This window comes from Dermacentor albipictus, chromosome 9, assembly GCF_038994185.2.
Source record: "Dermacentor albipictus isolate Rhodes 1998 colony chromosome 9, USDA_Dalb.pri_finalv2, whole genome shotgun sequence".
Taxonomy (NCBI): Eukaryota; Metazoa; Arthropoda; class Arachnida; order Ixodida; family Ixodidae; genus Dermacentor; species Dermacentor albipictus.
In genome coordinates this window covers 60,267,946-60,319,208 of record NC_091829.1, presented here as the reverse complement: position 1 = coordinate 60,319,208, position 51,263 = coordinate 60,267,946, and the positions used below count along the sequence as shown (strand labels likewise).

Here is a 51,263-nt window from a genome sequence, read left to right as displayed (position 1 = left end):
CTGTAGAACCACCAGACACCGACCAGACGTCTGCCCCAACCCAATGGTTTGCGCGTGCAACGTCTGCACCCACCTTAACCCAGACGCCGGACACACTTGTGTTCCGAATTGCGCTCTTTGCGGAGGGGCCCATTTCACGGCTGTAACCGAGTGCAACAAGCCAAGCGTATTTCTGACAGAGGGAAACCTGCCGCCACCACCACACTCAAAACCCAACCGCAGCCCCACCCGGTCACTCAGTCGACCAAGGCGGCTGACCTTTCCCGTGGTGGTTCAGCTCAGCAGGAAGACTTCGACCACGCGGAGTCTCCGAGCGTCTACGCATCCCAGTCCGGTTCCGACCCGAGGTCCAGATCACGCTCCTACTCTCACGCCTGGCCTCACTTTCGGTCGCCCAGATGGCGATCTCGGTGGACGCCTAAGCAAGCTCAGCAGGCAGCCCCAACTACCGCGGCACTCAAAGACAAAGGGCCCCAGCAGCACCAACGAAAGAACAAGGAAGCCTCACTCACGAGGACTACCACCAAAGTAAACGAGGTAACCTGGACAGCAGTAGCTTCCGCCTCGTATAAAAAAAGCACAGACGCCACAACTATGAAATTTGAACAGGAGCTCGAGCGTATGCGCACACAGATGCAAACAATCATACAAGAAAACAGACAACCCGAACAAGTTATACAGCTCACACAAATACCAAATAGCCTTACTATAAAAACGCGATTTAGTTTGCCGAACTCTCAATTGGCAAAAATGTGTTTTGTCATCCCGTAAAGAGAATCGCCCATATTGAGCCTCATTGACCGTCTACTTGCAGGAATGCTACTGGAAGAAGAGGAAGGGAAGAACAACGATTCTGCATTGCCTCTGGCAATGTTTCCCGCAGACAGTATGCCTTACTCGGGCACGCCAACGACAACACGCACCCGCCGTGGTTGCTCAGTGGCTATGGTGTTGGGCTGCTGAGCACGAGGTCGCGGGATCGAATCCCGGCCACGGCGGCCGCATTTCGATGGGGGCGAAATGCAAAAACACCCGTGTGCTTAGATTTAGGTGCACGTTAAAGAACCCCAGGTGGTCAAAACTTCCGGAGTCCTCCACTACGGCGTGCCTCATAATCAGAAAGTGGTTTTGGCACGTAAAACCTTAAATATTATTATTATTAACGACAACACGGGCGATAGAGCCCACACTTGCAAAGCATGTGATCTAACGTAGGTGAAGAATTCGAAGTTCTTTGAACACTGCCAGAGTACAACGAGCAAAAACCACAAATGCGCAACCTGTGGCAAATCGTTCCGCCAAGTTCGCGATCTAACTCTACATTCCCGCACGCACACAGGCGAGAAGCCTTACAAATGCGAAATATGTAAAAAATTGTTCCGCCATATTCATCTAGCTTACCATAAACTCACACATACACACGAGACCCTACAAATGCCGCAATTGTGATAAATCGTTCAGGCGGCCCAGTCACCTATCTTACCATGAGCGCACGCATACATTCGAGAAACCCTACAAATGCGAAATGTGTGAAAAATCGTTTCGGCACTCTCTTAACCGAAACAGCCATAAACGCACACACACAGGCGAGAGACTCTACTAATGCCGTATTTGTGAAAAATCGTTCTGGCCGTCCAGTCATCTAGATAGTCATCAGCGCACGCATACAGGCGAGAAACCCTACATTTGCGAAACGTGTGGTCAATCATTCGCTCACCAGGCGACGTTGTCTCGACATCAGCGCACTCACACAGACGAGAAACCTCATGACTGCGGGAAATGCACTAAGACATTTTTGCCAAATATGAACTCAAGAGGCAGCTCAACTCACACATTAGTGACACAGCTTTCCGTTGCGAAATATGTAATCGCACCTTTAGGAAAAACTCGGGCCTCGGTTGTCACCTCCAATGTCTGCGCGGGGACAAAACGCCGTGTGAGTAAATGCAGTGTGGATTGCGCTTCGCAGAGAAAGAAACCATGGATGGACATCTGTGTCAGAATAATACGTGCTACTTATGTGGAAATTCATTTGAAGACGAAGTTCAACTGCTTACACACCTCGTTACGCATAACGATGTGCAGCCGTAATACTCTGACTAGTGCACAAGTTAAGTAAGAGTGAAGCCCGGTAGAGAAACCACGCTGACATTTGAGCAACTAACTAAACGCATCGTGCGCAGAGACCGGCTTCTTTCGACATTTAAAATGGCTGAGTGAAGTGCACGATGGGAACGATAGCCACCTGGTTTCTCGAAATTAAGAGAGAAGACTTCGTCACCAGAAGTATTCGGGGTGCTTCAATGTCGAAGTACACTGCAGATCCTGGCGAGCGCTTACTGTTTGCATAACTGCGTGTGTTGTTCGCGAACGTGGCTTTAGCAAGCTTGTTTCGAGAAAAACCCTCATGGGCTGGAAGTTTGTGTTTCGTGCAAGTGGAAGGTCGAAATGCCCGCACAAGATCCTTGACTCGCCGTTTCGTTAGAGAACATTTTTTTCTTTTTGCAGGGCTTTTGACAGTGAGCATGTAAACAAGCTCTAATGGATCCTATGCTTAATGATCTCGCATTGTGGATAGAAGGGAACATCTCTCATTGATAAGCACTTAAGAAAGGAGGCATTTTTTGGCAAATCACAAGTAATCTCTATAATTATAAACGTCCTCACGCCCTCTTGCCTTCCAGAGATAGCTTTTACGACAATATGTAGACGCATTGTACGCTCACGAAAACTTATTTCTCTGTAGTGGAATGCATTGACTGTTTAGGTTCTCTCTTTGGCTTGTGTATTCATACCGAAAATCTTTGTTGTATACCTTAAACTAAGCTGATGCCAGTAGTGAGACTCCATTGTATTTAAATGATTTGGAGCTTCACTGTATCATACGTCTTCCCATTACGAAAATTGTTAGTTGTTTTATTGTGTAACGTTTTAAAGCGTAGTCTTTGATCCACTTGGACGCCATCTGTTGACTCGCGCTGTTCTCTAGTTACAGCTGTAGAACCTTATTATCCTGATGTGACAAACGCATCTGTGCTAGCAATGACAGGAAAACTGAGATGCAGTTTATAGGCATATTGACAAGCCTACTTGTATATATTCTTCCTGTGAATGCGGTTCCCCAGCTAACAAATGCTAAGTCACCGCTCAGCGCATGACGCGAGAACATGTATCAGAGCATTCTGTCAGTCTCGTTGATTGTATTTTTTTTTTCTACGTTGTAGTCGAACCTTCTGTAAACAAATTGCACGCGTAACGGGAATACAGTTGTGCATTCTGGAAGGCATGAAAGCACCAACGATTACGCTTAAACCTTCCATGAATCGTGCAGGAATATGCGAAACGCTCGTTAGCCGTAACGCACTTCCTGGACGATCGACTCATGTGCTCCAAACTATCTTTGTGTAACTTCTTCTCCGAGTCGCGCTTTGCTCAATAAAGTGTTTCGTCGCACACCGCTCTTCTTATTGTGTTATTTACCTTCCCTACAACGCGACATCTCGTAGAGGTGCTTCACTGTTACCTCATACACCCTACAAGCCGTGAAGACTGTAAACGTCGCCATAGGCCAGTGAGCTAGCCGAAACCTACGACTACCGAAAAAGTACGGACGTGTGCTCGAGAAGACTGGGAAGATCATGGCCCAGTGAGCAGTTCCATGGAAAGCCCCCATGTTGCCGGCAGCGATTGTTCTGCAAAAAAATGGAGGACGCTTGAGCTTCGCTTTAAGAGTGGAACGCGATAGCATTCAAAGGTCCTGACTACACCTCATGCTTCCCGGCAACTGCAGCGTATGTAACCGTAACGTTTGCCGGGAAACGCTCTGGTGAACGCCATGCACGAAGGCGGACTTTCTGCTCAAATGCGGTCTCTTGTAGGGGCTGCGATGCGGCGGAGGCGAGCACCATCTGGAAGTCTTTCAAAGAAGCGGGCGCGCTGCTCTGTGGACTCTGAGATATTTACGCGCCGGTGTGCGCAAATAGTGGATGCCGTCTCAGGTCTGTGCATTGTAGAAACGCTCGAACAGGGGTTTGTGTTTTCGCGCAACAAAATTGTTTTCTCGTGCATTCAAATTACACTCCGACAGCGAGCGTACTTGTAGGTTGTTAGTCGTCGTTCACGATTTTTCCACGTATTTAAGCTTGCGAAATTCAATTACTTCAGTGAGTTCCTTGCGTCACATGAAGAGCCTGCGTCGGCGTCCAGCGTCGGACGTTGGACGCCGACGCGGAATGCTGGATTTTCTGTGACACGGCTCCTTGACGCTTCCGTGTTAAAACCAAGGGAGCCACCGATCTTCCACGGATCATCGTTTGAAGATCCGGAAACCTGGCTGTAAACCGGCGCTAAAGGCGCCACGTTAACAATTGAAACTGTGACGATAAGCTGCGGCATGACCATTTCATTGGAAGACTTCGCCAGGACGTGGTTCGGGAACCGAGAGTCCAGCCTAATATCGTGGAAGCGGTTTAGCAGCGTCTTCCTACAAATATTCGTCGTGCGCCTAAAGTGAGTCGAAGTTCTGCTCGAAACAGGTGAGCAGCTACCGAATGTGAATACCGCGTTCTTTACGGAAGAGACTAACCGTCTCTTCAGCTAGGTCGACTATAACATGCCTGAGAAGAAAACGTGTTTCCTCATGCGCGGTTTGTAGCAAGAGCTTTACGATGTATTTAATCCGTAAGCCGGCCAATGCCGTGCGAAATTTCTGAAGGAAGCCAAGGGCATCGAAAAGATGCTGGAAATGCAAATTCGGCAACATAGCCGCCTAGTGCTTTCGCAAAAGTGAGAAATCCTTTGACTAGGCTCCGACGATCTCAGAAAGACCATCAGCGCCGTTGTACGCGTAGAACTGCAGAACATGTTCTCATCGACGCAGCCTCAAGTAACCTGAATCGCTGACATCGTCAGAGAGAAGATCCAGAAGTCATTTCAATCTTATTCGCCACAGATTAAACCAGAAGTGATGACATTCGTCGTTGTCGTCCGCGTCTCCCTCGTCGCCCACATCAAAGCACAGTAACTGTGCAATTCTGCCACTAGTTGCCGCCTCCAACGCACCCGCTCATCATCCCACGCAACGCCCCGAGAAAGACAGACGTATGGCATGCACCTAAACACCACCCGCTCTACTAACACTGCGGAGAAGCCGGCCACATCCATTGCCGATGCCCATACTGTTAAGCAGGACTACCAGGTTTCGCCGTCAACTCTCTGCGTCCGCAGCAAGGGGATTGAGCACATGAAATCTGTCTATTTGGCTGCAACTCGGGGGAGACCCCGACGAGTTTCCCTATCGCCGTCGCCAACGCACAACCTGTTACTGCAGTGCTACATTACACTGGTCCAATCCGTGGACGGTCTGTGAGCCAATTTGCACTAAACTAAAAGCAGCAACCGATGGAGGTGCGGCTGCTGTTCGTTGAAGTACCGAAGATCCTCCACCGCCGACGCAAGATCAACCTCCACGATGAAGCAACGGCACACTGCCATTTCGACGAAACTCAGACGGCAAAGACTCGCCGCCTGAAGAAGACGCGACGATGCGGCGTAATAGCCATGATCCGACGTCGCGAAATAACTTTAACGCAAGACCGCGAACCACCAACCTCGACGTGGTTCTCGATCCGGGCAGCAGGAGGTAACCGGATAGCGCCGACTGGAATGTACACGGACGTCGAACACAAGAAGTGGGATGCCACCCTTCCCGTACGTAACCTTCGCGAGTAAAACTTAAAGCAGCGCGAAGAAGATGAAGAGAACAATTGAAAACACACAAAACAGGACGAGCGATCCACTTGAGGTGAGCCATATCGCCCAAGTCAAGTAGTTGTAAGCGGATCACAGTGGGAGAAACAATTCAGACTCAACATGCAACAATTAAACATGCTACAGCATGTCACCGCCGAAGAGCATCTCAAAGGCGCCATCTTTCTGCAGCGCGCCGCAGAATCACCACTCGCATACCAACGCCCCAAGCACAAGCCAAGGACAGACAACCGACGCTACAATCTTCGACGACGCTTTGCGAAATGTCAGCCCGGCGACAGTGTTTTGTTTTGCACCCCGATAAGCCGGCGTAGACTGAGTTAAAGGCTACGCTATTCCGGGCTCTACAAGAAAATTAGACAAATGTCCGCACGCGATTATGAGGTATACTGCCGGGCGGAACGCAGTCACAGCGGTGCCGCTCAAGCCCCTAATTAATCCATGTTGTGCGCCTTTAGTTGGTCTACCATAGCTAACAAATCCTGGGACTACGTTGCTTTGACCGCTAAATCGCCAGTGATATTTTTTTTTTTTTTACCGCGGAGCTGTTCTAAGTCGAACCTTCGCCGTCCGTTGTCCAGTGTCACGCGGGGCGGCTTCGGAGCTCCTGGCCCACTACTGTTCTGTCCTTCTACTTGCCATTATCTTCCTCTTCTTTCACTTCTGGCGTTCTTCGTTACCATTACCTTTATAGAACCCGAGATACACGGCAAAGGACCCTCGGCTTAGTCCACGCTGACAATGCGCCCACACACGCAATGAAGATGAAGGGCACATACGTGATGATGATAATCTACAGATGATGATGATGAAGAAGTGCACAATAAATGCCGGAGCTCGCACGTGACTGGCAGAGCCGACGTCGCACAGACCCCGAGCCTCCAGAGCGAGAATCGCAAGCCAAGCGCTGGTGGCGGCAAGCCAACATCCACTTTCAAGACAAAGCAAACCCATCCAAGCGCCAATAGAGCCAAGCTAACCCTGCAACTTCGAGAGTAGGAAGTCGAGCAAAGATGTCGATGCAGAGATTCTTCGCACGGAGGGTGCCGACGGATGGTTTAGGAGAGAATTCCTCGACCGTGAGGGCGGCCACAGCTGCAAGGTGTGTGATAGACTGTGGTTTGATCACGACCTCACTCAACTGAAGAATGTGCGCAATCCGGAACCGAAGCTGGAATCCAGCAAAACGATGGCAACGAGACAAAAGATTCCTGAAAATCGCGCAAAAACGAGTTCAAATTTCAGAAAAAGACCGCCAGCTTCGCTGTTTTGAATGTCTTCACAACGTGGAACTGCCTTTGCTTGTTTTTTTCACAGCCCTAATTGTTGGAACAGACGCGAGCTTAACGTTACACCATATCTTCCTTTTGGGTTTCATAATGGGGGCTGGCGCGCACGCCTAGCCCCACTACCAAAAATTGCATGCTCCAGCTACCCCGACTTGGGGAAGTGGCGTGCTTCAGCCAACCACAGTGCAATGGAGTGGCCTCCGCACGGGACCGCGGCCTCCGTGATCACCGCAAACCCAGCACCAGGTAAGTATGTAGGGATCGCAGCTGGAAAACGACGCCATGTCTGAAACGGCGTCATGTGGTACAAGTGAACAAGTCAATGGAAAGTCAATCTGGGAAGGCGGCAAAGCCGTAACAGATGTTTAAAGTGACGTATCGAACAGAAGATCATCGTGCTGACAAACCTTTAAATTAAATTAGAGCAATGCTCTGCTGACTAAGCAGCAATTGAGAACTTATGTGAGTAAAATGTGTCAGAAAGTAAACGTGCTGTTTTCATCTGCCCTGCCTTTCCTGCCGCGGTAACTAAGTGGCTACGGCCATGAGCAGCCGAGCTCGGGAGCTCGATCCCGGCCCTGGCGGCTGCATTTCTATGGGGACAAAATGCAACAAAGCGTTTGTGGATTTCTATATGTAAGCACAACTGGTACAAAATTTACCTGGATTCTGACTACAACGTGTCATCATATTATCCTGGTTTCGGCATGCATACCCCCAGATTTCAAATAATTTTGATTAACGGCGCGTCTTATTTCACTGAATGAGACATCGCAGTCCTGAACTCAAGGTTGACAATTTCATACTGCGCTGTCACACATGTGAACAAATTTAAAGTTGATGCACAGATAATTACATCTTTATTGCGCTGACGGCTGACCTGGTTAAAGTAAAAACGTTTACTATTCCATCTACTGAAAAGGAATTAGATACTAAAAAGCTGCGCGCCATTTATTCTTTCATTTAATACCATCTGAAATCAGACTGCTAGACCACTTCAACATCGACGAAAATTTTAAAATTGATTACATTTCTGACCACCTTGATAAAGACAGTAAAACAACATTCTAAATAGTTGTTGCCTATATAAGTATTTAGGTGTTTATGACTTGTAGACTGTCTCAAGCATACTCTTGTTATTGAAGTTTTTCTTTCAGAAGTCATACTCGCGACAAATGGAGCTGTGCTGTTCTTTTATTTCCTCCGACTACAGCGCAGGAATGCTTATATTGAAATATTTACGTTTGTTCTGTTGAAGAAACTCGATACGGGAGCTGCCTTGGAAGGTTTCCTTCTGGAATGATTGACATGGTTACACGACCCAAAGAAGGCCTGCGAAAAAAAAGGAAAAGATGTCCAGAACGCCGGTTGGGTTTTTGACAATTCGAAGTTTGTTAAATTATCTCTTGGCATTGCGTCAGAGGCTTTTGGCCCTGCACCTTCATATACATGCGCTGGCTGTGGCATAGAACCGAATCTACGATGACCTTGGCACCAGTAGCGGTGGACAGATGCCCTCAGTAGTTTGTTTTCCACCCTCACCCTGAGCACACAAGCCACGTGTACACATACACCCTCATCCACGCTTTGTAAAATATTCCAGTCCTAACTTGAGAGATATTGTTATGCCACCTGACATTCAAATTCCTGCGCTTAAGTCATTTTTTGCTTGCCTTGCGAGCGGAAATTGAACGCATACACACATTGACAGTGCTAAATAACAAGCAGTGCTGAATTGTTATTCTATGAAGCTGCAGTGAACCAGTCGCACCCTCCTCTGATCCTCGGCTTTTAGAGGTAGGACAGCCGATTATCGAGCTGGGAAAGTTGCCGTGTTACTACGAGTTGCTTCTCGTTTTACATTCGCAATACAGCAGGACAGGGGAAGTAAGACTCGGCAAGACGTAGAAGCTGCCTTGCCTTCTCCCATCTTGCCCATCTGCCTCGTTTTCTGATGCAGGGATAACGAAACTCGGTCAGACGTTACACGCCACCTGCTGGAGTAGCCAATCAACCGAGATGAAAGGAAAAGGTACACTTGAAGGTCGCATGGCATGCAGAGCTGCACTGCCAAGTTTTAGGTCATTATTTTTCAACCATGCGCGATTTGGTTGATGTGCATATCAACCGAATCGCACGTCCTATGCAACAAAAAAAATATAAAAATTGAAAGTGGCGCCCCCCAAAAAGACAGAGCAGTGTCTTCCATTCTCCACAAGTTATGGACACAAAATTGAAGTGAAGTGCTTACATCTAGGCCAACACCTATAATACGTCCAACTTTCGCGTCATTTGGCAGTTCTGCACGCTGTGATCCAAGTAGGAAAACTCGTCGCAATAGCAGCACCGATTTTGTTTACATGGAAACTCGCCAAATGATGGTACCATGGTAAAATTCAATAGGCACAGATTACGTAGCTGCTGACACCATGATTTACTTGATGTATACAGCATAAAAAATTGTATTTTTGCCAAGAGGTCGAGCAGATAAGACAGCAATCCGCATGTGTCAAAATCGGCGGCAGCTTTCTCCACAGCAGCCGCATAAGCGCTGAGCTAGGGTCAGCGTGTCATTGAAGTTTTTCAATAAAACCTGTCTGTCCCCGGACAGTAATAAGCTGCGGATGCAGGCATTTCTCGCTGTCCTCTTTGGCAACTTAAGCTGTATCTTAATGGTCTTAGGTAATTATTTACGAATAATTAGTTGAGCAATTTTTTAAGTATTGTCTAAAGGGGAAAATCTTCACAGTAGATGTCGTAGAGTACTATTGAGAAACATTCGAATAACTTCTTTCCACCGTGACAGCGGCTGTGGTTATTTCTTTTTCTTCCTCCGGGCTGTCGCAAAAGCGCGCAAGATTTGAAGAACAGTACCACGTGATTACGCGTTCTCGCACAGCGACATTAATGCCTTCAAACATTCCGCGAAAGATCGATGGACGCTGCACGCATACCGACTCACCGAATAGGCAGCAAGCAAATAATTACAGGGTCTCTTAAGAGCTCTCTTAAGAAGTGAACGGAGAAAGCCTACTCTTCCTCCTCTTATCATTTGCCCTTTTCTCGTTGCCTCTTCTCTTGCTCTTGTTTCCTGTACTCATTACTGCTCACTGCTAAGCATGTTTAGCCATTTGTAATCAGTTGTGGTCATTACAAGCCGTCATTAGACATGTTGGTCATATGGTAATCAGCAGTCATTACAAGTCATTTCAGTCATTATTAGTAATTACTGGTCATTACTAAGCCTTTATCCATTGATAATGAAATATAGTCATTGCAAGTTGTCGTTAGACATAATAATCACATCGTAGTCGTGACTAGTCGTTATAAGTCATTTCAGTCATTATTAGTCATTAATGGTCATTACTAAGCATCTTTAGTCATTTCTAATGAATTGTAGTCGTTACAAGTTATCGTTAGACATACTGGTCATTTCATAGTAATTACAAGTCATTTCAGTAATTATTACTCATTACTACTCACCCCTAAGTACATTTAGCCATTTGTAATCAATTGCGGTCATTACAATCAGTCGTTAGACATGTTGGTCATATCGTGGTCATTAGTAGTCAATACAAGTCATTTCCGTCATTATCAGTCAATACTGGTCATATTTAGTCGTTTCTAATTCATTGTAGCCGTTACAAGTTGACGTTAGACATATTGGTCATTTTGCAGCCATTAGTAGTCATGTCAAGTTATTCAAGTCATTATTAGTCATTACTGGTAACCCCTAAGAATTTTTAGCCATTTGCAATCGATTGTGGTCATTACAAGCCGTCAATAGACCTGTTGGTACTATCATAGTCATTAGTAGTCAATACAAGTCATTTCAGTCATTATTAGTCAATACTGGTCATTACTAAGCATATTTTGTCTTTACTAATTATTTGTATTTGTTACAAGCTGTCGTTTGACATATTGGTCATATCTAGCCATTGGTGGTAATTAGAAGTCCTTTCAGTCGTTATTAGTAATTAACGGTCATTACTAAGCATTTTAGTCATTTCTAATCAATTGTAGTCGTTACAATTCGTCGTTAGACATTTTCGTCATATCATAGCCATCAGTAGTCATTACAAGTCATTTCAGTCATTATTAGTCATTACTGCTCCCTCTAAGCACATTTAGTAAATTGTCATCAATTGTGGTCATTAGAAGGCGTCAGACATTTTCGTCACATCATAGTCATCAGTAGTAATTGCAAGTCATTTCAGTCATTATTAGTCATTACTGGTCATTACTAAGCATTTTAGTCTTTTCCAATCAATTGTCGTTTCAATTCGTCGTTAGCCATATTGGCCGTTTCATAGGCATTACAGGTCATTTCAGTCATTACTGCTCAATAGTAAACATTTTTAGCCGTCGTTAGACATATTGGTCATTTCGTTGTCATTGGTTGTCATTACAAGTAATTAGTAGTCATTTTAGTCATTACTACTGATTACAAGACATTTTTAATAATTGTTAATCAATTGTCGTCATTACAAGCCGTCGTTAGACATATTGGTGATTTCGGAGTCATTAGTAGTCATAAGTAGTAATTACAGGTCATTATTAACCTCTACCAATCTCTATTGTAACGTTATCATTCAGTAAATGCCACTATCAATAATTTTCCATTCTTTATTCTGTATTTAATCTGTCTTCATATGGCGCGATGACGCTTCGGCGAAACCCCGGCGGTCAGGCGTTCGCTTAAACTGACTGAGCTCCGAGAATAGACATCTCTCGGCCTCAGTCACGACGATACGGTCACGTGATCTTTCGATACACGAGGAAGCGTCTGGGGGCAGAAAGCACGCCGCGCGCGTTTCAGCATACGCTGACAGCTTCGGTTATGAATGCTTAGCATTGGTTATGACACATGTAGTTATGAAAGTGTTCGCCCTATGAGATTATCCCGCCACATTACATACCTATTTGCATAGTTTTCCCAATGAGCCCGTAAAAAGCAAAATTCGACTTGACTGAGTTTTCGCCATGCGCGGTTGATCTATCCGCCGCAGGGGCAGATATAACGCAAACGAGCTGCATTTGCAACGTCGATGTTCACAGGTTACAAGCAGTATGCCAGCGGTCAATGCAGGCCCGCAACACGGTTGTTTGGCAACTTATTAAAGCGTCAGCCACGTTGTATTCGTAAGTATACACACGTACTGTTAATTGCTTGCCTGCAGCGGGTGGTTGCTCCTATATAAATTTCATCGAGTGAGTGGATGATTGATTGCTTTGACGTCTCAATGCCACGCTCAGGGAACGACAGAGGAATCAAGGACCTTTATAAACAGCTCGTTCATACGGGATACACAATAGCGGAGGACTCCGCATTCACATCTAAATTCCTTAAGGCACCATAATTCTTCAAAAACAAACATTTCTGCATTCCGAGCCCTAACCTAGTTGCCAGCTGCTAGACTTCTCGCACCGTCCTTCTAGTGGAACGAACTTTAGTTGCGGGTTCACCTTGAAGCCATCCCGAGAACTCTACGCTGAAAAGGGGATGAAGCTTCACTTACAACTTCGTCGGAGGCTTCATGTTCCTTGCTGAGACCGGGAACCGCCATATTGACGTTCTTTCTTCCTTCGCACCCCTGGAGTAAGTCGGATCAACTCGGGCATCGGCTTCTTCCGTGTGCTTGCAAAGCACCACTGGGTCACGCGATTATCGCTGACTTTTACCGGCGCCGCTACTCTCGTTCCCAGTATAGATGTTCGCGTAGATAAGGAAGCGACGCGGAAACCAGCCGCCTTGTTCGGCATGACACAGCATCCCGACAGCGTTACTTTCTTTCCCCCTTTTTGATGCACCGTGTCTGGCGCTGAGCTTTGAAGGTTCTGGTCGGGATGTCAGTGATGTCGCTTTTAGTCTAAGCTGTCAGTGGCTTGGCGCGACTGGCCACACGCAAGCCCAAAATAATACCGGCGGCGGACGAGGTTGGCTCAGACGCCGAGCGATGCCATTTATCGCGAGGTGGTTTTCCTCAAGAAAGCGGTGAACGGATCTACGGTTGTTGGTACCAAACATAATCCAACCGCGTCCTCGCAAATAATATGCGTGAAGAACGTTACAGTGTAGAGGATATCATTTGGTACGCGCAGTGTGCCACTGGAGGTCCTTCTTACGAAACCTGCGTAACTTGTGGATACTCGCGCGTGGTGTGAACGTCTCGCTGCTCTGAGCGGGATGACATAGCCAGCCCATGCACATTCCACTGGTCCCTGCCATGCGCCAACTCGGTTGGCAGCGACGCAGAGACCTGGGGAAGTTGCCGAGCTCTCTCTAGTCTGCTCCAGTAAAACGTTCGGCTGCTCGCAGAGGAACTGGAAGAGACACATGATCAGAATTCTGCGGTATCTCGGCCACACTCCGAGGTTGAAGGTGCGAGCGCCTCCGACCACTCGGAGCTGGAGCGCGGCGCTCTGAGTAAACCCTGCGATTATCTTCGAAGCGAATGATATCAGCCAGCCTAATGTAAACCCCATGGTGAGAAACCTCTTGAAGGCTCGAAAGTGACCAACCAGTTCAATGTGTGACAAGTATATCAACATATCTTTTACGAATCATTGAAAAGTCGCTTTGTGTGAATATAATGTTGCGGAGTGTGAGCCACAAATGAAGCCAAGGCGGAGAATTATTTCGGATGTTGTTTTGCGCTCTTTATCAAGGCGGTCACAAAAATAATCAATTTTAAGTTTTTGTCGACGTCGAAGAGGTATAGCAGTCTCATTTCAGATGTTAATAAATGATAGAGAACAAAAGGCGCGCAACTTTTTGATTTTCCTAGTCACTTTTACTAGATAGAACAGTAAACGTTCTTTAACTAGGTCAGCCGACTGCGCAATAACGATGCACTCATCTCTGCATGAACTTGTTTCTTTAGATGTGTGACAGGAATTCTTATCTTGCGTTGAAGGTTGCGATTTCTCACTCAGTTAAACAAGACGCGACGTTAAGTAAAATTTATTTATTTATTTATTTATTTATTTATTTATTTATTTATTTCGTGTACCCTCAGGGCCATTGGCATTGGAGATGGGAGTGGTTACAGGCATACAAAACAAGAAAAAAATAGGAAATTTGATACAAGGAAGAGGAGTGTTGCAATAAAAGTTAACAAGTGTGTCTACTCATACAATGTTAGCTAAGGCGTTCTTGAAAAGCTGGTAATCTTTGATAGTGGCTGTCAGTGCGGGAAGGTGATTCCACTCTGCTGCTGTACGAGGTATACATTACTGGAAGAAAGCGTTAGTTCTACAAAATGGGACACCGACCTTGTAGGCATGATCTAATCGAGATGATAGGTGACGTGGGGGAGGGATTAATTCGCTACGCAGGTGTGGATGATGAAACATCTTATGGAACAGACAGATACGAAACGCTTTGCGACGTGAGGCTAGGGGTGGTAGATTAAGGCTTGATTTCATTGAAGATATGCTAGCGGTCCTGTTATAGTTGGAAAGAATGAAGCGAACCGAGTTATTTTGGACCATTTCTAGTGAATGTATTAGGTTTTCATGATGAGAGTCCCAGATGGATGCGGCGTACTCTAGTTTCGGACGTATTAATGTTTTGTACAACAGCAGTTTGAGGGATGAGGGCGCTTTAGAAAAGTTGCGGCGGATGTAACCGAGCATACGATTAGCATTGTTAATTATGTATGTGATATGTGCAGACCAAGTGAGAGTGGAAGTGATGTGTACACCAAGGTACTTGTATGAGCCTACCGATTCTAAGAGGACATGATCTAAGGAATAAGTGGGGATACTGTTGCAAGTTTTTGATACAAGAAGAGATTCACATTTTGTGATGTTATGTTCCATTACCCATGTTTTACACCACAATGAAATAGCGTTCAGGTCAGTCTGAAGAGCGGTTACATCGTCACTGCTTGTTATTTCTCTGAAGATTACGCAGTCATCCGCAAATAAATAGATATGAGAGGAAACAGTAGAAGGCAAGTCGTTGATGTAGATTAGAAAAAGAAGAGCCCCGAGGACGGAGCCTTGTGGGAAGCCGGAATGGACAGGGTTTGAGTGAGAGTTAAGATTATTAGCTGACACGTATTGTGAACGGTTTTTAAGGAAACACTCAATCCAAGCAAGAAGTTTGGGGTCAGTGTTCATGAGCTGTAGTTTGTGAAGTAGCAGTTTGTGAGACACTTTATCGAAAGCTTTGGAGTAGTCTAGGAAAATGCAATCCGCCATTGAACGAGTATCAAGAATTAGGTGTAGCTTATGTATGAAGGAAACCAGCTCCGTTTCACACGAATATGTTTTCCGAAAGCCATGCTGTGAACTTGAAAAAAATGAACTTGACTCAAGAAAGTTAGCAAGCTGTGAATATAGGATATGTTCTAATATTTTGCATGGGATACTGGTTAGTGAAATAGGCCGATAATCGAGAGGAGAATGCTTGTCACCTGATTTATAAAGTGGAATCACCTTACCGACTTTCCAATCACTGGGCAGGTATCCTGTGTCAGGCGACTGTTGAAAAAGTTTTGCTAGTAAAATTGATGAATAAACAACAGTGCTGTGCAAAAATTTCACGGAAATTAGGTCATGGCCAGGAGCAGAGGAGAGACGCAACGATTTAATCACGGTTTCGATGCCACTGGGTTCAATTGTAATTGGAAACATAGCCTGGTAATCATAACAAGGTGCAGTGGGTGGGGAAACATTACAGGTTACAGAAAAGGTTTGGATAAATGTTTGATTGAGGACGGATGCGATATGGTTCGAATGCGAATTAATTCATATCTGTGGGTTCACGAGCTGAAATCAGGACATCATGATGAGGCACGTTATAGTGAGAATCTGGATAAGTTTTAAACCGGCTGAGGCTCCAAATATAAATGCACGAACTCTTTTTTTTTTGCATTTTGCCCCCATCGACATGCGGCCGCCACGGCAAGGATCGAGCTCTGTAGCTCGCCTGCTCATGGCCGCAGCCACTAAGCTACCGCGGCAAGAATAGCATGGCAGTACAAGACAGCGCGCTGACTTTCTCACGCATTTGCTCGCATAAGTTCTCATTTGCAGCTCAGTCTGCAGAGCATCGCTTTAACTTAATTTAAAACTTTGTCAACCCGATGACCTTTCGTCAGAATCATCAGATGAAATATTGTTTGCCACTTCGCCGCCTCCCGAGATTAACATTAAATTGACATGTCTGCCTGTACCCCATGGCTTCATTTCAGGGCACGACCGGCCTGTTTGGTGACGTTCTATCACAAAGCGTCATACTAAGACTGCAGCGGCAATGTTATCGTCCGCGTGGAATTGTGCCGTGATTATGACTCAGTGTTCGTATCGTCTCTTGTCGAAATAAACTTTTTCTAAACGCACTGCTGCACAAGTTGTGTATATACCAATTATGTTCCCTCATTTAGGTGACGTCATGGCGGAGGCAACATTTCGTTGTCTGTCATCCAACAATGAAAATGCTGTGCAACATTCGGCATGCGCTTGACACCCTGAGTATCAGGGCACGCTCATAAAATGTCATGAATGTTTGCCGTATAGAGACGTCGTCGTTTTTTCTTTATTCTTTCTTTCTTACCTTTCTCCATCGTTCGGCAGTTTCTGTAAGATCAAGGAGGCTAGTCTAATTTGTCTTACCGTTCTACGGAGGTTGCCGTCTGCGTCGGGCTTGCTCGGGTATCCGTCGCTAATTCTAGGTGATCTTGAACTTACCTCGTTTTTAGTATTACTACCTCAGTTACTACCTCAAGGTAGTAGCTGCAGACGCTGGCGGCTACTCTACACAAGTGCGTTTCAGACTGTAGAGCTATTGTGACTCGCTTTCTTCTTCTTCCGTTTTCCCCTTCTCTCTTGTAATAATGTGCGAGTGCTGGCAAGTGGCAAAGTGAGCATTGTCTCACTATTGTTCCTGTTTGGAATAGCTTAATGTTTAGTCTTAAAGTGAGCGGAGGTTCCTAAGCAAGGAGTGATTCAAGAGTGGGTACTGGCGGGAATGCATCCTTGGCGATACCGTAGTAGCTCGAGGTTGCTTCATGCGTTTGGGAGTGTCTGCTCGGAGATAGCTGTTTATCGATAAGCGACTTTATTACAGTTCTTCCTAACGCAGCCAGCGCCTTCTGCTGATGCGCGAGAAAACAAGAACAAATAAACTGCCCCAAGACGGCAAAATTTCCCCGACCAGCATAAAATGGAGGAAGCTGGGCCTTCGGTTACTGCGCTGTAATTATTATCCTTCATCCCCTGATAAATTAATACAGCGGGCAGAAACAACACTCCGGACACTCTACCAGTACAATTTGGCACTTTTCTTTATTGGTCCTTTTAAATGAAATCGCAGGGTTTGAAGAACACTTCTACGAGTGCAATTTCAGTCACTGTTCTCTCTTTATCCGTTTCCTTAAAATCATGCTTCTGTAACTACGTGTCAATGGGCGACTGGTGCCTTGTACGCCTTCTGCCTTCCGTCTCTTCGGCGGGGGCTCGCCGCAGGTTTCCCGACGTTCCTCGGCTTCGTCAAGTCGTCGCCGGCCAGCGTCTGGATCAGCTGCAAGAATACGTATGGTAAGTAATGAAATCCAGCAAGTCTCTAGAGAGTCTCTACAATAAACTGAAATGTTTCGTTTACAACCGTTGTGACAAATATTATAAAATGATGCTCACACTGGTAGTCTTAAAGTTATCAAGTTACTGTCATTACACAGTATGCATGAATTAAGCGTTGTTTAATAAAAGCACAAATGGAGCATTAAGTGCAAACAAGTTGTTTCTTCGCATCCACAGAACTGTTCAGAGAGTGCGAATGATCACGTGATGGCCTGTAAAGTATGGCTATTTAGGCGACCTAACCCGCTCCACTACGCAAGTTCTCGTTTTTAACTGTATACTATGCCCGCGGGGATGAAATCTTACCGTTCATTTGCTTCAAATTTATGTTTCATTGGCCGCAGTGGACGCTTGCACATACTCGAAAAGTATTCGATCAATTCTTGGCATTTACAAATAGTGACTATGGGATTCGGTATTGGAAAGTTCCCCAATATTCGCGCGACTCTAATTTTGACAGTAGAAGAAGCCGCCCCCCACAACCGACGTCTTTCTCACACTTACTTGAACTAAAGCACCATCTATAGTGAAGCAGGTTATACACCCGAACTTCAAACACTCCCTATCTTCAGTCATATGAAGTGGTCGTGCGACACGGCATTACATTACATCGCCTGTACGTAAGCGAGTGACAACCATGTTATATATATATATATATATATATATATATATATATATGTTGACGACGCAGGGTGAAACTACGGCTAGCCCATTACAAAGCGGCAAAGACACCAGCCATCGCATCTCCGTCCATTGTCAGGAGGTTCGAAATATTTTTTTTTACCTTTGTCGTGGCGTTGCTGGAGGTCCAGTGGCTCCGCATTCTCCTCGACTGCTGCACCGCGTTCCTCGTCGATTGCTTCCTGGTACAGGTGCATGGCTAGGTGCCTGCGGAAGTGATGCAGGCGGTTGAAGGTCGTCCCGCATTGGCCGCAAACGTAAGGGCCGTTGCCGGTTGAATTGCAAACCGCGTTGCTTTGCATTTCGGCCATGGAGGCGCCGTCAGGTTCTCTACAAGTAGACACATATCTGGGTTTCAGACGCTTGAATGGGCAAGTGTGCCAGGAAATTTCAGAAACGTTTTTCCCCAGAACGAAACTGTGAACACGCAGCATTGTATGATGAATAGAGTAGAACAACTAAAAGAAAACATGGATGAGCAGGGCAGACACCGGCAAGCACTAACGAGCAACAGAACTTATTGCGACAGATCACATAAGTGGCAATTGCAATAATAACATTAATAATAATAATAATAATAATAATAATAATAATAATAATAATAATAATAATAATAACAATAATAAACATGCAAAGAGCAAACCACCGAAGCGTGCACAACTACGTCTCTCTGTGCAGTATATGAGTGCAGAGAATGGAAGGATGTTTCCTTACAAGGTAGGTGGACTGACAGCACACTCACACTGAGATCATGAGTTCCTTTAATTCATGCTACCACTACGATATCACTCGTGCACTTGCGCTGTGGTCCGCACAGTGACACACATTTGTCGAGTTCTGGTTTACATGGACACAGGTCCAGGAACATTATTTTCACGTACGCTTTAGCGGTCGCACTGGCGCCGACTTGTCTAATCATACTGAATCACAATAAAATAGAAATCGTACTCATAAAACCTAATATCCTCGGCACTATATTTTGCAAATCACTTCTGTGGAATCCCGCAAGGTGGAGAAAGGTCCGTGAAAGCGAGCATTGTGATCCACCCGAATGCAGCACAAAGATACGAAGGAAACGCATACTTTTTTTTTTAGAAATAAAGCTTTGCAGTTGAGCAAAAATTTTCAAAAATTCAAACCCGGGGCCAAGGCCTTTGCGGGGTGGTGTCTCTACCATCCGACATAACCAGCTAACTACTATGTGCGCACTGCGAGGACAGTAACGGGGAACCGTGCCACTCCTAATGTCACACTTTTACGAGGGGCATGCTATGCTGATCAGTCAAGTGTAACCAAGAAATGTTTAATGTATTGTGGGCATAGATGTGTATTCGTGCTTGTTGTATTCGTTTCAGGTTCGCACTACTTTGCGTTCTGAGAAAATTAGGCCTCGAGCACAGACCTGTCCCAGCGCCCGTAACACAAGCCGTCACAGGCACACGTCCTGTTGCCTTGTTTGGCAAAACACAGCCCACGCCGACTCTACAGGCATGTTGCTTGGCACGGGTGTTCGCCACAATAGAGTTTTAGTTTAGGGGACGAAAGGCATTGGGGCCCCTAGCGCTTGGGTGCGTTTGCGTTTGGGTACGCAAGCCGAAACACGTTATATGTTAGCGGCCCCAAATCGCAAGCCCCACACAGGTCGCATGCGCTAGGTTTCTGCAATGGCACTCGCAGCACGTGAGCCTATACTTCTCCGCTTCTCCGCCATCGTACGCGCGAAAGCTGTGAGCAAGAGGAATGTGACTGCATGGCAGGAGGTGACACTACATGGAACTCCTCGAGCCATTTGTCGCCGCGTGGCCATACCGTGTAGCACATTTGTTTAGTGTTTTTTTTTGTAGATTTCTTTTTTATTTTTTTGTGTACAAAGGCGAGTCACTTCTGCGAACAGTCATTTCGGTACCGCGAGAGTGCGAACATTCTGCTGTAAAACTGGCGCTTTCTAAGAGTATGATCATTTCTGTGGCTGTTTGATCTGCGCACTAGACATCGCATTCTGTTTCGAGTATTTTTTCGAGTAGCCATGTCGGTTCTGCTTCTTCTGTGAGGTTGTCGTGCGTACCATTGTCAAGCTGAATTATTTTACAGTTTCTGAATGTATATATTATACGCGAGCGTATGTGTAAGTTTAAAAATTAATAATTGCCAAGAATAAGCCCGATATACGCGGTTCTTGTTAATTGGGTCTCGGTTGTGACCATATTGCGGCAAAAAACCTATCGTGGTTACAGCATAGCGAGCCATGCTGCAGCTCTAGGACGTGTTTGTAGACTTAGTTCTAGAACGTTGGATTTTTACTTTGATGGCTATTTCGCATTTGAATATGGCTGAATGTAGCAACTGGCGTTGTTAGCAGACTGGTGACTATTTGCTGAAGAATGCTGAATTTCAGAGAACAGAACTACAAAAAAATCCACTTAGAAAGCAAATTTTCATTCGTCCGTATTTAATAGTTTTTCTTATCATTAATAATATTACCACTATACGGCAATATTCAGAACACTGGCTCGTACTTGCGCCCATTTCTGCGGGAAGAATCTAAAGCCACTAAATTGAGGTCCCAGCTTAATAAACTATGGAAGCGTCAACTTATAAGCTCCACTTATACTTTCCAATAAAGCAAGTGGTAGCGTTGCCTGCTTCTTCGTACGATTGCAATAGCGAACGAAAAGTTGGCCGGAAGCAGAACTCACCCGCTGTTGTCGGCTACCGTTGACGAGGTGTGGTCAGTTCTCGCACGGCTCGTGGTCGGCGTAGAGTGGCTGTCGATGCGAAGCCCAGGACGTCCGTATGCGTCGGTATGCTTCCGTATGCAAGGACGATGTCTGACTCCTGCAACTCAAGAGCGCCGATGTGCGCACCACGCCGTCTGCACGACCACTGAGAACGAACCGAAGGAATACAAAACTCGGGAAAGCGACTAGATCAGTAGCACAAAGGAGTGTGGAAGCGTAGAGGCGGGCAACAGGAATGCTAGATTTTCTTTGCCTTTCTTGGAAGAAAGCAGGTCTCAGGGCCAATCCCATTGGTCCCAGCAAGTCTTTTCTTCTATTGTCTGTCCGACCTGGCTTCGAAGAAGATACGACAGTCGCTGGACTGTTGTAAGCATACCTGCAGAACTAATATGCAGCAGGTCAACTTTTGGATGAACAATTGCGAAAGGGCAGCTTCTCCAGCCGAAACTAATTTTTCTCTGCAGTATATGCGTGTGATAGTGAACTGAAGGATGGTGGCACAAGGCAAGTAGTTATTTTCCTCTTATTTTTTAATTACTATTTTGAGGCAGCGGCAGTAAATATAATCACTCTCTCAAGTGTCGTAGACACACTGTTGCGGAAGTTACCCGAAGCGAACGCCCGAAAGTTCGGGGCATTGACCCCTGGAGTGTTTTAGGGAGCCGCACCTTTACGACGGATAAGGTTGCGGCATTGTTAACCGTAATCTTTACCGTGCGCCATTGATCACCCTTTTCCCGGCAGTTTTTATTGATGGCGGCACGCTGGGCAGTGTGGAAACAACGAGGAAGAAGTTGGCCTGCATGTGAGATTTACTTCTTCCCCCCCCCCCCCCCGCAACTTACCATTCCGTGCACGATCGCGATGTCATGCTACAGTGAGCTAGCTAAACTTCCAGCTCCCACTTCTTGGAATGGTAGCAGGAAGTCAGCCATGCTCCCACGTCGGGAACAGAAAACAGCGCCCAATCCCTCTCCCTTTACAGCGCAGGAGCTTTGGTGCTTGAGAAAAGCGCCGTGCGGATTTCACGGCTAACAGAGAGTGTCAGAAGAAGGAACACTCGTGAGACACCCGAGGGTTGAAGGGTTTTGGAATTCTTTTGTCCCCGCTGTGCTTTCTTTCGCACACCCGGTGGCTTGCGCTCCCCGCCCGCTATCATAAAACTCTTGCCGTATTTCACACCTCACTGCTGTACTCGTACTAGGGGCAAGCCGGTTACAAGGGAATATTCGCCCCTTTGCCCAGCACAGAGGAATGAATGCAAACATGGTCGCACACAGTCATCGTAAAGCTGAATTATGGCGTGGCTGCTTTTTTTTAGCACACACTTTAGCGATATCCGTTGCAAGTTTGGCCCAACACGTGGCAGTGATGACTGAAAATTCAACTAGACTGCACGAATCCAGTACCTGAGTAATGCACTCGAGACTTTGCAACCAATCAAACCCGTACCAGCTGTCTTAGATAAAGAGTACGAAACTACACCAGGCGTTTTGTAACTTGCAGCGTCCTTAACGTTTTACGAAATTATTTCTGAAATATTAAAGTGCTTGAAAAAGCATTTGAAGTTTTTGAGTACAGTACTTCACATACGTGCAAGTCTGGCCCACTCAGGTCTCTAGCGTGCTGCGATATTTCGCAGAATGGCTTCGTAGGTGCAACGTAGGTGGTAAAAGCAAGATGCCGACGCTTCACGAGTGTTCTTCACGTAGCAGCCCTGCTCTAGACGTACTGCTCTGTCGAGACAGTGCTGAAGATTCAATGACAACCAATTAACGACTGCCGGCGAGTACTGTGTAAGAAGTCATGTCTTCTTAAGTTTACGAGTCTATGGCGTCCCATCTCTAATGGTGAGAAGCAATATGAAATCTGTCACAGTACGCGAGGACCAAACAGCCCAGCTGCCAGATGCTCAAACACGATAAAAAAAGCACACGCAAATGGCAATCTCTTTTGGTAGTCATGAGCAGACGAAGCTAGAAAAAATCATATCTATTTCCTGGCAGAGCGGGAATTGATGTTACGCGAAGCACTCTGGCCATCCGGCACCGTTTGGCGGTTATTGGAAGGTGTGAGATGGACCACCAACGCGTTTGCGTAAAGCAAGCAGTTGTACGAGACGAGAACCTACCTGTCTGTGACCACGCAAGCAAGGTGACGACGTCATTACGACTTTATTTTTTCGTTGTCCTACTCCGAGAAAAACGTTTCGAGCTGTTCGGTTGCGATTCGGATAGCGGAGCCCAAGGGTCCCCCCACAAACGGCACTGACGGACGTATCTATACTACGTATCTATACTACGTATGTATACTAAGTATGTATACTAAGTATGTATACTAAGTATGTATACGTATCTATACATACTGCGTATGTATACTCCTTATGTATACTACACTCATGTAATTATCTGTACTTTAATAAATAAGTTATGAAAAATTATGAAATTATTCGCTCGAACAGCGCCAGAGAGGGCCGTCCAGCCAGACAGGGAGCCCTCAGACGAAAGCCATGACAGTTCTTATAGGAGCGGTTCTCTGCAGGGAGATTACAACGGCCAGCGAAATCTAAGTGCTACTACGCTGTGCTCAGTCTGTTTCAAGCTCAGCTACACGACGCGACAGTTCATAAGTACTCCATAAGAAGCTCGCTGTCCAACGGAGGCTATTTCCACGCAATAAATCAGCGTGGCACCGCTGCAGAGCATTGCAGCACCTATGAGTGGGATGCGGTCGGTTCCAGTGAATTATTCAGTATTCAGGTTCCAGTGAATCTGCATTATTGTATCGTTTCCCTACTTTACTCCTGCAGTAATTGTTTCCCTATGCTTTCCCGCCAGGCCATGGCACAGAGGTATTGATGCAGCTCGAGCAGCTGCAGATCAATAACTAATGGCACATTGTCATTCCGAAGTCGTTTATTTTTTATTGTAAAATATTCATTTGCACGTTATACAGCGGTGCTCGTTCAAGGATGCGCGTTGCGTAGGCATAGCGGGTCCAGGTGAGCGTGGTTAGCGGCAGGGCGTCGAAGACGCGCTGCGAAACGGCACACCTTACGTTACGTGCCTCCTTCATACGCGGGCTAACCACTAACGATTAAAAAAAGACTTGCGCTTCGCCATTACGGACCCTGCATCGGCCGCTCTGATGACGTGTGCGTGGAAGTTCCAACAGCGGTGCACATCGAAATTAATGCTTCCACATCAGATGTCGGTCGAAAGCTTTTCTTTTTCCGTATTTAATCAGTGTCAAAGCTGCAGTTCGTATTAAATGACAGACACTTTCACCGATGTACCCGAGGCATTTAGCGCCGATACTTCTCTGGTCCTGATAAAATTTGTGAAAATCTTCGCTGCAGACGTTGGCATTCCTGGCCAGGTTAAACGAGGTTCGTTTTGTTCGCAAATGCCTTATCTTTTTTTCATTATCTCGAGATAGCTGGGACGTATTCCACCAGTGTCAAGTGGCGAGATGCTGGTGGAGATAAAGCTTTTTTTTTGCGAGAGGAATTATGACGTTCATGATATATGCGGCCTTTCTATCCGGTGTAGTCGCCTCGGTGCAAGCTTAAACGGCCCATATCATCGAATACGCGGTGGCACTGGGGACAAATGTGAGAGCCGTCTCTCCTGCCCTGGGGAAGCCGAAGGTGGTAGGTGTACTGGCAGACGAAAACTTGGTTGCACACGGAGCAGACGCATTGTTGGCTTGTCTCCTCGGTTTCATTCCTTGAAATAGACGGGAAGAAAAATTTTTTTTCAATTACATTTTGCCTGCCGGTTGCACCAAAACAAACTCAATACACTTATTAGCGAAATAACTAATGGAATACTTATTTCTTGCGCTCCGTTCCAAAAGACGGAGACATAAAAACACGGACTGGTGGGCAAATGCAATACCAGCTACTAAGTAGCCCATTTTATTGCCCTTTCGAATAATGAATACGTGGGGCCCAATGCTTTCTTTGTTTATTATGATGAATCGTTTGGTCTAAATGGAGAACCCTCAGATTCGAACCATAGGGAGTAAGCATGCCAATTCAATATTTCTAAGTATATAAATGAGTTTCCTTTCATCTAACGTAAATTTCCGTCATTTTCGTAGGACAGTAGAAATAGTTCTTGGTAACTTCCGAAATTAGTCACATTTAGGAAAAAACGAGAAGAAAGGGGATTAACTTAGGGGCCCGATTTTTATTAGTCATATCATAAGAAGATAACAAACACTGACACCAAGGACAACATAGGGGAGATTACTTGTGCTTAATAAATGAAATAAAGAAACGATGAGGTATAATGGAAATGAAAGTGAATGAAAAAACAACTTGCCGCAGGTGGGGAACGATCCCGCAACCTTCGCATTTCGCGTGCGATGCTCTACCTACTGATCTACCGCGGCGCTGTTTCCGCATCCTCTAAATAAAAAGAAAGAAAGACGAGTTATTCGAGCAAATTTGAATAGAACAACAACAGAGCTTCGATCTATCAGCATTGGCCCGTGTTTTAGACCACATTAAAGATTAGCGAGCATACATATCTTGCCCCTCAGGACAGGCCTCACCTACAACTTTGAATACAATGTCTCTGCTGAAGGCCTACTTCATTTTCACGTCCCCAGGACAGCAATGCCCGGTGTATGTCCATTGTAACAATCTTGTCATTAATTCTTGAATTGCGCGAGCAGGCAGTTATGTAGAGAGCGGATTTCTCCAACCTGCCCTAGAAAGCCGGCTAACTAGGTTAGGGCGAATATTCAAAGTTTGGAATACGAACCGAATAATACACGCAAAATAGGTAATGTGAACTGCGCTCACGGCGGAAACCCACAACTAACTTGTGATATTTGGCAGTCTAATCATGTAGAAGTTACATTTTTTTTTACGCTATACCTAGAGAGATTTTCCTTACAATGGGACCTTCTACACGTGTCTACAGGACAGAAGTCCTTGAGCCACGGTTTTTTTTTATGTGAAGGTTTTTCTTGGTAACTTCATACGAATTTTGCGAACGTGGAGTCTGCATGGGTATCTATCTGACCTCCTGTTCAAACAATTACATTGTGATTTCTCCAATGTCACAGTGTGACAAGTGGTATCAAAAAGCTGGTCTGAGCGAGACAAGAAGCGAGGATTAGTCGCACGATCGGTAAAATTAGGCGCACAGGTGTAATTATCCCCAATATATTCGAAAATTAACCATATTGCACCACAGACTTCGCTATCCCCGGGATCATGCCACCTAGCTGGCGTCTTGACCAAAAGGTAACAAAATAAAGGCGTGTCAACCAAATCCGCTGCAATAGAAGTCAACGTCGGCGTACATGCACGTGGAAAAAGCGAATGCAGTAAACTCGTCACGAATAAAAGAGATAAGGTCCGGCAAGAATTATAAGGTCAGGCATTTAAACGAGCGAAATAACGCAAAGTAATTCTAAATTTTAATGCAGCTATGCAACGTCGGATCTCCTTTCTCTGCAAAATGAGCAGACGGAGCCAAGGACCCGCCTGGTTTTTATGTACTTTTCGTGATAGTGTACGTGGCGGTAATGTAATTCCTTTAACGATTTCTTCAACTACAACGCGTCTTTGTACTCAATTGTAATAGACAATCGTAGACAAAGTAGATAAATAGCCAATCGTAATAAGCCTGCACATTGACGATTTGGTCGCTACCGACGCTTTAACGCAAGCAGGTAAGTGGAACATGGCGGGACGCCGCAGTGATAGATTTTTGCGCTTTCTCGTTGAACTACGAGTCACGAGATGTCGCTACAAACGATTTTTCTGCCATACCGCTGCCTGATTACCCAGCTTTCTGCGAACGCTAATGCGTTCATGCGGACAAGACACAACTCTTGTTCCTGTTTTTGAATTGGTTTTGGGTGACCAGTGTCAAGATACTGTAATGTCTACTGCAATTGCAACAGTTCCCGGACAGAATATAATGTATTCTACGCTGCTAGCTTCAGCATATGAGACTGAGGCTTCGATGAGTTTGTGATGTTGAATAGAGATCAAGAATCTTCTTAAATCAGTACCCAACGAACTGGTTGATTCGTTTCTTTATTCGCTTGGGTTTCCACGCGGCATGATGTCAATGTGAACCTAAATCTAAGCATGTCACGCATTTGTGCATGGGAACAGCAAATTATGTGAAGCGTTCGGCACGCGCTGTGTTTTGCATTTTGATTTTTCAGGACGTGGAATTTATGCTAGCACAGCAGACACCTGGTCAATATAGCCGCTTTTGGACGCATTGGCTCGCTCACCAAGAAAATGTTTGGCTGTTGAGAGCGACCACAACTTCACGCAGGCATGGGTATATTCCGTTCAGTATGGTGCCTTAACCTTAGGCTTTGTTATAGTACTGAAGTCACTTCTGTGCACCAACGTTATAATATGAATTCTATATATATGATAATGTGATAGGAATGCTAAGGAATCAATTCATGCTGTGTAGGCGTAGTTATGCCAATCCTGACAATGATAAGACATTACAGCTGCTCGGGTGCAGCATGAGGTCCCTAAGACATTTCTCGGTCGCATATTTTCTTTCGAAGTAAATGTCTGCAAGGGCGGCGATAAAAAAAAATGATTTCTCGTATTTTACTGGCCGGAACGACGTTCTGATTACGAGGCACACCGTAGTGGCGGAACTCTGGGTTAATTTCAAGCGCCAGTTTTTCTTTAACATGCCCCAAATGTACGGCACAGGGGCTTTTTTTTTTGCATTTCGCCGTTCATCAAAATGCGGCCGCCGCGGCCGGGATTTGAGCCGGCGACCTCGTGCTTAGCCGCAGAACAGCAAAGCAACTAAGCAACCATTGCGTGTGGGCTTGGCGACGTGGGCTCCTCGGTTGTTCGTGAAACGACATGCAGCGTAGAGTCTTTTTTGACACTTCTATTTTGTCTCCAGTTGCTGGTCCCTTTCCACGGCAGCGAATTGAATAGATGCCTAGCACGCGAGCACCACGCCGTGCCTGATCGTCACGCTGGTCAACACGAAAGGACTTGTCCGCCGGGTGTGTGCGAAGCGACAATACCACGAATGGGAATCTTACTCCCCCTTTGTCCCGCGTTCACCCCCATCTGGGCCAAGGCAAGGCCCTGCTTGAGGAGCGACGTGGGCGCTTGGCCACCTCTAGCCCGGCCGTGGCCAAGGAGTGGTTTCCCCCCGGTGTCCCCTTGTGCAAGTTGATATGATGGGTCCTGACAAGACCATCTACCAGGAAGCAGCAGAGACTGCCCGGATGGGGGAGTGCTAGCGAGCCGTCTCATGTAGTCGCATCTTCTCTGCCCTTGCGTGCAGGCGCACGCAAGCTGAACGTTCTTCTATTTCTTTTTTTTTTGTCTTGGAGTGCGTCGCTTACCCGTAACGATGTATTAAACTTCTATTATTTGTTTTTACGTCACCTCGTCTTCCCTGCCGAACCCCCGCTGACGGTCAACCTATGGTTTGAGCTCCAAGCAGACGCTGTTTAAGATCACGAAAGCACGCCCCAATAACGCTGCACAAAACTGGCGTTCATATCCTTGCGTTTAATTTCATCCTGAACGTAATTCGCGTGACAAACCCGAGCGAAAAAAGAAGCTTTACATCTTGAAGGAACTGCAGCAGTGCCTCTGGATAAGAGTGTCCAACGCCCAACGGTGGCGGTCGTAGTTTTCTGATAGGCCTGATCTTCCACTTACTTAGCAGGACGTATGTGGAAGTACATTAAGAATATACATGCTACTTGACTCAAATGAACGAGATGAAAGGGGTTAACCGACGGGCCCGAATTTTATGAGTCATGTCATAAGAAGCCAACAAACACTGACACCAAGGACCACACAGATGGAATTAAATAAATGATAAATCAATGGAAATGAAAGTGGATGAAAAAACACCTTGCCGCAGGTGCACGTGGAACGATCCGACAACCTTCAAATTGTTGGCAAGTTGTTTTTCCATCCACTTTCATTTCCAATAATTTATCGTTTCTTTATTTCATTTATTAAGCACAAGAAATTTCCCCTATGTTGTCCTTGGTGTCAGTGTTTGTTGGCTTCTTATGATCTGACTAGTAAAACTCGGGCCCCTCGGTTAACCCACCTTTCTTCTCGTTCATTACATAACGAGGGTCTCGAATCCGGCAACGTTGATGCCTTCAGGAAGCATGTGAGGGTTTATGGGCCGGTTGCCTACACCCAAAAAGATCACGTTCTCGTGACGCCTGCGGCAGAAAGGATGTTCCACGTCCGCCGCCAAAGTTTGTGAGTAGTGGCGCTGGCTAGCACTCCCAAGGTTCCACTAGGAAACAAATACCCAAGAAAGCGGATTGGGAAGCGGCGCCGGGACAGCTCAATCGGTAGAGCATCGCACGCATAATGCAAAAGTAGTGGGATCGCTCCCCCAACTGCTGCAAGTAGTTTTTTTTTTTCATCCACTTTCATTTCCGTTAATTTATCGTTTCCTTTATCTCATTTATTGAGCGCAAGTAATTTCCCATATGTTGTCCTTGGTGTCAGTGTTTGTTGGCTTGACTCGAATAAACTTTTTTTTTTTTGAAGGACACACTCGGGATCACCTTGCACCGCCTTCAGATGTGGACGAGACCTCCCTTGGGACCGGGCGTGGGCCAGATGTTTCGGGGTCCTTGCCGCTGGACTGCGATGAAACTGAAGAACCGGCGCTCGCTTTCTTCGCCGAGTCTGGACGAGCCGAGAAAAATAAAAAAAAGCAGGCGGGGATTATTCGTCACATTTTGCGACGGCGATTCGAAGCCCGCTAGCATTTGCCCAAGCACTGAGCGTGCCAGTTATTTCTAGCCGAAGTATCGCACTGGGAGGTGCGGGCCGTCAGCGGTCTTTTTTAAACGTACGCCTTGAATGTAAGAAAGCATTTGGCGGCTTAATCGCGTATCTATTGGCTCTACTTTAGCATTATTGTTGTATTAATGATTGCTCATTCATGCGACCTCCCGACAGCGAAAGAGAAACATTTTGGAGTTAATTGGGCCCTCATCTCGAACGTTAGTTACGTAGTGTCTGATAGGTACCGTTCTACAGTGACTATACACATAGCATTGATCGAAGACCTAAAAGAAGAAATCAGTTTGGTTTGCTGACCCAGCAAGCCATGGCAACTGATGGCGACGGATATGGTGTTGCAGTTTTTAAGCCCAGCAGACCTGCACAAGCACCTCTAGCCTGAACTGATGTTTGCAGTGCTACAAGTAATTCTGTGCGGCGATAGCATGCCGCGATATACAGGATGTGACACGTAACTTGAACTAAGGATTCTTTTCTCTTTTTTTTGTCGGTTAGCCGCAGCTGAATGGAACTTGCGGCATATGGTTTGCCGTAGTGTGGCTCTTCTTCGGGTATTTTTTTCTTTTTTGTATTCCGCCTAATTAGTTAACTAAGATGAATAAGGCAAATTTTTTTATTATTCACTTTAGGGCCAATTGCGCTTCGTCGAGTTGTAGATGGGATTCAGAAACGACCGATCGAATATTTCGCCGCACAGTTTGCATTTCCCAGAAAGCCCGCGAAATACGAAATAAAACCGCGTGACAGCGCCCACGCGCCATCGTATCGCAGCGCCCTCAACCGCGCTTCGTGCGAACGAACGGTGCGCGTGGACCGCGGCAAAGTGACCGGCCACGGCTCTGGGCATCATCGGCTTCACAGTGAGTCAGCATATTTGTCGGTGGCACACGGAAAGGAAGAGCCGTCGTCCCGGATAAGCGATAGGCTGCATTGCAAGGTTGATAGCGCTGCAATACGATAGCGCGCGAGCTCAATCGCGTGGTTTCCTTTCATGTTTCGCGGGCTGTCTTCCAACGCCGAGATAGAGCGCCACATCTTGGCAATCAACATTCGTTACCGCAACTTGTGGTGCCAGTGACCACAGCTAGATTTAATCTGCCGGACGTTTGGAAAGGACCAGCGCGGGAGGGGAATCGCCACCTCATGTCGGCCCTTGCTGTCCAGTACTGGCCTCCCCAAGAAGTCATTTGTGAGTGAACTACCTTGGGGAAAGCTAAAGTCGTTTGTAATACTTGTCTTTTATAGCTGTGGCCAACTTCAACTAAATACGTCATAAGGAGCAACACAAGGGTCATCAAAAACGGTAGAGAGAAAAGGGAAGAGAAAAAAATTGTTAAGCGACAAAGGACAAACAAATAATAAAGAACGCGTATCGAATCCCTTAGGGACATCTACTCTTTTCCTGAATCTATTAGGACAAATTAAGCTACCGTGAAGGACGCAGGAACTCAGCAAAGCCAGATCCGAACGAGATGGACCCAAGGTCTTACCCAACTCCTAGGTTTCCCGACATGTCATGCTTCATGCTCCGAAAACCAAATCATGAGAGGAAAATTCCTTCCGCGGATCGAAGCAGCTCCGTAGAGGAGCATACTTTGCTGCCTACTCACGTGCCTTGTCATTAACCACCCTTACATTGGCATCCCATACGACAGCCAAATCGACCACCAACAACACTTCGTCCACAGCCTCGATGACTATGCCGTTCTATTCATTAAGCTGCGTTGAACGATTTTTTTAAAATCCTTGGTTAAAGTTACGTGAAACACCCTGTGCAGTAACCGGCGGTGATTGTGTGTCCGTGCTTTGTTTCTCTCTCTCTCTATCCTGTCTTCTCTAATTGCCTCCCATCCCCCTTCCCCAGTGTAAGGGTAACATACCGGATTTTCCATTCTGGTCAACCTCCTTTCCCTGCCTCCTGTCCCTGCTCCGCCTTGGCACCCTCTCCTTGTCGCATGCTCTTTTTTTTTCTCGTGCTGTACCACACAATCTAAAATGATGATGATGATTGATGTTTATTGGCGCATGGGCATCTAAGGCCAAAGAACACCAGGACATGTGTTTTGATTAATCAAGATTGTAAGTTTAGACTATGACATAAAAGAAAGGCTGTATAGAGGCCTACCCGTAAGCTAGATCTATAAATACTAGTACATCAATTCTAAAATAGTTAATAAAATAGATATAAGGCCTTAAATGCATTCGCTTCAGGCACACATGTTAAATTATTCTGGGTTGTCCGAGTCCCTTGCTTTACAATTCTTGCTTACGCAAGAAGCTATAAAGTTAACTTGACCAAGATAACTAAGCACTGTTTTAAAATTAAAAAGTGCATCCTCTGATAAGAACATCGAGGGATGGGGGTGGAGGGGGGGGGGGGGTGAGGGTATATGGTGTGAGTAAAGTTCTCTAAAATGACCCACTCGCTCTCGTGGAAGTTCAGGACATTGGATGAGGACATGTAAGACGGTTAAGCTCTCACCGCAGCGTGTGCACGTCGGTGGGTCAGTTGCAGTGAAGAGGTATTTGTGTGTGCTATACGTGTGTCCTATACTGAGTCGTGCCAGGGTGACTGCGATGTGTCTATCAAGCTTCAGTGGAAAACATTTGGTTAACTTCGGTTTAAGCAGGTGCAGCTTATTTTCAACTTGCTTGTCCCATTCAGCTTGCCAATGGTTACTGAGCGCCTCTCGTACCGCAGGTTTCATATCTACACCAGGTCACAATCTAAAATGGAAAACCAGCTAGCCCAAACCAACGCGCTTCTAAACGCATGCTTTCACTAACTCCATGCAGTATACACCAAAAGCTAGTATCAGCGCACCAGAAGACAGGCTCCTCCATTTTCCGTCCCTAATCGCCCTGCGCAGAATGGCGACTAAATGGGCAGGCTTTTCCATTCTCGAAACACAGTCGGCTCTCGTCAGGTTGGGGCGGTCGTCCATCATCAACCGACCAATCGGCAGTGTTGAGCTCTAGTGACGCCACCTGGAGCAGCTTGTTGACATCCTCCACCGCCGAAATACATACACCGGAAAGGCAAAACGAGGCGCACAAGATTTTTTTTTTTTTTATTGTCGGGGAGGGCGTTTGGTAGCATTGCCGAATTCGCGAAAGACGACTGTGGTGGCATTCTGTACGCCATGCGCGTGTTCATTTGTAAAAAAAACGAATGTGAGATGGTTCAGGGGCGTTAAAAAAAAATTTCCGATCTGCTTTGATAGGGTCTGTGTATAAACTCGCCTGGCGTGTGGCGAGGGCCACAGTCGCTGCCACCATCAGGACATCGACGAAGTCTTCCATCCTCGCGCTGCCATTGGTGCTCGTCTTGTGCGTCCTTCGATTCCTTGGATGCATCACCCTCCTCGGCGACCGCTTCCTCGTAGGCGTGCATGGCCAGGTGTCGTCTGTAGCGATGAAAGCGGCTGAAGAACGTCCCGCACAAGCCACAAACGTTGCCTCTGGCGTCGACCGGCTTGCTCTGGACTTCCTTCGTGCCATTGGGAATCCTGCATGAGAAGTTTCAGGTTTGTAGAAGCTACGCTTGCCAAGTAACACAGGAAATTCTGTAGATGATTTCTTCCTTTTTTGTTGTTAACGAAAGAACTGTGGGGGCGGAAATTTGTAAATACTCCAGGGACTCGGGGCTCCTGCTATATCCTCATCGGGGGCACAGGGGGAATGGACCGAAACATGAACATGGTCGCGTGGCAAAATGTGCGAAGGGCTTCCACTATGGACGAAGTCTTCGCATTGGGCAACGTGAATACTCAAATGAACATTGGTCATTAACAACTCTGTTTTCTCGAACCATTTAAAGAGAGAAAAAAAAACATGAGCCATTTCACTCTGTGAAAGTGGTTGATCAGTGAAGTTGGTTAGCACACGACACGGAGATGTCAAATAATTTTGAACAAAGGTATGAGCTCATTGTCTTGATGGGTGGTCATTAGTTCACTCGCAACTGCAATCACATTCTATGATAATGTCACATCGATGCGCGCACGCCGCTGGGTGGTCGGTTGGGCCGGATCGACGGGGCGTCGCAAGGGATACGTCTGCAACACGGAGCGCGGAAACCGCTCCCTTTTCGGTACCAACACATGCGCATTGAAATCACCGACAACTGGAGTAGTGTCATTACAGCTAATTCACACGGAGTAGCCATTAACTTTACAGGACTATGAGTCAATGCATTTTTTTGCTTGCTTACGGGAGTATGAATGCTTAAGGGAGTATGAACCATTGATGATGATAGTTTTTGTTCACGGAGAACAAAAATGCACGAAACCCTAGCCAAGTACAGCTTTTCTAAAAGTTAAGAACATTCTGTACCGCCCACACAGCACACGATATTCTGCACCACCTCGATATTAATTTTTCCTTTTGCAACGTATAATCCAATTTCCGATTCCAGGAAATTTAATTCTTGCCAATGCACCATGCGGGTAGATAGATAGATAACTAGATAGCCTAGATAGGGTAGATAGATAGATATATAACTAGATAGGGTAACTAGATAGCCTAAATATTCTGCGCTACAGCTGAGGTCTGCGTGGTCAACAACAGCACCACGATGCAAGCCCCATCAGCCAATAACCAATAATGAAAGAATTTCGCATGCCGGCCGACAGCGCGAGCCATTTTGCACTCCGGCAAAGCTGACGCTTGGTTGTCAGCTGCGGTTCCAGCAAAATCGCAGCGATCAGCTTAGCAGCATGTCAGCCGTACACAACAGGCTGTCTACAATTAGAGAACAAAATTTCACGCTTGGAGCGACGCTAAACAGGGCACGGTTCGTTTCAGTGGCACTTGAAACATTTACCCCGGTTGAACTTTTCTGTTTCCTGCAAGATTAGTTACCAAAATAAAGGAAATGACAGTGGTTGCTTTGCGGAACAGCGACCAGTGGGACTGTTCTTCGCAATCGTTTAAGAGATTGATCTGTGTAGCGCGCTCATACGGATTCGACGATAGTTACGAGCTTGCAATTTCAACCGCCTTTTTGCGGACACAAGTGACAGTTCTCGACAAAGGTGACACAGGCTCCCCTTTCCCACAGCAGCCACCGCTGGAGCATGAAGGTCTGAGAGAGAAGAGGAGCACTGTCGTTGACGAGAGCGACAACAGAGCATGTAATACATGAGACGCTCGAAAGCTCTCGCATGATGCCACGTGCATCACGAAGAGGGGAAAGCGGGGCTAAAAACTAACTCGTAGATTTATGCACCTTCTTGCTTTACGTGCACATTCTAAGTCGAAATAACAGATTGCGTAGAAAAGTCATGGCTGTTCTGCGGAAGCAATTAGTCATGCCGCCTTCGGAAAACTATAATTTCAGAAGCAATGAAGCAGTGCCACTTGGTTTTCTTCATTTCAAATATGCTTTCTAGGAGGGGTATAGTGCTGGATAGGACAGTCACGTGTTTTCACTCACATTTCTGTAACACTAACAACTGTGAGGCTAAGTTAATTTTTTTTTGGTAATGAAGAGTTAGAAATATAAAAAGAACCTCCACTTGTGCTTGACAACATTTCTTCCCAGAAGCTACTTGGAAAGTATGTTTTGGCGAAGCAGTTTGGAAGTGGCCCTAAAGTTTTCCCTAAGGTTTTGTTCAGCCACAAAGGGGGCAGACTGAGAAAAACAAGCTCGAGGATTTCAGAGCATGCTATTTCAATTTAAGACCAAAAATAATTAATCTGAGTGCCTTCCTCCATAAGATGAGGCTCCCGCCCCTCTTCATTTCTAACTTTCTCTGGGGAAATTTCTTGAAGTCGTCCTCGTTTTCTTTCTAATCTTGTTGTGTTTCTTCCCATCCAAGCTTCTGTATCGGTTTTCAACCGGATCTGAATTTGCCGTAGAGTTCTGCTTTCCTTTTGTAGTCCTTGCTTTTCGGTCCACTGTACTCTCGATGCAAGGTATCCTACTGTCAAAACGCGCTACAGAAAAAACAACAATTTTCTAGCGCGGGCATTCTCTCCATGGCCGCCCTGCGTTTGCATCTTTAATACAGCGTTCATAGGAGCCCTTCACAGCAAGTTCGCGCACCTGTAACGAGAGTTGACTTCAAAGCGATAGCGTTCAGGGCCCCGTGTCACAAAAAATGGCTGTGGCTTAGGTAAGGTTAAGCCCAGGATGCGAAGCATACTAGCCTTTATTTTAGTTGTTGAACCACTGTTTAGCCTGGTGAACTGCTGTTGCTTGGCTATATTTGGTTCGGCTAGACGAAGAAACAACTCATGCATTACTTCTTCGCCTTCAAGAGTGGAACGCGACAGCGTTCCCGTCGACCCGCCAAGGGGTGTAAGACAATGGGCTACAGGGCAGCGACTTCGCGCCCCGCATTGGACGCGGTGAGCGTCGAGCAAAGCAGCGTTCGGCGCGGCAACGAAATGTGCGCCTGAGCAAGAGACGCACGCCTTAGAAACAGCGCGTTTCTAAGGCAACACCGCATTCACTAGAGGCGCTTTTGTACCGCTTTGAAGCGTTGTACTCGTGGCTCAGTGGTAGCGTCTCCGTCCCACACTCCGGAGACCCTGGTTCGATTCCCACCCAGCCCGTCTTGCAAGAGTTGAGCCAAAGCCACTTCTCCTCTGTCGTGACGTCACGGTGTCACGTGATTTCATGGTCACCGCCGCGCCTGAGGAGCTGGGTTGAGCCCTCGTAATATGCTTCGCATAAAAATCCGGCGTCTGGCGTCCAGCGTCGACTGTGGCTTCGGCAAAAATCATTCCGCACCACACATACCCAACCAGGCTTCTATCGCCAAAGTTGCTCACACGTTGTCTTACACTCTTTACAAAATTATTCCTCTGAATTTTGAGATCAGCCCACAAACAAATGTCACGCAAACAAAACGCCGACAGTGCGTATACCTTTGGTGTTAGATCTTCTCATACTGAAATATTCAAAGTACGAAACAATGAAAGGAGATCGGCCCTCGCAAGAGGCCGCATGTCGTTCGCCGCCAGCGTTTCCCGGTAAACGTTGCGGTTACGTAGGCTGCATTTTCCGGGAAGCGTGAAAAGCAGTCAGGGATCTTGGAATGCTATCGCGTTGCATTCTCAGAAGCGAAGCCTAAACGTCCTCCAATGTTTCGCTACTATGGCGCAGATTGCAACCGAACTAGGCGATGAGCTTATTTATACGTCTAGGAATAAAAATAAATAAATACCTGGAAATACCAAACAAAATTAGGATTAAGTTTTCTGGGGAAAATCGTAATTTCTGCAGACCCGCCTCTCCCCCTAATGCTGTGAAACATTGGCGGCTATGATGTGTTTCCGGCTTAACCATCACTTCCGGCGCATGCAGTCCGCCAAAGCATAGGTTTCGAGATCTGTTACTGTAACTCAGAGGCGGAAACAGTCGCTGAGGCTTAGATTTTAACACGCGGCCGGTAACTCGCCTGCGCGAGTACGCACCCTTTGCGCCGTCGCCTTTGTACCGGTGGTAAATGTGGCTAAAGCGATAACGGGCGAAGGCATCAAAGAAAGTGTGTTAGCTTGAAAAAGAAATAAAGCTATCGTGGGGTCGCAACATTCAGACGGGGACGGGATGCCAGCGAAGCTGTTTAGGCTGCATACATGGGCTGCATACATTATGAAATTACACACTTTTGTTTTCATACGGCACCACACTACGCCGACACTAGCGCCGCCTCGGTCACCACACGTCCTGTGCATCTGCCGCAACCGCTGCTGCGGCGGCGTTGGCACATCCAACGCACGTGACGTCATAACCGCCGAAGTGCAGGCCAGGTGCACAGGCGCCGTCACCACACTGTTTCAACCCCTCTAATTATTCGTCAAACAGAGTTTAAAACAAATAAAGCGCATGAAAGCCAACTTCCTACACTAAGTGCACGTTCTAATATACAGGGTGTACCGGCTAACTTTAGCCAGAGTTTAAAAATACGCAAATCCCACGTAGCTGGACAGAACAAAAGCAATGTTGTTTGCCGTCGCATGAAGATACTCAAACTATCTTTTTCATGCCGCATAATTAGATAATTATTCCTAATTAGTTAAACTACCCATAAAGCTTTCAATTGCGCAGTCCGTGCTACATAAAGGTTTTTTCCGAGTGTGATAGAAGCCCGCTAACACACACACACACACACACACACACACACACACACACACACACACACACACACACACACACACACACACACCGACCTTATGTGGTTCTATTTGGACCCAGGATAATAAAAACAGGACTCGTTGAAACAATTGTAGAATGTGGAAAGCGATGCCTTCCTTTTTGAAATTTTCTTGTCTTGTTTGTCTGTCTTTTCCGTCCTTTACTCCATCCCCCTTATCAGAGTAGGCAGCCGGACACTTAATCTGGTTAACCTCTCTGCTCTTCACCGCTTTTTGCCTTCCTTCCTCCGTGCTTGTTTGGGGGGGGGGGGGGGGGGAGGTGAAGGGGGCTTTGTCGGAGTGCTGAAGACTGCTTCACGTCCGCGGCGGGTCAGCCCGGTATCGAACAATCTCCGGGATCGGCACACACATTCCTGTCGCCTACACGGATGCAAGCCGCCCAGGTTATACCCTCCCTGGTAACGCATGCGTGCGATGCATAAAGCGTTCTAGGGGGAAACAGCTTCGCTGCGATTCACAAAACGTTCGGACTTACCTTGCGTCGTCTTTCAGTGAGAGGGATGCTCCATTGACAACCGCGTTACTGCTTCTTGCGGTCGCGTCGTTGAGGCTGGTGGAAACCGGCAGCAGGGGACCGGCCCTTGCGTGCTTGGCAATACCTGTACGCAAAAAGGAATGAACTTGCGCGAGGTGGGGAATTTAGGCTTTTTAGCGTCAGGTGCACGTAGTTGGTCTTGTCCTGGTCCGCTGCTACTCGTATAGTGAAACATGGTCCGACAGCCGCAATCCTTGCACTGCGCAGCAATCCCTCCTCCTGTCTTAATCTTAGCGTTATATGCATATACATCAGCCTGTTTGCCCCACGTAATGTCGGGCAATGCCTCCTTTACTAGATGCCTGCCGCGTGACCCGCGAAGCTGGTTCCTGCCCCTCTCCTCTTTACTCTTCCCCACCCGGGTTAACCCGGGTTGGCTGCGAGTGCTAGCTGCGGTGGCCGCTGGAAACCTAAATCATGTAGCCCAGCCTCCGAGATTTCAGCGGCGTCTGTTGCAATCCCGGAGGCAGGACCCACAATCTCTCGTCAAGCGATTGGTCGAGCGCGCGCCAGCCTAGTAATCGTCATTTCCTCCGCAACAGGAAGTGGGTCGGCTGCGAGCGCCGTCTCTCTGCGACTACCCTGAACTACGGGAACCTCCGCTCCAATGGGAAGACTAGCGACGCGGCAGGCATCTAGTAAAGGAGGCATTGTGTCGGGCATACGATAAGGGTCCACCATGAGCGAATTATCTGCAGCGCAGTTAGGGAAAAAACCGCATGGCTACCACTGCACATCAGAGACAAGTCTAATAGGAAGACTCCTTTTGTGTGGATACTATAGGGCTATGAATCTGTGCAGCAAGATGTAATTTCTCACCTGTTTCATGCGTGCTTATTTACCCTGTTCTCCTTTACACATCTACTGCCGAGCCATGGAGGGCTACGGAGAGCACAGAGTTCTGAGCAACTGCTCCCGTGTCCCTCCATTCTGCTCAGCGGAGCATTGGCTGAATAAACAATTCGTTCGTGGAATCCCCAACCACATCGGGGAGGGGAGAACGCGAGAAACGTGCAGGGAAGTAGTAGGCCAGCTCAAGAACGGTTCAACCTTGGCACCATCTGTTTCATCTTTCCAAAGTCGTTGCCCCGCTTCAGATCCAGTGGATAAACAAAAATGGCCCACTACACCTCGCCGTCTCCACACATTGAATCAATCATTCATTCGTTCAGCGTGATACTGCAGATGTCACTTGCGCGTGGCACGGCGGATTGGCGCACAGTTTCATTACGAGTTGTCGCATTTACTGGCACCGAAGCTTAATTGCGTTGACGAGGAAATTTATCGCTGCGCCGTTTAGATTTTGACGCAATTCAGTGCACACGGCGGAGTGCAGATCACTCAACTGAACAGGTGCAAGAAACCCACTTGCATCACATAGCCTATGCATGATCGAGTGAATTTATAACTTTGAAAAAAAAAAGGCTGCTTATAGTACCCCTGTCTCCCATTTCCTTCGAAGCCAACAAACAATGACGCGAAGGGCGTGACGGGACTAATGCAAGAGTTTTCGCCCACTCTAACTATGTGAAGAAATCCGCGTTGGAAAGCAACACGTTTTTACCGCGAAAGCGTTAAGGAGCCCATGTAGCAGAAAACCCGGCACCTGCGTCCGCCGTCGGACGTCGTTCCGGCAAAAATATTGTCGTAGCGCCCATACCGAGGCCCTTCATGTGACGGGACGAATTTACCTAACTAATTGAACATGAAGCTAAAATACGTGGAAATATCGTAAATTAGGTCTTGCACACGACCTACGGGCATAATAGCTGTCGGATTGTAATTTCGCTACGCGAGAAAACAGAATTATGTTACGCGAAAACACAAAGAAACTCCTTTTCCAGCGTTCCTGCCATTCGCAGACCAGCTGCGACGTCCGCCGTTTGCGCGCGTCGGCGCGCGGCTGTCTCGGGAGCCACGGAATGGCGCGCCCGGTTCCTTGCAACAGCTCCAGATGGCGCTCGCCTCCGCCGCATCGCGGCAACGGAAGACAACGATTTAGGTTTGAAGTTTAGTGTTAGAAAATCAGGTGTTATGGTATTCAATGAAAACAGTGAACAGACAGTGGAGATACAGGGCCAAGAAATACCTCGGGTAACAGAATATAAATACCTTGGTATATGGATAAACGAAGGCAATGGATATATGGAAGCACAAGAAAAAATCATAACTGTCAAGGGGAAGAGAAATGCAGCCATAATGAAGCACAGAGCGCTATGGGGATACAATAGGTACGAGGTCCTACGAGGTATGTGGAAAGGGGTAATGGTTCCAGGACTTACTTTTGGAAATGCGGTTGTTTGCTTTAAATCAGAGGTACAATCAGGGCTCGACGGGAACCAAAGGTCTGTTGGTCGCCTCGCATTGGGCGCTCACGGGAAGACTACAAATGAAGCTGTGCAGGGTGATATGGGCTGGACTAGTTTTGTAGTGAGGGAAGCGTGCAGTAAAATTGAGTATGAAGAACGGCTGAGGAATATGGAAGAAAGTAAATGGGCGGGGAGAGTGTTCAGGTATCTGTACAGGAAAAACATTGATTCACAGTGGAGGAAAAGAACTAGGAAGCTCACCAGCAAGTATGCGGCCTGTAGGGTGGACAACCCAACAACAAAGGTCAAGCAGAAAGTCAGAGAAGCTGAATTAATCTCATGGATGGCGGCAATGGAAAAGAAACCTGCCATGAGGAACTACTTAAGAGGAAAAAGCGAAATCAGGAAAGAAACCATTTATGATAACTCAAAGGGAAGCTCATTACTTTTCGAAGCGAGATCGGGATGCCTTAAAACACGCACCTATAAAGCGGGATATAAGAAGGAAGAAGAAGCATGTGCTGGCAGTGGTAAAGCTAGGGAAACTACGGAGCATGTTTTATTAGAATGTGAAGACATCTACCCAGCGGTCGATTTAGGCACCACTGGCCTCCTTGAAGCCCTTGGGTTCAGAAGGAGCAGTGGTAAAGCAAACATGTCCGCAATAGACATTAGTAAGAGGCGACTGGAGGATTGGTGGAAGAAAAGTAGGGAAACGACAAAAGACGGAGACGTGCAAAAGCACAGTTCGCAATAGGGGATCAGAAAATTTGGGCGTGGTAGTTCATAGTGTGTTTTTTTTTGTCTTTTTTCATTGTTTAACCTAGGTAGAATATTAGGCAGTATAGTAGCAAGAGCTTGGTGGCGCAACCTACCACCCCGTTCCAAAGGGGACGCTCATAACATCCATCCATCCATCCGCGGCCCACGCAAGAGGCCGCGTTTCTACCAGAAAGGCCGACTCCGAGCATAGCGTTCGCGGCCCTCGTTTCCCGGTAAACGTTAGGGTTACATACGCTCCAGTTGCCGGGAAGCATGAGAAGCAGTCAGGATTCCTTGAATGCTATCGCGTTCCACACTTATAGGCGAAGCTTAAGCGTACTCCAAATTTCTTGAATTGGCAATAAAGCATACTAAAATATGCTGATTAGGCCGTATTTTTACCTGGACCGTTACATTGTGAAAATGGAGCCACCAAATAGTCAGAACGTCAATTTTTTTTTCCGTTTCTCTCATGATGTTAACAGAAAATTTAGGTTTTATGTCTTCCCGGAGTATTTTTACCATACAGTACAAACACACCAAGACCATGTTGTGAGTATAATCCTCGTGGAACGATAATTTTTTTTTTCTCGCAAATAAATATTAACTACACTGAAATTGCGGACTTTTTTCTCGTGACTAAAACAGTGTAAATTAAAACGAAAGGTAATGCATTACAATAATTTAATTATGGGGTTTTCCGTGCCAAAACCACTTTCTGATTATGAGGCACGCCGTAGTGGAGGACTCCGGAAATTTCGACCACCTGGGCCGCTATTTTGTAGCGATGCCTTATGCCTTATTCTATGCTATTCTTATCATCCACCACACACGGCCGCCTGATCCCGTTGATAATGTGGGGAGACCATCGCTCTGACCACTGGCCAAGCGCGAAAAGCCTGAAAAGGCATAGAATCGGAAAAGGCATCGTTACAAAATACCGGCCCTGGGGCTCTTTAACGCGCACCTAAATCTAAGCACACGGGCGTTTTCGCATTTCGCCCCCATCGAAATGCGGCCGCCGTGGCCGGGATTCGATCCCGCGGCCTCGTGCTCAGCAGCCTAACACCATAGCCACTGAGCAACCACGGCGGGTGCATTACAACAGTCATAAAAGAGTTCCGTCTGCAAAATGTAGAAAAGAAAATTGGCAGAAATACGTCCAAGCAATACTTTCGTACAGATTTCTCTGCTTCACAATATTTCACTTGTGTGTGCAACCATCCAAGCTCATTCACAGCATCAGAAAATTATTTTCAGAAATCGCTCGAATAATTGCTTGCCGCATTGAGGTAAATTATGTTCTTTTCGGGTAGAATCGGAGATGGTGTAAAAAGGGCCTAGTACACTTGAGATGGAATGAACGATATGTATAAGCACGGCAGTTTTTGTGTGTGTATGTGTGTGTGTGTGTGTGTGTGTGTATGTGTGTGTATATGTGTGTGTATATGTGTGTGTATATGTGTGTGTATGTGTGTGTGTATGTGTGTGTGTATGTGTGTGTGTATGTGTGTGTGTATGTGTGTGTGTATGTGTGTGTGTATATGTGTGTGTATGTGTATGTGCGTGTGTATATGTGTGTGTATATGTATGTATATGTGTGCGTGTGTATATGTGTGTGTATATGTATGTATATGTGTGCGTGTGTGTGTATGTGTGCGTGTGTGTATATGTGTGCGTGTGTGTGCGTGTGTGTATATGTGTGCGTGTGTGTGTGTGCGTGTGCGTGTGTGTATATGTGTGCGTGTGTGTGTGTGCGTGTGCGTGTGCGTGTGCGTGTGCGAGTGCGTGTGCGTGTGCGAGTGCGAGTGCGTGTGCGTGTGCGTGTGCGTGTGCGAGTGCGTGTGCGAGTGCGTGTGCGAGTGCGTGTGCGAGTGCGTGTGCGAGTGTGCGTGTGCGTGTGCGAGTGTGCGTGTGCGTGTGCGTGTGCGAGTGTGCGTGTGCGTGTCAGGACGTTGACGCAATGCTTCACCTGTCAGCTGGCGCTTCACGAACGCGTCGCAATCGGCCCGGATGGCCTCCTCGTACAGGTGCAGGGCGAGGTGCCTTCGGTAATGATGCCAACGGTTGAAAGCCTTTCCGCACTCGTCGCAGTTATGGAGGGGGCTGGTGTCGGCCGAGTTGTTCTGCTTGTCCTTTTCGCCCGTGACCTCAGTGGCGCCATGGGGTGTTCTAAAATAAACGCATATATCTGGATCTCAGACGCTGAATTGCCATGTGTGCCAGGAAATTTAAACAAAAAAATGTTGTAACCTTCGTAACATTGGACACGGAACATTGCATAATTCATGAAACTGGAGCACTAGACGAGAAGAGAGAGAGAGAGAGAAACAACTTTACTGGTCCATTATGAAATGAAACGCGTTAAGCGTCTGATGGGGTGGCTCCCTCTTCGCGGGCTCCATATATATGCTTCCAGGACCACCTGGCCCCAGTGGATCAGTCGGAGCTGGTCTTCCAGGGCGGGGCTGGACAGCATGATCTCCCATCTCTCGTAAAGGGTGGAGATAGTAGGGGGGTTAGTTATGGGTATAGGTGGGGGGTGGTCTATGGAAAAATTGCACTCTCCTATGACGTGCCGAAGGGTGCCTAATGCATTGCAGTGAGGACATGTGTTCTTATGTCTCTCTGGGTATATTTTGTTCTGGAGGCAGGGGTGGGGAAAGGATCCTGCCTGGATTTGCCTGTCAAGGAGTGGTGGGGGTGCGGGAAGGTCTTCCTGCCGTCCCTGTAATATTTGACTATATCTCTGTAATTTGTGATGGGTTGCCATCCCCTTGCCTCCTCCTCGTTGGCCCGGGAGTTTAGCGCTCGGGCCTGTTGATGAGTATATTCATTGCCCTCAACTCAGGAGTGCGCCGGGACCCAAACTAATTCGATTGCTTGTTTAGGTACGCCTTAGCCAGACCAAGGCGGGCAGAAGCGTCCTCCGCAAGCTAGGATGGCAAGAATCGCACTACACCCGCCACGACCAATTACCCGAAAAGTTGAGTGAGAAGTTGGAATGCAAACCACTACCACGCAACATGAACCCCACAAGGCATGCCGGACGACGCGACGCCCGGGCAAGAGACATCTCCAGGACCCTGGAGGTAGACGACACTGTCTTATATACAGACGCCTCTCTATCGAAACGCTCCACGAGGGCAACAGTCGTGGTCACCGGGCTAGAAAAGCTGGTCACCTGCGCATCAATCTACACTCCGTCTTCGGAGGAAGCAGAAGAAGCAGCGATAGCTCTCGCACTCCTGCAACCAAACGTCACCAAGATCGTCACGGACTCACAAGCTGCATACAAGAACTACAGATTTGGCTGGGTGTCCCTTGTGGCACTAAAAATTCTTGGTAGACGAGAACGTCGATGAGCAGGACAGACGCCAGACAAGCGCTAAGTTTTAACAAAATGTTATCATATTAATCGTGTAGATTACATGCACGCAAATTATGATTAACATACTCATCAGTACTTTGTTTAAAATTTCATCAATTGCTGACTTGCACATCCCAAAAATATTACTTGATATGAGGCACGCCGTAGTGGGAGCTCTGGATCACTTCGCCAGACTTTTTTTTTACTTTTTGCTTACGGTGTTTTTGTGTTTAAACGTTTAATTTTAAGACGTATTGCCCGCAAGGTATTACCGTGATACGTAAGATTGCATCCTAGTCATTCAAATCTTGAATGGGCTTCAATTCAAGCATAAATAATTGCTCAGGTAGTTTTGGAGAATTCTTAGGTTAAACTTCAAATAAGCACCACAAAGAACACGACTAAATATTACAATTTGCTCTTTTTAGAATAAGTACTGAGATTGAAAATAATAATAATAAAACAATCTGACATGCACAGAATATGGGTTCCTTTCTGTTTTGTCCCAACTTCTTAAGCTAGGACACAAACACAATAATGCTGATTTGCTGCTCAATTCGCTAATGTAAAAACGGATATGGGCTTACTGTGCAGAGAACCTTTGTGTTTGATCCTTGCATCGCGCACCCTTTTATTGCAATATTTAGGCTCCTAAAGCAAAGGCTGTATGATTAGGAAGCATCCACAAGCCTCCTGATGCTTGACTGTTATGTTCTGTCGGCTTTTATGTGCAAAAAGCCTGCCTAGTCGACGCCTTCAACAGGCACTGGAGCTTTCACGTGGTTCGTACACTACAACACAGTGTTGCACAGTATTGTACAATAACGAATAAAAATGACGCGTTAACGTGAGTTGACGTGAATGAAGACAAGGTCGGGGGTTTTTATAGTAAGCTAATATTTTGACTGGCTATGACGCTCTATAGACGCGTTCATTGCCCATCAGGCGAGGTGGGCCGATCGCGAATTCTTACAAAGGCAGTAATTTATCTACACAAGTTCACCAGAATGTTAAGTGACAGTTTTCCCTTTTAAATGTCATGTTAGTGGCGTTTATAGTTTACCCAGGGCCGCAGGTTAAATTTTGCGTTTTTCGTGAAACACACTCGCACCGCTCCGTATAGATTCATACGTCTGCACTCGCCCGCGCAGCCGGCCGTAGTTACCGAATACTCACAAAGATGGCGCGGCACGCTCAGCTATGGCCATTGTTTCGAGCGCGTTCCCTTTTCCCTCGGCGCAAGCAGCTCAGGGTTGCCAGGCTTGGCGACTTCTCGACAAATCGGCTACATATCGAGGCTCCTGGCGACCGAAAATCGTGGTTGGCGACTTGGCTGTTTTCTGGCTACTTCTAGCTGTGGTTATTGGCATTGGTAAAGTCCAAATCGCACTGCCCCAAAAGCAAGATCTTGAAGGCCATGCCTTCGTGCTTTGCAAGTGGCTGAAGTAGGATTCAGAAGCTGAAAACATGTAGCCGCCATATGGCCAGAGGGTCTCTTCGACTTGTCCTGCGCTGTTCACGATTTCCCGAAACGCTTCACCCGCAATGCACATTGGCCGAAACCATCGCACTTGGCAGTCCGGGACTGTCGAGGACGGATAATTGAATATACCCATTGAGTTTCTATATTGGTGGCGTACAGCAGCCCTCTCCGAGTAACAGGAATTAACTGATCTCAGAGGCTATGCTATTGCGTGCTGCGTTGGACAGAAGCAATTTGGTTATATCCTAATCACACTCCCCAAGCGACGGTTACTTCGACAGTGAATCTCGAAGACCATACCTTCTTGGCGCCAGAAGTGACTGCAAAAACCGATAGCGCGTCAAGGTTCAATCCCCCTGTAAAGAGACACCCATAGCACAGCCCGCGTACATGTGCTCTATATTCACGGCACGTCATGAATTCATGAGATTGGAAGGCTGGTTCCTTTATAAAATAGGCGCACCTATACCACATGCAGTTATAAAGATCACGGTTACTTTGCAGCCTTGCTTCCTCTACAATTTCTCACGTGCGCTGGCACTGCGATTAGTGGGATAGTACGCACTTGCCGTGTCCCGATTTGATGATGTGTTCCCACAACCCTGACTTGTGGTGTTGCAATGTAAAGGCAGATATTATTTGTTTGCAATATAAAGGCCGATACCGTACTCGAGATATTTAATAAAAATATGAACTGTACTTACGTCCGAAGGTCATCGACGCTTCTTGAGGCGAAAAACGCCACATTCGCTAACGTTCCCACAATTACCAAGAATCTAGTCACTCTTAACGGGACAACAAAGCGAAAAGTCATTTCTGCATCCGTAAATTACCTTTCTACGACGCCAAAAAACGCCAGTCTTACCCCAATACGACGCTTGCTAAGCCAGAAAAAGCGCAAGAACGAAAGACGGTAGCGACGCCTCCTTGCAGTTCGCGCACCTGGTCGCTGTGACATCATGGATTTTGATGGCATGTTCTAGGGCCTACTTACATATACAGCGGTACAGATTGACTACATTGTGTTCTAAAGGAACCAAATAATAAACATCGCAAGTTTCGGGAACCTTTAGCCAGCCAACGCGGCCCAAATGCGGAAACATACTTTTGAATTCTTGACGTCCCACTGACGTACGGGCGTCGGGGTTTCGGCGCCAAATTCAAATACTGATATTTCGACCTTCGTTTCCTCATCTAACAATCAAACTATTATTCTAGAATGATTGACTGCAGAGTTCCCAAAGAATGCCTTATTAGTCTAAACTGATTTATTGCTCCGTTTTAGTATCCCTTTAACCTTGCGTCCTTAAGAGGCGCATGCTATACATAGGGTTTGCAGCGTTGGGCGACCAGGACCTCCAAGTTTCCAGGCGTACTGCAGTCGAGTGCTTTCGCTCATAGCCCATATGATGGGCACGAAGACTAAAGGGCTTAAAAATACCTCACTGCAGTTGGCGATAACAGTTTCACACACTCTGGTACGATAACCAACGGTACAAATGAACAGAATTGCGCCGCTAAGTACCGCAACATGAGGCGGGTCACCGTTAAAAGCACTTACAATGCTTCGCGTGGATGTTGAAGAGCCTCACGCTCTCTGAATTTGCGAATACACGCAAAGTGCCTCGAGCGGCCAGTCGCGCGGCAATTTTGCGTGTATTTATGGGCTTCTTTGAGGCTCGGGGAAAAAAACGCCGTTATCTAGCACGTATTGAGCAACAGAAAGCTGTATCGGGAGTTTTTCATGTCGCCCTACAATTTTCTCATTCGCACTTATCATTATAAAATTTGAGAAATTGATCAATTAATTAAGACTAATTAGGCGGAATGAAAAAAACAATGTGAGTTCCTCCAAGCGACGGCAGACAACATTCCCTTGTGTTCTGTCCAGGTACGTGACATTTGCATATCTTTAAATGTTTAGCTGAAGTTACGTGGGACACCCTGTATAGATTGACCCAGCTCAACCCGTTTGTAGCGTGTATCTAAACACGGATGGACAGAGTCCCGCGCCGAGTCTTGCGCGGGACTACTAAAGTGCCACAATCTATGCGCCGACAGCTGGCATGAGATCGAGACAAATATTAGACAGGCACTGTACAGTGCTATGTCATCGTAAGGATGAGCACCGTGAAGTATAGATCTGTTGCAGAAGCAAAGTTTGGGGATCCAAACGGCTGGGTTTACAAAGGAACGCAAATAGGGATACACAAAAGGTAGCGGAAAGGGGTACAAAACAACGCAAGCAGGGAGCAGTGGCTCCACTGCGTAAGGGCCGCATTGGGTGCCCGAAGATGTTTGAGAGCGCAAAATCTAAAACTAGATCCGCCCTTTGTCGGCTCGACCTTGCGTGCAGTCATTAGAGAGTTTTAGTTTAGGGGACGCCAACGGCTTGCGTACGCAAGAACAAGGGGCGACGGTACTGCGCATGCGCAGACCTACGTCATGTGCTGCTCATGCGCAGTACCATCGCCCCTAGTTCTTGCGTACGCAAGCCGCTTGCGTCTCCTAAACTAAGACTATCTATTCTCCAGACGTCAGAAGCGAGTCCATGTGAACGTGGTATCGTCGGGCTAGGCGAGGCCGATTTTGAATCGACCCTCTCACGTTTGGTTCATGTAAACATGCCCTACATTGTATTTGGAAAGATTGGATGCGCTAAGTAGACGCACCCTGCTAAACTACATGCCCTGCATGTCTGTTTCCAGCCTCAAGCCTGTTTCGCGGGCCTATCCGGAACGTATTGCATGCAGTGTGAAAATTTGACAAAGCTAATGATGACTGATGATGTGGAAACACAATTCACTCAGAGCCGCGCTGATTACTAACCGATCACAAAAAGTCGGAAGGTCATTTAACGTCGACCTGACGTCGATCAAACGTTGCCGCTTCAGCGCAGCTCTCACAGAGCATCATGCGGTCCATACAGCCCATTCTCGCGCCTCATTTCTCATGGAAGACGTTTTCTTTAATCGTATTAACCAAAAGGTACGTTAGCTTTCGAGCTTCTTTTCCTAAACGCACTCGCCGCACAACATACGTTGAAGACGTTAAAATGAAGTGCCTGAGCGCGTCAAGCCGCAGAAACTGCACTCCACGTCGAAATATGTTGACACCACCCGCTCAAGGACACGCTGAGAGCCGAAAGCAATTTCATCGGAGAGACGATCGTTTGCAGGATGGACCAGGCTCTTGTGTAGGAAAACATCATGTCTTGCAACACTACGGGTCGTCTCTGCGCGTGACGTTTCAAGAAATACAAGCGGTAATGGCTCACCTAGCGCTGGATTCCTCGGTGGCTGAGGCTGCGCTGGCGTTCTTGCGGCTTCTGCTGCGTGTTACGATGCTCATGTCGGACACCGAAGCCGCGTATCCTCCGACTGCTTGTTCGCCGATGTCTGACGCCCGGACTGAAAAAAATAAACGGTGTTCGACTTGTCGCTGGGTGACGGCATATCACCGCGCATGCGCATTCAGCGTCGATGAAGGGATGAAGGAGATAAAATATTTCTTGCTTGGCGTGACTCGACTGGGGCTTTATCTTATGCAGTAGCGGCAAGGGTATACGGGTTTGCCACAAGCCGGGTGCTAAGGAATAGGGAGCTGTTTCCGAGGGCAAGAAGGAGCGTCCCAGTGATTGGCACTATCTTTGCGCCCACCCCTCTTTCACTCGTCTCGCTTTTATAGAATGACTGCCCTATATTCTACATATCGGCAAATTCCGCTATCTTGTCAGCTCTGTTCTGTGGCGTACAAACTGTTTCTCGATTTCGGGGGAAGGGGTGGAGATAAAATCGCACCCCATCTAACCCTTGGATCTGACGAAGGCCGGTCTTTCGGCCGCAACATGACTAAACTGTTGTGCCTGAAAATCCTGCGCCTGCGAATCTGTGATTTCGGGTACGGTGCGAGAAGAACCTTCCTTCTTCAATTTCCTGTATATATATATGTAATATTGGATTAGGAGACAGAGCCAGCAAATGCGTGTTTGAGTTATTTTTATAATTAACACAGACCTTATTATCACTCACACACGGGGAACCATGCAGGATACAGAAAAGCTGATCAATATTTGAATTCATTGCTTGAAATTAAACACAATCAGAAGATATAGCAGGGACAAAAGGCCAAAATTGCTTGAAAGAGGTCCCTGCACGGCCCCGCACCGCAGCACAATGGATATAAAGATACACATTAGCTACAAACAGTTTTAATAATTAAACAAAGAATACTATTTCGTGTTCAAGGCAATAATCGCACAAATGTATCGCTAGTTAACGCAATCGTATAGATGCTTACACAACAAAGTACAATAAACATAAAAGACTTGCAATACTCACAAGAGAAACAGCAGAGAGGCGCAACCTTGCAGAATTAGCGCATTTTGCAGCGAAGCTTTGTCTTTCGAGGAGTTGCAATACGCTAGACTTTCGTTTTCCTGTAAGTACACACACACACACTTTATTTTACTCTCTTACGTGCCAGAAACCGCGACTTGATTACCATGCCCGCCATGGTGGGGGACTCCGGATGAATTTTGACTACTAGGAGAGGAGGAGACAAAGGAAAGGAAAGACAGGGAGGTTAGCCAGTGTAAGTACCGGCTGGCTACCCTGTGCTGGGGAAAGGGGCGACCACCTTTGAACGTTGTAGAGCGTAGTTTCGCGTTACTGTGTGAATTTTGACTACTAGGGTGACCTTTAACATGCCCCCAATGCACGTTTGAACCCATGTTTGCCGCCATCGAAATGCTGCCGCC

General features: G+C 46.7%; 1 protein-coding gene and 1 non-coding gene across 2 annotated transcripts; both read right to left on the bottom strand.

Moving 5' to 3' along the window:
• Positions 1 to 7,149: 7,149 nt before the first annotated feature.
• LOC139050226 (U1 spliceosomal RNA) lies at positions 7,150 to 7,312 on the bottom strand. The gene has a single exon (XR_011508819.1). It is a non-coding gene; the product is annotated as a U1 spliceosomal RNA (small nuclear RNA).
• Positions 7,313 to 23,964: 16,652 nt separating this feature from the next.
• LOC135919798 (zinc finger protein 837-like) lies at positions 23,965 to 49,938 on the bottom strand. Its single transcript, XM_065453728.2, has 6 exons — positions 49,782 to 49,938; positions 43,624 to 43,823; positions 38,521 to 38,644; positions 33,123 to 33,388; positions 29,636 to 29,759; positions 23,965 to 24,795 (listed from the first exon to the last, which is right to left on the bottom strand). Exons 1-6 carry the CDS (start codon positions 49,853 to 49,855, stop codon positions 24,606 to 24,608), a joined length of 978 nt encoding a protein of 325 aa, XP_065309800.2. The 5' UTR covers positions 49,856 to 49,938; the 3' UTR covers positions 23,965 to 24,605.
• Positions 49,939 to 51,263: the final 1,325 nt, after the last annotated feature.

Bases quoted from the DNA above. Each gene is read 5' to 3' on its own strand.
- LOC135919798 (XM_065453728.2), bottom strand. From the start codon at position 49,855: ATGAGCATCGTAACACGCAGCAGAAGCCGCAAGAACGCCAGCGCAGCC. The intron at 38,645-43,623 runs GTGAAGCATTGC...TTTTGCGTACAG, and splicing joins CGTGAAGCGCCAGCTGACAG to GTATTGCCAAGCACGCAAGG. The intron at 33,389-38,520 runs GTAAGTCCGAAC...CTTCTCATGCAG, and splicing joins TCACTGAAAGACGACGCAAG to GATTCCCAATGGCACGAAGG.